The 57,619-nt window shown below is 44.6% G+C and overlaps 1 protein-coding gene and 1 pseudogene across 2 annotated transcripts; both read left to right on the top strand.

Annotated features, from left to right (window-relative positions):
- Positions 1–9,005: 9,005 nt before the first annotated feature.
- On the top strand, positions 9,006–14,677 carry LOC308489285 (transmembrane protein 70, mitochondrial-like; annotated as a pseudogene). The gene is made up of 3 exons: positions 9,006–9,539; positions 9,748–9,849; positions 14,655–14,677. The product of its transcript is annotated as a transmembrane protein 70, mitochondrial-like (transcript).
- Positions 14,678–23,583: 8,906 nt separating this feature from the next.
- GUCY2D (guanylate cyclase 2D, retinal) lies at positions 23,584–35,771 on the top strand (the record flags this gene model as incomplete). Its single annotated transcript, XM_081028745.1, has 18 exons — positions 23,584–24,328; positions 24,406–24,710; positions 26,765–27,116; positions 27,377–27,461; positions 27,721–27,823; positions 28,208–28,309; positions 29,881–29,961; positions 31,304–31,510; positions 31,613–31,769; positions 32,318–32,467; positions 33,112–33,260; positions 33,771–33,934; positions 34,030–34,222; positions 34,486–34,660; positions 34,917–35,015; positions 35,139–35,233; positions 35,371–35,456; positions 35,637–35,771. 18 exons carry the CDS (start codon positions 23,584–23,586, stop codon positions 35,728–35,730), a joined length of 3,342 nt encoding a protein of 1,113 aa, XP_080884871.1. The 3' UTR covers positions 35,731–35,771.
- Between the last annotated feature and the right edge of the window lie 21,848 nt (positions 35,772–57,619).

Below are 57,619 nucleotides of genomic sequence, written 5' to 3'. Positions count from 1 at the left end.
TATATTATATTATACTGGGTCTTATATTATATTAAAATAACATAAGACCAGGTCTTATATTAATTTTTGCTCCAAAAGACACATTAGAGCTGATGGTCTGGCCAGGTCTTATTTTCAGGGAAACATGTTAGTTCTTTTTCTGAAGTTTTCTCCTGTTCTTTCATTTGGGACATATTTCTTTGTCTCCTCATGTTGGCTTCCTCTCTGTGTTTGTTTCTATGTATTAGGTAGCTCTGCTACGTCTCCTGGCAGGTGGCTTTATGTAGTTGGTGCCGTGGCACTGTCTCCCTGTTCACCTGTTCCAGGTGATCCAGGAGTGTCCCTTGTGTGGGTGTGTGTCTCCTCCTGTTATAGTTGAGCCTTGATTGCTGTTAGCACATCAGTGGATAGGATTCACCCTCAGGCTGATTGGCTGTAGTTTTGGCCAATTCCATAGCTTACAGACTGCTGTATTGGGGAGCTTACCACACAGAATGAAATTTGCCCCAGTAGGCTCTGGTACCTGTTGAGATCGCCTTTTGGGTGTGCCACTTTGGGTGTGGGGCTAATTGGGTAGTGCTCAGCTGTGGTCTGAAATCAACTTCTAAATATGTTGGTTCTGAGGTCTCTTGGTGGGGGCTGTGGTGCAGGCCCAGGTCATCTACTGCCTGTGACTGGCAGGGGGAAACCTGGTACAAAAGTATCCAGAGTTGATTGCTTCCTGTGCTGGACCTGGAGGTGTGTGGGAGAGGCCACGCTGTGAACTGAGGATTACTGCCACCGGTACTGGATCTGGGATAGCTCTGAAAAAAACAAGACACACCGAGGTCTGCTGCTGCCTGCTGCCAGTTGAGGACTCTGGTAAGGTTCAGCTGCTGATAAAGTCTCCTGCAGTACAGAGTTGCGTGTGGCAGGAACTCAGCAGGGTGGAGCTGTGGAGCTCACCAGGCCAATCAGATTCAGGTTTGTACGTAAGCGTTGCGGGCGGGCTCAACACAGGAAAGATGGTGCCTGCCTGGCAACTGCTCAGGAGGAGGGCACCACATAGAGAAAATGGCGATGGACTTCCAGCTCACACTCCGAAGCCACACACCTCAGTCTGCCCCCTGTATGTCTCCGATGCCCCTCATCACCATCGCTCTGCCAGAGCCCAGGGTGAGTACCTGTGAGCGAGTAAATCTGTCCATGAGCCCTTTAAGATTACCGTTGGGTTTCTCGCCCAGATGGTCAGAAACTCCACTGTTTTTCACAGCCATTGTGAAAATGTTGTGGGGGCTCCTCTTCCTAGCACCAGTACTCAGGGCTGGAGAGGCTGGTGTGGGAGGCTGGGGTCCCTTACTTCTCCAGGGGGATCTTCCATGGCTGAGATATCCCTCCCAATTTTCACCACCACACAAAGGTTTGGGGCCAGCCTCGTTTGCATCTCACCACTTACCAGTCTTGACATGACTTATTCTTTATATCCTCAGTTATAAAACTTCTGTTCATCTAGACTTCAGATAGTTCTCCAGATTGGTTGTTCTATAATTTAGTTGTAACTTTAATGTGTTCAGAGAAAGACACAGGCACAATGTTTATCACTCTGCCATCTTGGATCTGTCTTTCTGATTATAGCCATCCTAGTAGGTATGATATCTCACTGTGGTTTTGATTTTTTGCATTTTCCTGATGGCTAATAATATTGAGTATCTCTTCATGTGCTGACTGGCCATTTACATATCTTCTCTAGAGAAATGTCTATTCAGATCCTTTGCTCATTTTTAAATTGGCTCATCTTTTTATTATTGAGTCACATCAGGAAAATTTAAAAGAACAAATTGCTAATTTACTGAACCACCTAGTGCTTCAGTCTCATAATTTACTGAACCACTTGGAAACTTCTTTCTCATTTCAAAACTGCTTTTGAATGAGACTAGACTTTTTTTCTTAAAATTGCATTTTAGCATTTATGTGAAAAGAACACAAGCAACTTTGAAAACAGAAGTTTCCTCTGCTCTCGTCTGGCCAAGACAGAGGAAAGCAAAGAAAGACAATGTTCCATAGGATCATTTGAAGAAATAGTACTTAAAAGACGTCTGTTGGTTCTTGACTTTTTGAACAAAAACTGTGAAATTCTTACAGCCTCAATTCAGAGAGTCCCAGGAAGAGACAGAAACTAGATGAATGGCACAGAGAGTTGATCTTTGACTCAATTAGCCTGAATCAATCTTGTCATTGAGTTCCCAGGAAAATTCAATTACAGGTCAAGTGTAGGAAGCCCAGTAATTGTGGCTTAAGCAGCAGAAATGGCAGGTGATCGATAGCAGCCTGAGGATGAATTTGACTTCAAAGCCCTTGAATCTGTAGTGGAGAAAAAAAAAGGCAGAAGAGATACAAAAAGGAAGAGGCTCGCAGAGTTGAAGAACCAACAATTGAGAGATTTGCCCAAGCCAAGGGGACACTGGATAGAAGGGGAAATAGCACTGCCACCCATGCCTGCCTACCCAGTACTGACCTGAATGTGGAGACTCATGAGGTAGAGGGGTTTATGGGTGAGACCATCAGGCCCTGTTAGGAGCCTTCAGTAGCAGTGCCCCCAGCTGAGTGCAGTACCATGTGGCCAGAAACTATACTACCCAGGCCAAGATCAGAGGCTGGGGCTAGAAGAAGCGGGCTCTGTGGGGGAGAGCAAAATCACAATTTGGGACTAGAGACAACGCCTGAGGAAAAGAGCATCTCTCTAGGAATCACTTTTTCCTGCTAAACTAAGTATGAGATTCATGGAAGTAACTGCTCTCTCTAGTGGTGACATAAATATTGCAAGAAGGGCTTTGTATCTGAGTCAAAATTCGGAAGCTATAAATAAAAATATTGATAAATTCCACTACAAAAAAAACCAACCAAACAAACAAAAACCCACAATTACCACCACCACAAAATCCCTAAATTTTGGTGTGGAAAAACAATCAGAAATATATTGCACTATAGTTTTTCAAGATGTTGCCATTAGGGGAAGGTAGGTAAAGGGTACACAAGATGGCGCTGTATTATTTTTTACTACTGTGTGTGAGTCCACACCTCAAAATGAAAAAAAAATGTGATTAAATTATATGTAAAGTCAAAAAACATACAACAAGCTGGGGTAAATATCTGCAACTCATAACACAGACCAATGGATAACTAATATACAAGGAGCTTCTAAAAATTTAGAAGAAAAAGACCACAAATCCAATAAAAAAATAAACAAAGGACATAAAGAGATAGGTCATAAAAAAGAGATATCATAAGTCTTTAAATACATGAAAAGAAGCTCAAACTTCCTCATGAGAGACATTCAAACTAGAACTATAGTGAAACCATTTTTTTCTACATCAAAGATTGGCAAAAATCCCCATTATCCAAAAGATAGACAACACATTCTATTGGCGAGGCTTTAGGGAAACAGAACTCTTTGCATTTGCTCTTTAACCCAACCAATGCCACTTCTGGGAGACATAAATAAGATAGTTGCATAAGATACAGATCCATGCATAAAAATGAAAAGATGTAAGAGCGGGATCTTCATTGAGATATTGTTATGGCAAAAGATTGGTCCAGGTACATAATAGACTCCATATAACATAAGCTGTAAGAAAGAAACAGGAAGGTCTCTGTACAGATATAGAAATAGTTCCTGGTCTATTGCTAAATGAAGAAACCAAAGTATAAAGTGTATGCTGCCTCTTAGGGAAGAAAAGCAAATCAGAATATATATTTGTAAAAATGGTATCTCTAGGGGGTGGAGGGAGGGAAAAGGTGAAGCAGGCAGGGGTGGAAACGAGGCTCTTTGGTGATGCCTTTTTATATAGTTGTGACTTTTAATTCTGTAACTAGATAACCCATGAAAAAAAGATTCCCAAGACTGAGATGGTTAGCAGAGGAGGGTAGAATGGAATGCGTTTGGGATGACAGACAAGCTCGGGGAGCCATGGTTGGAATGGCACAGCTTGGCAGTGTTAAGGAAGGACACAACCTTAAAAATCATCTAGTTCTGTATTTTTAGTTTTTACACATATGAAGGAGACTAAGGCCCAGAGTGGAGAATTCACTTGCCTAAGGATCCACAGTGAATAGTGTGAAAATAAGTTCTACAGCCTAGATCACTCCATTTTTGAGGAAATGATTCTTCGGCAATAAGTCCTCTCCCTGAAGAAGAGGCAGGGGAAGGAAAATGGGTCACTTTTAATGATTACAGCCATTCAGAAGCCCCATACTCTCCACACAACTGGTCACCCCATAGCTGCCTGGGTCACAGGTTCTGCATAGGATTCAGCTCCAGCATCTTGGTCACTTAGGCCTGCAGGGCCAGAGGGTGGCCATTGCTGAATGGCCATGCACCCGGGGTGGCAGACACGGGACTGATTCCTCCAGTTCCGGCAAGGCTGGGGAGGCTAGAGGACCTGGAGGAGACAGTTCACCCACTCACGGGGGCAGGGAGGTGGAAGGGGCCAAGACCACTTTTCAAGGAAGGAGGGGAAAGAAGCAGACTTTCCAGACAACTGGGGGTTACACGTTTTAAATAATCTAAAGCACTTTTTAATGGAAATATTTCTAAAACCCTTTCCTTAAAAAGCAGACCCGACTGAACATAATTTAACTTTCCCAATGACTCAGGGCCATCATTATAAGTAAATTACCCTGGATTGTGACATAGGGCAGTCCCAAGGGACTCCTGCACTATGAAGGTGAGGTCTCTGTGTCTTACACCGCTCTTCCTTCTGAGAGCTTGCCTTTGCTTTGTATAGAATGTCCTTTCTTTCAGGCCATCCACCTGAGCTGGCAATGCTTTAGTCTCTGGTGGCCCTTCCCACTGCTCTCCTCCTTGTCACCCCTCCTTATAATCACCAAGAATTTGGAGAGTGAGGAAACCCCTGCTCTGTGCAAAACCTGTTCTTCTTTCAGGGCTTTTCTGAGTCCCAGCCTCCACAAATCCTCTCCATTCCCCCTGATCAAGATTCACTGCTCCTTTGCTTGGCTGCCATCACTGCTTGTTCAGGGCAGATGTAAGCTGCATTCAATCTTCACTCCTCTCTCCTACTCTCCTCCACTGCTCGTTGTTCTTTATTCCCCATGCAGGCTTTCCTCTCTCCCAAACCTTTATGCTGTGGTCTCTGGAATCCCGCCCAAGGGAAACATACGTAGTTCTCTGCAGAGATTTAAAAAACTAATTCTATATTTACCAAGTAATTCATACACATAATTAAAATGATCAAATGTATTAAAATGTTCATGTATAAACAGCACTGCTCTATCATACCCCTTCCTACATCTCAGGCCCATCTCTTTTAGCTGCTGCTGCTTGTATTTGCTTTTTAAATTTGAAATAATATAGAAGTACTATTGTCTATTGATTTTTTAATTTTAGAAATTATCTGTTGGCTTCCTAATATGGCACACGATAAGTTATTTCTTTTAAACACACACACACTGATTTCCCTGTCCACTTCCATTCAGTTTAGTTTTATCTAATTTTTAGATAAGTCAATATTATGTACTTTTATTTCCGTTATTGTGGTTATATATTCAGTATTTAAGTGTTCTATGGTTGTGTTTCCTTTGTTTTTCATCATTTTGATTTTCCAAGAATTAGTGATTGCCTTGTATTTTCTTTTGCTTAGTTTTCTATGTGTCTATCATTAATTCTTTACCACATCTTCCTACAACCTCTCAATTTTTCCACATGCTAAAACACAACAGATAATATATTGCTTTCTAAGATCTCTCTTCTGGAGTCTTCTGTCATCTGAGATTTTGTTTTTTATTTTCTAGGTCTACTGTGCACATATCATTTTAGGACTTCCTTTTACCATCATTGCAGAAATTCTCTCAGCTTCTCTCTGGATTATATCACTTGCTCCTTAAATTCCTGCACTTTTGGTTTAATTTCTTGTTTTGGTAAAGGAAATCATCTACTAGCTACCTGGGAAAGAGCATTTGGAGATAACTTAAAAATCAACTTTATTGAAGTATAATTTACCTACTACAAATGCATCCATTTTATGTGTATATTTTTATGGGTTTTGGTAAATTTATACCCTTGTGTAACAATAGCCACATAAAGATACGGAATTTTTCCATCACTTTGAAAAATTCCCTTATGCTCCACCCCAGTCAATCCTCAGCCCCCATCCCCAGCTACAGGCAACATTTCTGGGGTTTTTTATTATTATAGATTAGCTTGGTCTTTTCTAGAATTTTACATAAATGAAATCAAACAGCATGTAGCTTTTTATGTCTGGCTTCTTTCACTCAGCAAAATGTTTTTTGGATTCATCCATGTTGTGTGTGTATCAGTAGTTCATTTATTTTTAAAAACAGCTCAGTTGAGATATAATTGACATACAATAAACTGCATATAACTAAAGTGTATTATTTGATAAGTTTATACATATCCATGAAAACGATATAAGTAATCACCATCACTCAGCATAATTATCTGAGATGCATCAATGTTGTTACGTGTATCACTAGTCTGTTACTTTTTATTGATGAGGAGTACTCTATTGTATGGATATACTACAGATTGTTTATCCACTCTTGTGCTGATGAATATTGGATTGTTCCCAAATTTGTCTGTTACAAATAAAACAGCTATAAACTTTTTGTTATAAAAATTCTTTGTACAAATAAAGCTGCTATGTTCTTTCAAATCTTTGTATGGACACATATTTTCTCTTCTCTTAGGTAAATAAGAAGTAATTAAATGGCTGGATTTATGGTAAGTGTATGTTTAACTTTTAAGAAACTGCCAAGCAGCTTTCCAAAGTGCCCTATGCATCTCCTCTTTTGGCTGATTTTAGTATGTATTTTTGTCCCGTAATAAACTCTAGTGATGAGTATAGCTGCTTGCAGTGAGTTTTGTGAATGCTTCTAGTGAATTATTGAAACTGAGGGTGGTTTGCGGAATGCCCCAAACTTGCAATTAATTTCAGTAGTGAAGGCTGCCCGGTGTGTGGACTGTTTACTATACAATTAGCCTAAACTCTCACAGTTGTCATCAGAAGTGGCATTCTTTAGAATGACCCTGACTCACTGAGATATGTGGTTTTGAAAGGGGAAGGATGAAAGGGTGGGGATTGATTAACTTTTGATTCCTAGATGACTACCTAGTTATCCATGATATGAAACTGCAGCTGCACTGCGATCAGTTAATGAAAGTAAAAGTTACCAATGGAATTTAGAAATGACAGATCTAACTCCCCAGTAGGTGGCTCATTGGATGTATAAGGAAATGTAGAATAACAAGAAACAATCTTTTAGTTATTATTTTCCATAATAGCTAAAATGCAAGTAAGGGAGAGTATTGGGAGTGGATCTTACTGGCCAAGCTTAAATTTCAACCAGTTTAGGCTATAGCTGCTAACCTTAGGCCCACTACCAATGGTAAAAGTTATACTGCTAAAACAGCAGAGAGCAAAGAAAGTTAGACTGATTTGTAAGAGAATAGGGAGAGAGAAAGAGGAGAGTTTAGGGATTCATCCCAGCAAAGTGGAAATCTTTAGATGGTGATTAAGAAATGGGATGAATAAAGCAGAATTTGGCAGGTCAAAACAAATGTCTTAACGCAGCACTCTTAGAATTTGGGTGTACCAAATGGAAGCCCCTGCTAGTCCACCAACATTGAGGGACCCTAAACAAACCTGCTTTATTGATAGTAGTTTGGAGGAATTTAAAAATCCAGAAGGCAAAGATGACAATGAGAAACCTTACTTCAAATAGCCTGAGACCATGGTCCCACAATCTAGTCAAATAAGGACTTTTGAAAGGGCCTGAGTCCTTTGGCCCCTCCCCTGCCTGGGGATTCAAGGTCATATGCACACAAGTGGTGAAATGGTCAGGAGATAGGAAAGAAACATTTCTGAGACTCCTCAACGTTGAAGCTCTGTACATTGTGGTTCCAAAACCTGTTGGTGAGTCCTAATGGGGGCTACAGTTAGATTGGAAGGATACGGGAATGCAACAGTGGATGGGATTAAAGTGAAAGTTTGGATGAAAATTGTAATATTTGAATAGACTTTATGTGCAGTGGTTTTGTCTCCTTTACTTGACTGTATTATGGGGATGGATAGCATGTCTGACTGGAGAATGCTTCCTCTATCTAGTATTGTAAAACAGAAGGCACATAAATCTACCCTCTGCCAATGTTAAATGGTCATGCTAAACGGGAGCCAATAAAATTGCCTGAGCCTCCAGACAGGTTGTTAATTTGAAACAGTATACCTGGTGGACAAAAGGAGATCACCACTTTAATTAATGCCCCATTAGAAGCTAGAGTGCTGGTGTGGACAGGTTGTCTACGTAACAACACTGTGTGCAGTGCAGAATTGGACTATGGCAAAAAGCACCACTCAACAATGACCACTGGGATTTTGGACCAAAAAATTTCTACTTGAGAGATAATTTCTAGCTTGCAAGTGGACATGAATTGAAACTGCCCCATCACTAAAGAATATAAAATTATCTTGAACCTGAAATATCCCTAACATCTTGGGTGATGTTGGAGACAAACCCTAATGGGGAGGGCAGTGTTCAGAAGGGTTCCATTAACAAAACAGAAATTGTTTATACAGGAACGTGCTACCAGGGGAATGCAAGGAGGCAGTCTCTTTTCCCCGACCGCCAACTTTGGAAACACCTGAAATGCTGCTGAATCCTATGGCCACTTGAGTCTTGCCCTATCAACAGTTCTCTATTGACCAACAAAGAGATTCCTGGTTTATGGATAGGAGTTCCAAGATGAACAGACAGCATTCTGTTTGGAGGACCAGCACTCTCATTGAAGAAGGTAACATTAATTCAGCTCACGAGGGTCAATTGCGTGCTGTTGGACACTGTGTGAGTTTTTACCAACTCCTGGGTAGTGGCTAATGGCCTGGCCACAGAATCATGCAAAAGGGCAATGAAAGGGGCTTGTGCGGCTTGTCCAGACCCTGGTGGGTTGAGGAGCTGACCTCAGGTTCCTGGCTGCTTCTGCAGCCCTATGGGCCACCCCTTCTCACTCCCACGGGATGCTTCTTCTGGTTTGGGGCGGCCTGTGGGTGGCCGGACTACCCCTCAGCGGGGAGAGGGTGGCACCATGGGCAGCCATCTGGCAGCTGGCCTCCCAGAGGGGCTCCTCGAGGGGGCCTGTCTGCAGAGGGAGGACAAGGGACTGCAGAGAGCCGTGCCGCTTCTGTCGCATCCCGTGCAAGCCCAGATACCTGTTTGTTGGGGAAGATGTGTTCCATGCTTATGTACAGAAGTTGAAAAATCAGAAGATGGAAGGAAGGCTGATTTGTACAGGAATCTGGCCTGAACAGAATTTGGTGTGATATCTTTCTCTTATTGTACAAGTGTAATCAGCCTTGCATTTCTGCCATACATTTTTACACAAAATAATATCATATTTGGAAGTCTGCCTTTGCAAATCTTACTTTATGGCATCCCAGGAAACTTGACAGTGATCACTCCAGCACTGCTACACTTTGTTACAAATGTGTACCATGAGGCCACAACAGACACTTATAAAGCCATTACTTAAAACATTGTGCTTTCAGAAACGAGTACAGGGTCGGCTGGCTGGTTAGTTCAGATTGGTTAGTTGGTTAGAGCGCAGTGCTCTTAACAACAACGTTGCCAGTTGGATCCCCACATGGGCCACTGTGAGCTGCGCCCTCCACAACTAGATTGAAACAACCACTTGACTTGGAGCTGATGGGTCCTGGAAAAACACACTTAAAAAATAAATTAATTTAAAAAAAAGAAAGAAAGAAATGAGTACAGTGTTTCACCAGAATGATGTGAAGATTCCAAACAGCACACATGCGTTTACCACATTTTATGCTAAAACAAAATCATTATTATTTCATCCAGGTCTCTTTCTCCTTTTGATATGGAAGAAAGCAGTGAAAAAAAACAGGTTAACGATGAGAAATGAGTCTTTCGTTTTTATGTTTGTGCTTAAATGTGATTTATGTTCCAGCGTATAATAACAAAATTGCCCTTACTTCTGTTTTCTGGTAGTGACCGACTGTTAAAAATAATTTGCAACTGTAGCAAACTGAACTTTGAATTCATTTCCAGAGAATTATGTTTCTTTATAATAAAATAAGCAATGTTTGAAAAACAACAGCAACAACAAAAGGGCAATGGAAAACTGGGCTATTAAAGGGATGCCCATATGGAGGATGGCTCCATGGAAATTACTGAGTAATGTCAGTGCTCACCAGAAGAACTCCCTTCCAGGACTGGAAGGTGACTGGAATCCCCAAGTACATATCCCAGTGTGCTAGCATGTGGCAGCCACTCAGATCCATGAAATGAGTGGACATGGGCGTACTGAGGCAAAACAGAGATGGGCTGAATCTAGACATTCCTTTTGCATCCTCCGAGGGACAAAATGCCCACAAGAACTGTCAATAAGAGAGACAGGGACTGCAGATGGCTACCAATGGTCCCTGAAAGGAATAGCCATTTACTCTGGATAGGGTTTTGCATACTTGGTGGCAGATGCAAATGCTCAAAATACTATGAGATTGAAACAAAACACTGCACCAATTTGTACTGCCGAGTCACATTTCTTCACACCAAGGAACAATTTTCATCTTCAGAGTAATGGTTTGATAGGAATTGGAATGGACAATGGAAACTTTCGTTGTCTAGAATGGGGAGACAAAGGTTATGAAGCACTGGCTTACATACCTTCGTAAGTGCATGCTCACATTCAGTATGAGGGGGGCCAAAGGAGAGTTGCCACTGGGTAGGTTCTTCCACTTTTCTGGGGGATCTGGAGAAAAGAGGGTGGGGGAGGATGCTGGAAAATGTATACAGTTCCTTCCTACAGCACCTCACTTTCTTTTTTCCTACTTGATGCAGTGGTCCAAGGACCAGGGCTGCAACTGTGGATGCCAGAGGCAGGAATGATTCCAAAGCAGGAAAATGTAACTACATCTTTAAATCTTTATGTCAGAATTCCTAAGGGCCTGATGGGGGTAGGCTGTGTCTTTACTTCATCTGGCAAAATTGGAATTAACAGTGAATACAGCTGTATTGCCCAGTGGTCGAGATAGCCCACTAGTTCTGTACCTGTATAACCCTATCCTATATGAATGGAAGTAGACTGAGGGAGGGTGGGAGGCATTTGCTAGAATAGTGTTGCTGACAGCATTCTGGACCAGCACAGTGGCCAATTCTAATGTCCATTCCAAAGGTGGGAAAGTTGGATATAAATGGAGAAAAAGACAAAAGATAACTGCATGTAAAGGAAAGATTAAATGGGCTTTGAATGAGGGAAATCCAATATTATATGACATCTCAAGAACAGATCAGAGCAAAAGATTACATTGTCTCTTTGCTCAATAATGTAGGATGCCTGAAGCAGTGAAGCCATATGTTACCAAGACCAGTAGTGCTTTTGGAACCTAACAAAGTCAAATGGTCAAGAGAGTCAATTCTCAGACTTTCATGGAAGCCATTAGGTAAGTGGGGTCCTTGTTGGACGTAAGCCTGGAAGGATGGGAGGCTAGAACTGTTGCAGCCACTTTGCCACTATGAAAGGAGGTCAATAAAGCCAATAACAGAGGAGAGCAAAGCCTAACTGAAACCTGGAATTTTTACACCTGAATCCAGCTGTGCCAGGAGTCAATCCTATCCCATAAGTTTTCAGTTATAAGAATTGAAAGGCTTTACTTCTTAGCCTGTTTGGTCTCCTGGCCCTGAATCTATCAGGAGAATTGTTTTAAAGTGGCACAAGAGAGACACAAAGATCATCTCTCTTAAAAAAAAAAAAAAAATCCTATAGCTCCCCCTGGTGGAAAACATTGCTTTTGAGAGTTTGGAGAATACACCTTTATTTCAATCCACCACGTGTCCCAATAGTCTGCATAAATCTAGGTTAATTTAGAACATCTTTCCTAGTTCAAATAAACATATAGCTGCTACTATTTATAATCCTGATCACAGCCTTTCCCATAATACTTTGTAGTTTAGAATATAATCCTGAACAAGACATGTCCCCAAATCATGCAGTGAATTTGGAATGAGCCAGACCATTAGGAATCACTTTTTATAACTAGCTAAGAAAAGAAAAGTAACAAGGAAGGCAGGAGAAGAGAAACAGAATACCGTAATGCAGAATGTGGTAGAATTTTAAAATCCAGTCAAGTACAACTTCATTGGTTTCTGGTTTCAAGGACTGTCCCACATACTCACCTTTCATTTCTCTCCACATCCCTTGGAAATAATCAAAGAGAGAAATGTAACATGAAGAAGAAAAAAAAGGAACTGTTCCAGCAAACCAAAACCCTGGAGAGAATACCATCAACAGAGCAAAATATTTGAGAGATTTGAGGAAATGTGTTGTTTCTGTTGGGAGGTCAAACAGTGCTAAGCCGAGATCCCCCTATAAAGGAGGACTTCCAAGGAAGAAGGTGGGAACGTCATGAACAGAGCACAGTAAAGCCCCAACACACGGCCTGGAAATGGGGCCTACATGCTCAGGCAAGAGGCTTTTTGAGCTCTGCTAGAGCCCAATGGCCCATTGTGCAGTTCTTCCTCCATCACTAAGCCAGTGCAGGACTTAACAAGGCCGGTGCAGAAGTGGGTAGGGAAGCCAGAGAGGCAACCGTCATAACATTCCAGCAAACAGCAGCCGCTGACCCAATCTAGCTGCTTCCACAATTACGGGACCCTATTGCAAAGGGACAACTCTGAAGTCCACCTCTGAGGCTAGAGGAGGAGAGTCTGGGGGAGAGTGGCCCTGCCTCATCTTGGTTCCACAGAAGGGTGGGCAGAGTAGCTCGAGGTACCTTTGGGTCTGTGCTGCTTCAATCTCTTCAGCCCCTGCCTTATCCTTGGGGAAACACTTGGCTGGCCCAGTCCCTGCAGGGAACTATGTCTGTTGCAACATCTCCACTCACATAGCATCCAGAGGACCGACAATCTGGGTGCCAGCCCTCTGCTGTGCTAAGGTGGTACTGGGGAGCAGAGAGGGCCAAATGGCGGAAGCAAAAGATGATTTGTGTAAATACCCAGAGACCCACACTGGCCTCTATCCTCCTTCCTCTTCCACCACCACCCTACGTGTCAATAGACAAGGGAGAATCACCTCACAAGTAAGGACCATCAGCATCCTGAAAATAATGGGTCAGGAAGGGCAATCTGGGAAAGAACTGTCCCCAGTGGAATGGAGGAAATACAAATACATTAAAACATACAAATTAATATCCTCAAAAATATGACAGAATATCACATTCATAAAAAAAAGGCCTGGTATACAAAATGTACCTACAATGTATATACATACCATGGGCTATTATTCAGTCATAAGAAGGAATGAAATTTTTATATATGCTATAACATGGATGGGCCCTGAAAACATTATGCTAAGTGAAATAAGCCAGACACAGAAGAAAAGGTATTGTATGATTCCACCTATATGAGGTAACTAGAATGGGCAAATGTATAGAGACAGAGAGTAGAAGGGAGGTCACCAGGGGCTAGAGGGTGGGGAGAAGGGGAAGTTATTGTTTAATGGGTAAAGAGGTTTTGTTGTGAATGATGAAAAAATTTTGGATAAAGATAGCAGTGACGGTTAAACAAAATTGTGAAAGTACTTAATGCCACTGAACTGTACACTTAAAAATGGTTAATACGGTAAATTTTAGGTTATGTATATTTTACTACACTAAAACAATACCTCGCTTCCCAAACCAACCTCTTATAGAAAAAGGAGCAATCAGAGAAAAAGAGAGGTCTTAGAAATTCAGAATATAACGACAAAAATGATAAACTCAATAGAAGCAGAGAATAATGTAATGGACACTGCTTGAAAAAAAATCTTGTGATTTAGGCCAGCCAAGAAACTCTCTTAGACATTTTTGAGAGCTCTTTTAGGGTTTGTAATTATTTCCATCCTCAGTAAGTCCTATTTCCAAACAAGCTTGTGGTTCCAATAGCAAAAATCAGAACTATTAACACAAAAACATAGTGTTTATTCCACAGGGCAAAGAAAACATCCCTTGCATCTCACCTCAAGACTGAGAAGCAAGGCTTAGGATCCCTCAGAGAAGAAAGGAACGGTATAGGGGCAACCCCAGCTGAGAGAGAGAGAGCTTAACTTTTCCTCTTAAGGAAGCAAAGCCCAATTCTTCAAGCCCTGAAGGTTGTGGAAAGGAGAAAAGAAAGCTGTGTGTGGAAAAAGTTAGGCCTACATATTCTTGTTTTCCCTTCTTGGTTTGGAGTTGGAGAGTCCCGGTATGGTGGAACCACCCAGATGTGTATGTGGGAGTTCATGGACATAGACTCGGGGATGCTTCAAACCAGAAGCCCCTTATACAGCTGTGCCCAACAGCAGGGAAGAGCAGGGAAGAGACAGAGCGAGAAGAACCTTATGATGTGGTGAGATGCAGGGGACCCAACTCTTCCAGCATGACAGTGAGGTGATGCCAGTCTACTGAGAGGCCCCCTGAGCCAGCTGAGGCCTGGGGTTGAAAAGAGATATCATCGATGGCCATGGGCATGGAGGGTCAGTAGGCAGCAGTAGATGCCATGACATGCCCAAGGCCAGGTGAGACTTGTTGTCCCCAGCATACACCAGTCCAGAGACCAGTCCAGCCCAAACTGGGTCAGGAATCAGCTGAGGACAGCACAGGCACAGCCACCCCTCTCACCATGCCCAGAAGCCACCTTCGAAAGGCGATAAGGGAAAAGACAGCTCTGTTGAGAAGATGAACTTGGAAATGACTGTATATTTACTCCAAAGAATGCATCTGATCTGAAGGAAACAGAAATTCCATTAACCATTAAATTAATGTGTTTTCTTCTTCTGCCAGCATGAGAAAGGAAGGAAAGTAAGATCAGTCATAGACAAAAGCATCTCCATCATATGTACACCTGAGTGTGTCTGTAAATTAACAACCCTGGTAAATAAACATGGATCAGAATTAAGAACACAGTAAATGGTAAAACACAATAAACAATGGTGAGAAAGGAAACCAGCAAAATATGTGGTTAAGTCTTAATTGCTATTCCTAAATATTTGAGAAACTTAATGCAACTGATTAAAAAGAATCATAAAAAATAGAAAAGAAGTAATATTTAAAAATCAAAGACAACATATTTTTTAAAATCTGGAACTGAGATTCTAGAATCTAGAGTCTTTTCAACTTTCTGATTAGGGGTGGGGTGAGTGGAGAAAAAGAGAAATTTCAAAAGCAAGCCAAACTAAAACCACAATGAAATATCACCTCACATATGTTAGAATGGCTATTATAAAAAAGACAAGAAATAACAAGTGTTGGCAAGGATATGGAGAAAAGGGAAAGCCTGTGTGCTATTGGTGGGAATGTAAATTGGTGCAGCCACTATGGAAAACAGTATGGAGGTTCCTCAAAAGACTAAAATAGAACTATCATACGATCCAGTAATTCACTTCTTGGTATTTATCTGAAGGAAATGAAATCACTATCTGGAAATGATTTCTGCACCCTTGTTATGTTCATTGCAGCATTATTCACAACAGCCAAGATATGGAAACAACTGAAGTGTCCATCAATAGATAAGTGAATTAAAAACTGTGAATATATATATAATTCTGCCAAAAAAAAAAGAAAGAAATCCTGCCCTTTGTGAAAACATGGATGGACCTTGAGGGTATTATGCTAGGTGAAATAAGCCAAACAGAGAAAGACAAATGCAGTATGACCTTACTTATATGTGGAATCTAGAAAGCTCTGAACTTACAGATACAAACAGTGGTTGCCAGGGGCGGGGTATGGCAAAACGGGTGAAGGTGGTCAAAAGGTACATACCTCTAGTTATAAGAGAAATAAGTCCTAGAGATGTAATGTACAGCATGATGACTATAGTTAACAATACTGTATTGTGTATTTGAAAGTTGCCAAGAGAGTAGAGCTTAAAAATTCTCATCACAAGAAAACAATTTGTAACTGTGTGGTGATTGATGTTTAAACTTATGGTAATACTTGCACGGTATGTACATACATCAAATCATTATGTTGTACACCTAAAATTAATACAATGTTATATGTCAATTATATTTCAATTTTAAAAAAGCCAAATCAAGCTAACCTATAGTGAGAGAAACAAGTGGTTGTTTGGGGCCGGAGGTGGGAGAGGACTGACTACAAATGGCCACAAGAGGACCTTTTCAGTTAATGGGAATATATAATCAGGCTGTTTGTAGGGTGGCTTTTAAGACCAAGCCTAAGAAGGCACATAGCATCACTTCTGCCACAATCACAAGCCAACCTAGATTCGAACATAGCTATTCTCAATGAGAGAAGTGGCAAAGTCACATTGTGTGACGAGGGATATTGTTGTGGCCATTTTCAAGAAATTTATGCCACAGCCCACCGTCTGGCCACAATTCACATTCCTCCCACATGAAAATATACTCCTTCCTTCCCATAAGTCCTCCAATTCTCATCTCTGTGTGGCATTAACTCAAAATCTAGGATTTTATCATCCAAATCGGGCCCAGATATAGATGAAGCTCCACGGGTGTGCTTCACCCATTTTCTGTAGCTCTCAGGGTACCTGTGCGGAATTAAAACTGAGACCACTCCAGTCCTGTAGGGGTGGGCAAGGGTTCCCCTTGGAGTCTAGCATCACAACATTCTACCAGCTGTCCCTGAACGCCCTCTACATGTGTTAAGTTATGGAAAACCTGGGTGAATAAGAAAGACCCAGAATCTGCCAACACAAGCTTGTGGTCTAGCCTTTTTCTCCATGGCTGCCACTGAGTTAACTGGTTCCACTGCTTGGACATCATCTCCAATTGTGGGAATGACTTAACTTTAGTACATTCAGGTTGCTTAACTTTAGTACATTCAACTTTCAAACCTCATAGCTGTATTCTATGCTGAATTCAGATTTTTAAATATCAACTGATAAATATTTGGAGGGATTACATTGTGGTCCTGCCAGCCAACCTTACGTTCCATTTTGCTACACCCTAATTTTTACCATTTTTTGAATATTTACCTTATAGGAACTGGGAAAATGGGAATGTTGAGAGCATAGTTTTCATAAACTTCATGCAGTTGAGACAAAAAAGAAAATCTTTACAAGAGACTGTTCATTGGATTTAAGCTGGGGAAAGTGGTGGACAGTGCCTTCAATTGTTAAGGAAAGGAACACAATACACAAAAGTCTAGAAATGCGTCATTGGAGATTGAGTCTAAAATGTAATGTATTATTGAGACTTGATATCAAATACACGTATGTTTGATAACATACTTCTGCTCTTTGAGAAGAGAACCTTCTTTATAGCCTGTAAGTCCAACTTTCTTACATTAGACCTGAGCCTACATTTTCAGGTATGTCATATACAAAAGTAGAGAAATACTTATATATTATACTTTCCTATGGCTGCTGTAACAAATTACCCCAAATCTGGTAGCTTAAAACAACACACATTTATTCTCTTACAGTTCTAGAAGTCAGAAGTCCAAAAGCAGTTTCACTGGGTCAAAATTAAGGTGTTGGCAAGGTTACTCTACAGATGGGCTTGCACACGTGCTAAGTGAAATCTGTACAAGGTTATTTATAGAAGCAGTGCAAATAATAGCAAACAATTACCTGATTAACCAGGTTACAGTACCTCCATTTCATGGAATACTATGCAGCTATAATCAACTCTGAAACAAGAAATAAAAACACCACCAAGATCTATTGTTAAAATAAAATAGAAAGGTACAGATAAAAGAGTAACCTATGAAGAAGTGTTACCTATAAAAAAGTAACTATAAGAAAATATGTTCTTATTTGCTTATATACTCAGAAGGATCTCCAGACGCTACATAAAAATCTAATAGTGGTTGCCCTTTTGTGAGAACTGAGATGACAGCGGGCAGGGTGGGAGGGAGGCTTTTCACTGTATTCTTTTTTATTTACTTTACTTTTTAACCATTTAAATGTATTGCCTTTTTATAAAACTAGTATAAAATAAAATATTTTTCAGGGAAGCAGATTATAAGGCAGTACATAAAATGATTTATTTTCTAGTATATGCATTTTAAAAAGCTGTTAACAGTGGTTATCATTGCAGGGCTTTAATTTTTTACTTACATAATTTTGTATGCTTTAATTTGCACAAGAACCATATATTGTTTTTGTAGCCAGAAAGAACAAAAAAATGGTGATTTAAAATTTATTTTCTAATTTAATAGGGAAACATGATATATTTCTGTTCCCTCCTCACCATTCTTTAACTGTTACAAACTGCAGTTTAATGGAATTCTGGCTTCCGCCTTCTGTTTTTCAGATTTAGTGTTCTTTTCTAACGACTTGAATTGGGTTTTGTTTGTTTGTTTTTGTTTTTTGTGGTTTTTGTTTTGAAATCAAACGTCCCCCAGGACATGTCTGCTACTCTCAGATTCAGACCAGACCAGATAAAAAGATAAAAAGTCCTTTGCCTCATTTAAACTTTAAGGAATCCTTTTTTTCCTTGTCTACTGCTGTAGCGATTCCAAAAAAGTTTCATGACTTTATGTGGGGTGGGAGAGGGACTGAAAATCCCAGAAGATATTTTCCCGCCCCCTCTAGAGGAGAGAAACCAAGACCTTGCAAAGGGGAGAGCTTCACCTGTAGTTGAGGTTATTTATAGGAGTTAGATTTAAATAGAAATCTGCCCTTTGGTAACTCCAGCCTAACTGCTACTTTAAGAGCTGGCCCCGCCTTTACGTGAGAGGGCGTGTTTTGCTTCAGTACATTAGAGACTAAATGCAAATTTAGCAGGCAACAGGCAATAAACAAACAAGCTCTGATGTGGGTCACTGGAAGGGAGGGGCAACCGTGGTGGCTGAAGTCTGGCTGTGTAACCTTGGCATGAAGACCAAGATGGATTGAAAATATTCTGCCCCTAGAATATAAAATGGTGTGGCCACTGTGGAAAACAGTATGGCAGTTCCTCAAAAAATTAGAAATAGAATTATTATATGATCCAGCAATTCCATTTCTAGGTATGTATCCCAAAAACTTGAAAGCAGGGACTTGAACAGATATTTATACACACATGTTCATAGCAGCATTATTCGCAATAGGCAAAAGGTGGAAGCAACCCAAGTGTTCATGAGCAGATGAGTGGATAAACAAAATGTGGTGTAGACATACAATGGGCTATTACTCAGCCTTAAAAAGGAAGGAAATTCTGACACATGCTACAATATGGATGAACCTTGAAGACATTATGCTAAGTGAAATAAGCAAGACACAAAAAGACACATGCTGTATAATTCCACTTATATGAGGTTCCTAGATTAGGCAAATTCATAGAGACAGAAAGTAGAATGGTGGATACCATGGATTGGGGGAGGGGGAAATGGGGAATTATTGTTTACTGGGTAAGGAGTTTCAGATTGGGATGATGAAAAAGCTTTAGAGATGGATAGTGATGGCGGCAAAACAACGTGAATATATTTAATGCCACTGAATTGTACACTAAAAATGACTAAAATGGTAAATTTTATATTATACACATTTACCACAATAGAAAAAAGTTTGAAAAATTCTGCTCCTCAGTCCTATTTACATTATCTGTCACTTTACAGATCCTAGAAAAAAATCAGGAGTTTATGGACTAAGCCAAACTAATCTCTGGACCTCAGTCTCATTATCTGTGAAACGGAAGGGTTGGGTGGAGCAGCCATGATTCCAAGTAGAGATGTTGTGTCAGTAGAGGAGAGATTTGGGGGAAATAGCCCTTCTGGAAAGTAAGATGCCTGGGACTATATAAACGAACATTGACACCTACTAGATTTTGGGACTCTACTACAGGTCAGACATTGAAATTTTTTATTTAAATTTTTAAAAATTTAAATTATAAAAGATTTCAAACATACAGAAAATCCCATGAGATTTTAACTTTTTTTCACTGTTGTATCCCCAGAGCTTAGAACACTGCCTGTAACTTAGTAGCAGTTCAGTGTTTTTTAAATAGATGAATGACTCCTTATTCAAGTCTCTTCATACACAAATAAATGTTAGTTTCTCTAGGGTAGTTCCTACAAGTGAAAATGCTTCAACTCTCCTAGGCATTGCCAAACATCCCACAAATTACACTGTTGTCACCAACATAGGGTTTGTGTTTTCTCCTATCCACACCAACACTTGGTATTGTCACTTAATTTTTGCCATCATCTGACGAATGTTAATAGTATTTCATTGTTTTATTTTGCATTTCATTGATTTTCAGTGAAGTTGGGCATTTTCCTTAGGCTTTTCTTATGATTTGCCCATTTTTCTACGGGGTTTTCTTTTTCATATCTTGGATGTTAACCATTTTTTTAAAATTTTTGTTGGGGAACATTGGGGAACAGTGTGTTTCTCCAGGGCCCGTCAGCTCCAAGTAGTTGTCCTTCAAACTAGTTATGGAGGGTCCAGCTCAGCTCCAAGTCCAGTAGCCATTTTCAATCTTTAGTTGCAGGGGGTGCGGCCCACCATCCCATGTGGGAATTGAACCCAAAACCTTGTTGTTGAGAGCTCGCACTCTAACCAACTGAGCCATCCGGCCGCCCCGCTAACCATTTTTTAATGTTTTACAAATACATTCTTGTCTTTGATTTACGTTTTCTCTTTGTGATATGATTTTTGACTAGAAAATTTAAGTTTAATATTTCCAAATTTATCAATCTTTTCCTTTATGGGTTGTATTTTGTGTCTTGTTTAAGAAATCCTCTCCTACCCTAAATTGATAGTCTCCTTTTTATCTAAAAGGTTTTTTTTTATGAACTTTTTATTTGGAAATAATTTCAAACTTAAAAAGTTTGCAAAAATGAAAATAGTACAAAGAACACTCATATACACTTTACCCAGTATCACCTAGTGTTAACATTTCACCCCAGTTGTTTGTCATTTGATATATATAATATATGCGACATATCATATGTAATATATCTGGCATAATATATACATTTTTCTGAATTATTTGAGGGTAAATTACATACAATACGGTGCTTTACATCTAAATACTTCAGTGTGTATTTTCTACAAATAGGAATATTCTCTAACATAACTACAATACAGTTACCAACTTCATAAATTTACATAGATAAAATATTTTTATCAAATCTCTCATTCACATCCCAATTTTGTCAGTTGACAATTATGATGTTGTTCTTCATAGTATTTTTATAACCTTAAAACCCTATACCTTTATAGCAGTTTTTAAAACCCTATAGTGCAGGATCCAAAGTAGGGATATATATTACATTTAGTTGTCATGTCTTTCTTAGCTTCCTCTGATCAGGAACAGTTCCTCAGCCTTGATTTTTCTTTTATGATATTGACATTTTTAAAGAATACCATCCCCTTCCCTTTTTTAGTACAATATTCTTTATTTTGTTTTTATCTGATGTTTCCTCGTGATTAGATTTATGAAATGCACTCTTGGCTGGAACACTGAACAGGTGCAGTATTGTGCAATATTGCATCTACTGTGTTTCCCCCAAAATAAGACCTTTCTGGACAATTAGCTCTAATGCATCTTTTGAAGTAAAAATTAATATAAGACCTGGTCTTATTTTACTATAATATAAGACTGAGTTTTATTTTACTATTAAGACCGGGTAATTTAACATAACATAACATAACATAACATACCATAACATAACATAACATATAGTATAATATAATATAATATAATAAATATAATATAAATATAATACTGGTCTTATATTAATTTTTGCTCCAAAAGACGCCATTAGAGCTGATTGTGCACTAGGTCTTATTTTCAGGGAAACACGGTATGCAGTATTACATAGAAGTAGTTTTTCGCCTTTTTCAGAATATCACATCTGGAGACACACAATAGCTGTCTGACCCTCATTGGTTAATTTTGATCACCTGTTTAAAGTGTTGCCCAATTTCTCCACTGTATAATTACTGCTTTCTTTCTTTTTTTTTTTTTCCTCGATCCCTTCCAACTTATAAGCAATCTTAGGGAGATACTTTAAGACATGCAAATATCCTGCTCCTCATCGAAATTTCTCCCTAGTTTTAGCATCTACTGATGATTCTTGCTTCATCCAATCTTTGGTGGAAAAATGATTCACTTAAAAGTTTTTAAGTTTTGAACTATGTATAATGTCAGATGACTCATATGTACAATATCAGAGGGGTAGTAGACTTGCTGAGGTTATCACTTTGTGAGGTATGTAAATGTCTAGTCACTATGTTGTTTTGTACACCTGAAACTAACAATAATAAAAAAAGCGTTCATAAAAAAAGTTTTTAAATTTCGTTTTTATGTATATCTTCAACCTGGAATTGATTTTGTATAGTGTGAGATGGGGATCTAATCCTATCTGCTCCTTCTCCTTCCCATATGGCTAACTACTCAGCTCCATTTGTGGAATAGCTCATTTTTTTCCCCACTGGTGAGAAATGTCCAGTTCTCCATACATCAAATTTACATTTTTGCTGGGTTTGTTTCAGTGCTCTCTACTCTGTTCCATTGGTCAATTTGTTTATCTTTGCATCAATACTATAGTGTCTTATTATAGCTTTGGAATAAATTTTGATATATGGTAGGGCAAGTAGCCCATCATGATCTTCATTTTTGTCCTCCAGGCAATTATATTAAGGTAATTAAGAAATTAAGCAATTTTCCCAAGGTCACGAAGCTAGGAAGGAGGAATTTATACCCATCTGCCCAAGGCCAGAGCTTTTTCTATTACTTCGTGGGGTTCTGCCTTCCCAAGGCCAAACTAATGGTTTTCTGGGCAGAAGAAGTGGAGCTCCAAGAATCAAGTGTGAACAGGAGAGGGGCAGGTAACTGGTTTGGGTTTGGTCTCTGAGGTATAGACTTTGCCAGCCAAGGGAGGGGGCTTGGACTGCGCTGGCAAACTGGAAACAGAAGATCGTCAGAAATGGGATTGAGAGGACCCCCCCCCCCCCAGGACTGATCATCCACAGGTGTCCATGGGCACATATTGTTGCTTTCCATGCTGAGCAGGGTAGTGTGGCAGCAGCCTGAAAGGGGGACCTGCAGCTGCTTTTATGATGGGGGTTATGGGGGTGCCTGGAAGTCAGGACGGATCCCACTCCAGGGTGTCCCATCCTCCTCCAGCCCCTCCCTGCCTGATTAAGGGGCCCTAATCAGCTTTGGGAGATTAAGGGCTCCGGCCAGCTGTTACCCCTCCCCCCTGCCCCTCCTCAGCCTGGCCTGGGCTGCAAAGGAGACCTGTGGGAGGGCGTGTGACCCCTCACCCCGGCCTTGGGCCTGAGCCTCGGACTTTCCCGTGAGTGGCAAATGCACCTCCGCATGGATACGGGTCCCTTCTGCCTGGGATCGATCTAAGGAGGGGGTGGGCGTGTCTTCACTGACCCCCACTGACAGCTCTGACGAGGGGGAAGGGGGCAGACAACGGGATAACAGGAGGGGGGATACAGTGGGTTTCCAGGCCATGCTCTTGACCCCCATCTAGTCGGTCAAGCCTGAGGAGAGGGGTGTGGAAGTGGAGCTACACCATTGGTTAACTGGGCTTTGAGAAACTGGGAGTTGGGGAGAAAGCCCTGAGAGAGTTCTGGGGTGTGGGGTAGATTCATCTGCTCTCCCTGCGTTGTTTATGCTCTCAGAAGCCGGCAATGACCTTCTGCACCCTCCTAGCATGGCGCCTTCCGGACCGCCGTCTGGGCGCCCCGGAGTCGTGGGCTCCATCCCTGCACCGCCTGCCCCCGGCGCTGCCCGGGCCCCGGCCTAGGCTCCGGTTGCTGCTGCTGCTGCTGCTCCTCCTCCTCCTCCTGCCGCCTTCCGCCCTCTCCGCCGTATTCACAGTGGGGGTGCTGGGCCCCTGGACCTGCGACCCCATCTTCGCCCGTGCCCGCCCGGACCTGGCCGCCCGGCTGGCCGCCGCCCGCCTGAACCACGACCCGGCCATGGAAGGCGGTCCCCGCTTCGAGATCGCGCTGCTGCCGGAGCCGTGCCGGACGCCCGGCTCGCTGAAGGCGGTGTCCTCCGCGGTGGCCCGTGTCTCGGGTCTCGTGGGTCCGGTGAACCCTGCAGCCTGTCGGCTGGCGGAGCTACTAGCCCAAGAGGAGGGGGTCGCACTGGTGCCCTGGGGCTGCCCGGGGACACGGGTGGCGGGCGCGACGGCCCCCGCCGTGACGCCCGCAGCGGATGCCCTCTACGCCCTCCTTCGCGCGTTCCGCTGGGCACGCGTGGCCCTGGTCACCGCCCCCCAGGACCTGTGGGTAGAGGCGGGAGGCTCACTAGCAACGGCACTCAGGGCCCGGGGTCTGCCTGTTGCCCTGGTGACCGCCATGGAACACTCTGACCTGTCTGGAGCCCGGGCGGCCCTGAGAAGGGTCCAGGACGGGCCCAGAGTCAGAGGTAGGCTCCCGGTGGGGGGCGGGGAGGTCGGTTCGGACCGCAGCGGGCGGAGCAGCCAGCGGAATCTCTGTCCGCAGCAGTGATCATGGTGATGCATTCTGTGCTGCTGGGAGGCGAGGAGCAGCGCTGCCTACTGGAGGCTGCAGAGGAGCTGGGCCTGGCCGACGGTTCCCTGGTCTTCCTGCCTTTTGACACCCTCCACTACGCCTTGTCCCCAGGCCCGGAGGCCTTGGCCTTGCTGGCCAACAGCTCACAGCTTCGGAGGGCCCACGACGCGGTGCTCACCCTCACGCGCCACTGTCCCTCCGGAGGCAGCGTGCTGGACAGCCTGCGCAGAGCCCAACAACACCAGGAGCTGCCCCCTGACCTTAATCTGCAGCAGGTAGAAGAACCAGGGTGGAGAGAAGTGGGGAGGAAAGCCATACTAGAAGAAAGCAGAGGATAGCCAAAGAGAGGAGAGAAGGCTGGAAGCAATGGGAAGAGAAGCAAGTAGAGTCCATGGAATAAGGAGGATGGAGTCACTGGGAGAGAGGAGGACACCAATAGGGAGAGAATAACTAGTAGCTCTACCTGTTCTGGAGTTTTCTGGGTAATGTAGAGGCTCTGGTCTTGCTTGCGGCCCTTAGTGTATTGGGCTTGTTTCCAAAGAGACTGCAATGAGACCTCTCAAGCACAGCTCTAAGGAGTAAACTCTAATGAACTGTACACTACATCTTTTGCAGTCTACTTCAAAGTAAATTCACTTCCAGCACCACCACAACATAGTCTATAATAAACAGCCGGTGTTCTTAAAAGCGCAGGAAGGGGGGAGGATGCCCCACCCACCTCCATGCCCAGTTCGGAGGTGTTCCCACTGCGGCTTCATCTGGTGGTCTTAACTTTTTGAGAGCCTTGACATCTTGTGAGAAGCAGAAAGGTCCCTCCTAGGTGAATCCAGGGGCTTCCATAATCATTTAGATCCACAGCTTATTCCCCCCAAATCAGCTAACACCCAGGATTCCCTGAGAACCCAGAATCCCAGTTCAGACAATTTAGCTCCACTGCATTCATAAAAGAGGGGCTAGAAACCACTAAGATAGAAGGGAATTCAGATGTCAGTGGGCAGTAAACTAACCACTACAAAGGCCCTACTCAAAGAGTTGCACATGAGAGAGGGCTATGAGTCGTGTGTGTGTGTGTGTGTGTGTGTGTGTGTGTGTGTGTGTGTGTGAGAAATATTCCCCATCAATGCCCCTCATCTCCTCGAAGAGGATTCGGTAGCCAATGGGGAGAAAGGATGGGAATAGTCAATAAGAAGAGGAGAACAAGAGTTAGGAACAGTGGTGGGATGAAGGGCAGCTGGAGAAAAAGGGTGGAGAAAGTGGTGGAAAAAACCTTCAGTTCTCAGTAAGTACACAGCCTTCTACCTGTCTGCCCACATGAGACCCCTGGGAGTCACCCTTGATTCCTTTAACCCTTTCTGCCAAATCCAGACATCAAGTCCCGTCACTTTTACTTCCTAAAGGTTATTTGAATCCATCCACTTTCTCCATTGTCACTGCCACTGCCCTGGTTCAGGTCACAGCATCTCTGGCCCGAATCTTAAAACAAAATCTCCCAAATGGTCTCTGTTTCAACATTTAGGCCTTTTCCACCTAACAATCAGATTGAACTTCAGAAATCTGACAGTGTCACATCTCTGTTCAAAGCTTCCCAGTGGCTTCTTCTGCCCTAGGTACAGTAGATGCAGGTGTACTGTTCCCTCTCTCCTGCACCAACTTGCCCCCAGTCACTCATCCCCTGGGGGATGATTACTTCTTTTGAAAGCCTCCCCCTCCTCCCTGAGCCTGGGTTGGGGCTCTCTTTCCTGTCTCCACAGCTCAGTTACCTCTACCCTCACTCATTGCACTGCCTTGATTTCCATCTCCCACACCAGAGGAAAGACTCCCTGAGACAGGGACTCTATCCTTACCCCACTATATCCCTAATGCTTTACACAGTGCCTGACACTGTGAGAGATGGCTCTGGGAATAGGCTCGATGAGGCCTTGGGGAATGAAAAGAAGGGAAAATAGAAAATAGAAGCTAACCAAAAGATGGGAAAGAAGGCTTGTAGGTGAGTAGTAGGTAATAATATTAAAATTATATTCAGGGCAAACAACAGGAAAGGGAAGAGAGGATCTGTAGATCATGGAGAATTAGAATTAACCAATGGTGAAAAGAGCCTAAGAATCCTGAAAAGAGGGACGGTCAGTGGGGAAAAGAGTGAGGTAGCCAATGGGAGAGAGGAAGAGAGAGCCAATGGGGAGGGATATTGGTAACCACTAACTAGGAGGTGTGGAACAGCCAATACACGTAGGGCTTGAAGGGCCCAGTGAAAGGATAGGAGGACCAGTAAGTCTCTATTTATGGGCCGTGACTCGGAACCCTGCGCCCCCCCCCTTTTTTCCTTCCCCAGGTAGCCCCACTCTTTGGCACCATCTATGACTCAGTCTTCTTGTTGGCGGGGGCCGTGGCAAGAGCTCGGGCTACTGTAGGTGGCAGCTGGGTGTCTGGAGCAGCAGTGGCCCGCCATGTCCAGGATACCCAGGTCCCGGGCTTCTGCCGGGCCCTGGGAGGAGCCGAGGAGGCCCCGTTTGTGCTGCTGGACACAGATGAGGCGGGGGACCAGCTGTTCGCCACATACATGCTGGACCCCACCCAGGGTTCCCTCCGCTCCGCTGGGGCCCCGGTGCATTTCCCTAGAGGGGGAAAGGGGCCTGGGCCTGACCCCTCTTGCTGGTTTGACCCAGACATCATCTGCAATGGAGGTGAGGGCAAACACCCTAGCCCCCACTGGGACAGTCACCATGGACCCTCCACAAAGTGGTGAAAGAGAATGAACTCTCCCTTTCTAGCATTCCCAGATGCTCCCCTTTGCAGAACCCATGACCTTTTTCTAGATCCCTTTCTCCGCTCCCATCCCCCTTTCCTGGAGCCTCCAGGATTTGACATGACTGCCTACCTCCTTAGAAAGGGTGCCTCCTCTCCACCACAGTCCTCAGCATCACTCTTCTCACTGCCCCTCTAGGAGTGGAGCCTGGCCTCGTCTTTATTGGCTTCCTCCTGGTGGTTGGGATGGGGCTGACAGGGGCCTTCCTGGCCCATTATGTGAGGTGAGTAGGGAAGTAAGGTAAGTAGATGAGCTTGGCTCTCTACCTGCCAGAAATGCTAAGACAGCACACTGGGTCCACTCAAGATAGAAGAGAGAATTTTTTTGGAAGGGGTTAGGGGAAAGGGTGCTAGAGGGCTGGTGAAGTCCCAGAGGATGTCTGGTTTGGGATGGCTGCCCTCCCCTGAGCCAACATTATCCCTTGCTGGCTTCCTCTCATGACCGTGGTCCCCTTTGTGGAAATGACTTCTTTCCCCTACCAGGCAACGGCTACTTCACATCCAAATGGTCTCAGGCCCCAACAAGATCATCCTGACTCTGGACGACATCACCTTTCTCCCCCCACAAGGGAGTACCTCTCGAAAGGTGGGAGAGACAGGGAGCTGTTCTCCCCTGTATATCTGGTCCCCTGCCTGGGTCAGCTCTCACCACAGCCCCGCCTAAAGGCAGTCTGGTTTCTGCCCTTCCCCTGTCCCAGGTCTGAGGTCTGGAGATCAGCGCCCTTATGTGTGCAATGAGGGTAACAGCCCCTGTCCTGGCTGCTTTCCTTGGGGCAGTTGACGCTCCAACCAGAAAATGAGTAGGTTTGTTTTGTAAACTGCAAAGTGCTGTATGCTTGGGAAGTAATGTCACTATCACCTTCCCTAATTAAGGTTTCTCCCCCTCCTCTCTTGAATCCCCAGAACTCTGCCTGACTTCAACCCACGACTGAGTATATTTTGACCCCTTGCATTGCCCTCTACCCTCCAGGTGGCCCAGGGCAGTCGGTCGAGTCTGGCTGCCCGCAGTGTGTCAGACATTCGCAGCGTCCCCAGCCAGTCCCCGGATAGCTCCAACATTGGCCTCTATGAGGTGAGCCTGACCCCCAACGAGGCAGAGCTCTATTTCTGCAGTCATGTCATATCCTGCTGTCACCGGGAAATGGGGATAGGAGTCTAGAACAGGATATAGGGAGAGGTCATAGATTTCTCAAAGGGGAGCATCGGCAGTTCTTCCTGCCCCAAGATTTTCCCTTAGCCATTATCCAGGTGAGGGCTCCCCAAAGGCTAATCTCAGTGGCCCAGAGGCTGGAGGCCTGACTGGTGGGAACTGTGCTGGGATGCAGCCTGGTGTGGCCAATGAAACCATTCCCCACCCTGTTGGGAGCCCCGGCCCTGTCCTCTCAGTGATAAGCTTCAGGTTACTGAAGGGCACAGGCCTCCCTGGAAACGTTGGGGCAGAGGGACATCTGGGATGTTCCTGGTCCCAAAAAAGACATTTCTAGAATGTGGATTATTCAGCATGGGGAGTTTCCAGATGGGGCTACACCTGACTCAAGCCAGATCCATGTCTTGGCCCCACCCAGCACTTCCACCCAATTCCAACCAGACTCAGGAAAAGCAAGCCTTACAGGGGAAAAAGAAAGTCATAAAAGGGCATGAGGACATTAACTATGGGGTCAGCAAATCTGAATGTGGTGGGATTGGTGGGAGATAATGAGAACAAATTCAGGGAGAGCTGAGAGAGAGAGCTCAGCTAATCAAGAGGGGAGAGGATATTTAGAGCTCCTGGGTGTCAGGTCACAGAGAGAATGCAGAGACTCTTAGTATGTCACGAAGCGGCCATTATAGCCATTTCTGAGAAGCACTATTGTCATTTTGGGAAGGTTGTTCTTCCCTATATGGGACTACCCTGTGCCTTGAAGAATGTTTAGTGTCACCTATCTCTGGCCCTGTTTACTAAACATAGCCCCCAGTTTTGTGACAATTAAAAATGTCTCCACGTTTATTTCCAAATACTTTTTAGGGGTCAGTATCAAACCCCCAAATTCTCTTCTCATCCAAATCCCTTATCAATAGACAAAGCCAGCTACAAGGACTAGGGCAAAATAAAAATTAAAGGCCCCTTGTTCATTCAAGATGACAACAGCGGATCATTGAACCAAGTTCAGGCCCTTCTAAGCATGGGGCCCTGTGTGACTGCACAGGTTGTATACCAATGAGACAGCCCTGCCAACAGCTGAGGACAATGAGGCCCATAGCCTGGAGGGGAGCTGCCTTTACTTCATATTTAGTCTATAATAAAGCCTGATCTACCCAGACTCCTGACTCCCAGCACAGTGCTCCCTCATTGCAAGATAGTGGTGAGGGCTGTGATTTCAATGACATTTGTGGTGGTAATGGCTTGCTTAATAGGGTTGTTGATGAACATATCTGGGGTGGTGAGGACAGCCATTCAGGCCTTCTGCATCTCTTACCTAGGGGTGGGCTCTACCCAGCTAGCTGTGAAGTGGACTGGCAGACATCAAGCCCCTGGCTCCTGACGCTCTTTGTCACATGGAAGATGTGTTCTGGGGAAATGCACCAGTGGAAAAGGGGGCTCTAGGGCTCTTCCCATTATGGGATTTCAAGAAACTGAGTTCACTACTCCCATCTCTGCTCCAGGGAGACTGGGTTTGGCTGAAGAGATTCCCAGGGGATCAGCACATAGCTATCCGCCCAGCAACCAAGACAGCTTTCTCCAAGGTGAGAGTTGGGCCCATGATGGGGTGTGGATTGGCCATGATTTCTCCCTCCTTGCCTTCTCTTTTCAGCTGGGTACAGAGGTAGGCCCCAATGTGGTTGGGGTTTCAGTGAAGTGTCCTCTCCTCTCTAATGCAGGTTCCCAATATGATCTCTCATAATATTAGTTCTTTCCTTTATGTGCTTGCCATAATTTGCAATTGTATGTTCATCTGTGTGCTTGATTATTTCTTATCTGTCCCCCTCACTAAACTGTAAGTTGAGCAAGGGCTTCCCTTGCCCCCTCCATTGTATTTCCAGCATCCATCACAGTGTCTGGAACGTTAGAAAGACTCAATAGAGTGTTTGTTGGGTAAATGATAGAAAGTAAAAAATGAGTTTCTAGTTCTGCCGGGCCATTCATGCAGAATGGCATGGTTGATGCGTACTGAGTGAAGTGAAAAGTTGGCAAGGAGGCTATAAACTGGCTCATTCTTGTCCTTCCAACCTTAATGCCCCCCTTACCCCTAACGCCATAGAGCCTTGGCCCAGCCTCCTTCCGTGACGTCTCCAGAGAAGCTCTTGGTCATAGCTGCAGAATGACTTAAGTGGACTACCTGTGTGGGTCAACGGACTAAATCACCTTTTACCAGCAAACATTTAAGATGAAAAGAAGCCTCTTATTGAACCGAAGGAATGCTAGAAAAGGCACCAGTCACCTGCTAGCGCCCATTTTCCCAGCATGCCCAGATAGTAAGGGCCTCTGTCCTGTGGAGTGGGTGTGGCTTTGTTGATGGCTCTCTGGGACCACAGCTTGACTACTCAATCCCTACTTCCTGAACTTGGGGAAGGTGGAAGTCTCAAACATAGCTGGCACGATGATATAACCAAGCAAAGCAGCCGTGGGCCAACTTACCAGCATAAGCCATTCCTGGTGTTTTCTGAAAGCAGTGCAGCTTCTCCCTGGTTCTCACCCCAAAGGCTGTTACATCAGAAGGGGAGGGTGGTGGTGCCAGGGGGTTCTCCTACATGAGTTGTTTTTCCTTAAGATTGGGGCAGTTCAAAGTCGGATGGTTAATAAATCAAAACCTGCTTGGGTCCTGATGACCAGTGCAAGGGTATCTTTTCATTCATAACTTTAAACTAAACCACACTCAGTATCTGAGCAGTGGCCTTTGACGATGTTGTCTTTTCCAGAGAAAGAAGTAATCTGTAGAAGAAAGCCCCCCTACATGCCCATTCACCATTTGTATCCATTCACCATTTGTATCCCACCTTCCGAGTTTGGATACTCAAAAACAGACCTGAGCCTCCTCCCCACCTTGCTCCCAGGGCAGAAAATGCCTGTTCACTTTCCGCCTCTCAGCTCCGGGAGCTCCGCCACGAGAACATAGCCCTCTACCTGGGGCTCTTCCTGGCTGGAAGAGCTGACAGCACCGCAGCCCCCAGAGAAGGCATGCTGGCTGTGGTCTCAGAGCATTGTGCCCGCGGCTCCCTCCACGACCTCCTCGCCCAGAGAGACATAAAGCTGGACTGGATGTTCAAGTCCTCCCTCCTACTGGACCTCATCAAGGTGTGGGGGATAGGAGATGGAAACAGGCGGGGGAGAGGGGTGCGGGGAGCAGACGGCAGGGGAACCGCGGGCTGAGGTTGCCTCTTACCCCACCCTTACCAGGGAATGAGGTATCTGCACCATCGAGGCGTGGCCCATGGGCGACTTAAGTCACGGAACTGCGTGGTGGACGGAAGGTTCGTGCTTAAAGTCACGGACCACGGCCACGGGCGACTGCTGGAAGCCCAGAGGGTGTTACCAGAGCCTCCCAGCGCGGAGGGTAGGATTCCCCGGCTGCCTCCGGCGCAGACGAGCGTCACCCGGGATCCTCATTATTTCAAGGGCCCTTTCTTCCCTCCCTCCCTCCGCCCTCGCATTCTCTCCACTTCACACCCATTGGACGTGACTCCTGCTACCGAAAAGGTTTTGTGACCTCTGAGATGAGGAGGGCGGACTGTGTAACCGGGAGGCGGGGGCTTTGTGAGGGGGCGGGACTTGTGCCTGAGCGGCGGAGCTCCTGCCCATGCGACTGTCTGCTCTATGGGGGGCTTTGCCTAAGGGCGGGGCTTGTGTCCAAGAGGCGGAGTTTTCTCTGGGCACAGCTTTGTCTAAAGGGCGGGGCCTATTTGTGCGAACTGGGCTTTTTCTGAGACCCGCTTTTGGTTTTTGGTAGTTTCCTCTGGGGATAGCGGCAGGCAGCAGGGCCAGACTCCGGCTGGGGGGTTGGGAGTGGGTACGAGCCTGTGCTTTCTGGTGAAGGTGATGCGGGGTCTGTCCCCAGCTTCCCCAAGGCCCTCCGTATGCCCACGCCCTCTTTCCCGTCCCCAGACCAGCTCTGGACAGCCCCGGAGCTGCTTCGGGACCCAGCCCTGGAGCGCCGGGGAACGCTGGCAGGCGATGTCTTTAGCCTGGGCATCATCATGCAGGAGGTCGTGTGCCGCAGCGCCCCCTACGCAATGCTGGAGCTGACGCCGGAGGGTATGGCCGTCCCTACCGTGGCGTTTGGGCTACAAAGGCACCCTGCTGTTAGGCGGAGCCTGGCCAGACTCAGCCTCGCTCCTTTCCCTAAAGTCCAGTTCTGAGACTTGTGGGCCTCCCTTAAAGATGGGGTCTGAAGAGTCAGGGCAGTGGAAAGCCAAGGATCAGGATTGGAGGGGGAGGCTCTTAGGCACGTAGACCTCCTCAGTGGTTTCCTCTGTCCAGATCCTGGACTTCAACACGCTCCACCAATCGATGGAACAGTCTCTTCTCTGGTTCTTCGGGGCCCCAGAGAGGCAGCAGGGTGGGGGGAAGGGGAGAAGAGAACCGTTGGATATGGACCAAATCCATATTACTTATCATATAGGACTCAGCAAGCTGCTTGATCACCCTAACCCTTATTTTTCTTATGTGTAATAAATGTTCGTCTCTGCCTGTCACCTCTTACTGCTCCCTGCCCCCCAGGATTCAGGGTTCCCTTATTTCTCCCAGTAACTCCCTTCCGCACACTTCCCCAACTACCGTAGCTCTGATTTAAAGGACCCGTTTCCATTCCCCCCATCTTGGGCTTCAACAGTCAGGTCAGAGTCAGAGGTGGCTTCTGTTCTGGCACACTCCCACTCATGGCTCCCTCATGCCTCCAGAAGTGGTGCAGAGAGTGCAGAGCCCCCCTCCGCCGTGCCGGCCCTTGGTTACCATGGACCAGGCACCCATGGAGTGCATCCAGTTGATGAAACAGTGCTGGGCAGAGCAGCCGGACCTTCGGCCCTCCATGGACCGCATCTTCGACCTGGTTAGGGGCTGGGATTGGACGAGGGCTGGGCTGGCCACTTATCAGCAATCTAGGGACGTTTCAGAAAGGCAGGCTGGCAGGATTTCTGATCTTCCATTCTTCTTGCTAAGGGGTAATCTGAGGACCAAGGGGGGACAGAGTTAGAACAGGAGACTGTGGAGGCCTTTGGAGTGGGAGATGGAGCTCTGGGTGGGAGAAATATCTAATTCAACTCAACATTTATTGAGAACCAAGTATGTGCTTGGCCTAGTGTAGCAGAAAGACCCTTGGCCCGGGAGGACAAAGGCTGCGTTGGTTCCAGTGCCCTGTCAAGTACTAGCTGAGTACAGCTGACCTTGTGGAACCCCCATTTCCTGTGTGCCTGCTAATAATATATGAAAACCTGGGGGCTGGGCACTGATGAGTTGAAGATGAATGGGTGGGGGAGAGAATCAGGCATAATACAGACCCATGAGAGGAGCATGGCAGCCCAGGTCCTCAGCAGCCCCACCAGCTTCTTCCTACTACTAGTTCAAGAGCATCAACAAGGGCCGGAAGACCAACATCATTGACTCGATGCTGCGAATGCTAGAGCAGTACTCCAGTAACCTGGAAGACCTGATTCGCGAGCGCACGGAGGAGCTGGAGCTGGAAAAGCAGAAGACAGACCAACTGCTCACGCAGATGCTGCCTCCGTGTGTGCCAATGGGGAGAGCTGCGTGGGGAGGGCAGCTGCAATCCAACCAGACTGGGGTGGCCTCCGGGTAATCTCACCACCTGCCATCCCTAGGTCGGTGGCTGAGGCTCTGAAGATGGGGACACCTGTGGAGCCCGAGTATTTTGAGGAGGTGACTCTGTACTTCAGTGACATCGTGGGCTTCACCACCATCTCAGCCATGAGTGAGCCCATCGAAGTAGTGGACCTGCTCAATGACCTTTACACACTCTTTGATGCCATCATTGGCTCCCATGATGTGTACAAGGTGGGGTGTGTAGAGGACAAACCCTCCTTGGGGTTCACCAGCCTCTAGCCCAGCCCTTCCTGCTCAGCCCCCAGGCCACCAGCCCAGTCCTCTTTTCCAGCCCTCCTGTCCCTTATCTCTTGTGTCAGTCCCCAGCTCAGTCCCCCAACTGGAACATTCCCCAGGATATATACACTAAACGCAGTTTAGTTCTCCTGACAAGGGACAATCACGTTGGGGGAGTGGGGTGCTCAGTACTGAATTCGTACAACCCCTTTTCTCAGGTGGAGACAATTGGGGACGCCTATATGGTGGCCTCTGGGCTGCCCCAGCGGAATGGGCAGCGGCACGCAGCAGAGATTGCCAACATGGCACTGGACATCCTTAGCGCTGTGGGCTCCTTCCGCATGCGCCACATGCCTGATATGTCCGTTCGTATCCGCATTGGCCTGCACTCGGGTAACTCCCCACACCCACCCCCCCACCCCGGGCCCAGCTCCAGATTTCCCAGATAGAAGGCTAACTCGGGGTTGGGGAGGAGGGGATGGACGGCTTGTTAAGCCACCACTGCATACCAGGCACTCCGCTGTAATTAAGAGGGTACGTTTAAAGAGTGTCTTTGAGGAGCAGGTAGAGATTATGGGGTGCTAAAACCACCCAGCCACCAGCTTCAGCCCCGGCCGGGCCAGCCCGCCAAGCCAACGCTTCCCCACAGGCCCGTGCGTGGCGGGAGTGGTGGGCCTCACCATGCCGCGGTACTGCCTGTTTGGGGACACGGTCAACACAGCCTCGCGCATGGAGTCCACAGGGCTGCGTGAGTGTGAAGGGGTTGGGAGAGACTGGGGGAGGTAGGCCGACATAGGGGCCCAGGGAGGGAACGGCAGGGAGGGGACCCGGGAGGTGATCCCGGAGCTCACGGCATCCCCTGTCGCCCCAGCTTACCGCATCCACGTGAACAGGAGCACAGTACGGATCCTCCGCGCGCTAGATGAGGGCTTCCAGACTGAGGTGCGAGGCCGCACGGAGCTGAAGGTGAGGCCGGCACGCCCCCTCTTTGGCGCGGGCTGGGAGACAGACTGCAAGCCGGACCCGGGTTCCACCTAGACGTCCAGATCCACCCACCCTCACCCCAGCACTCCTAAGTCCTCCCCTTCACCGTGTCTTCCCAGGGCAAGGGCACAGAGGAAACGTACTGGCTGGTGGGCAGACAGGGCTTCAACAAGCCCATTCCTAAACCACCTGACCTGCAACCGGGGTGAGGAGCCGGCCTCTGTGGGCGGGACGAGTTACGAGGGATGGGTGCAGGCGGATGGGCCCTTCTCCCTGCCTTCCTCCCGGTACCTGACCCCGCCCAGCCGTGAAGTAGCGAGGACCTGGGCTCTGCCCTCCCTCGCCCCCATTCTGGATCCCTGAGGCCACTTCCCTCTCCCCGCAGGGCCAGCAACCACGGCATCAACCTCCAGGAGATCCCCCTCGAGCGGCGCCAAAAGCTGGAGAAGGCGAGGCCGGGCCAGTTCCCCAGAAAGTGAGGCCCGGCTGAGACAGGTGCCGCCCCTCAGCTCCCACGCCCAGCTGCCAATCTAACCCCCAGACTCGGGGGCTACATACCTCTGGAAGATGCTTTCAGGGGTACAGGCGCCTCTTCCCAAGCCTAAGGGCTAGACCTGCCTGCAGAATTTCCCACCCAAGCCATATGTCCCGGTTACTCTCTGACTTAGTGAGTCCAGGCTTTTTCCTAAACCCAAAGACTTTTCCTGGTAGAAAAGCACCAGTCACAAGGATTCTGGTTTGGTAGGTCTGGAGTGGTCCAGGAATTCAGACTTGGGAACCGCTATAACCTGGACCTTCTGTGACTTCTCCTCTGACCCCCACTGCATTAACCCCCTCCCCGAGAGGCCGTACACAGCACAAGAGACAGAACTCTAGGGGGCAGCATTTACCAGAAGATAAGATGTCTGCTGCCCCTAGAGTTGTGTTAGAGCAGAAACCCTAATGTCCTCTACCCTCTTTCAAGAAACTGATCCATGACTGGCCCCTTCCTAGGTGAATCCCCATAACTCCTTTCCACGGTTTCTATCTGAGACACTCCTCTTTCTCAGGATTATTCCAGAAGGTCCTCTTCCTGAAAGTTGCTGCTATAGGTGACCAAAATTTGGCTAATACCAGTGGCTTCTGTACAGCTTTGCTTCAAAGGATTCTGGGCCTTCACAAGAGCTGGTTGCAAACCAGTCGTGTGACCTTGGGAAAGTCTCATGCTCTCTCTGGGCTTGGGTTCCCCTCCGTGGTGAAATGAGGAGTGGCCTAGGTGGTTTCCACACCCCCTGGCTCTGACAGCTGGGCTTCAGAATGGTTGGCATTGGGATATGGGGCACTGGGCTGGTGACCTCCAGCCCCAGTGATCCTGAGCCCATCAGGGGATGTTGAGTGGGGGATTCTCCACCTCCCAGAGCCTCTAAAGGCCCCAGAAAGGAGGATCTGGGATTTGATGCCCCAACCCCAGAAGAGGTGGAGGCCTCCTATTCCAACAGAGGGTTTGTTTTGTCATTTGGCCTAAGGATTCAAGGGCTTCTGTTTAGCTTCAAGCTTTTGTCCCATCTCCATCGCCCACCGGTCAGAAATTGGCTCCTTCAGCTGAGCATAACCACGAAATGCCCAAGTGCAGAGAAAAGCTTGCTTCAGGGCTTTGGGGAAAGGAAGGGAAACAAACTGCACCAAACCTTTACTGATCAGAACACCCAAGGGATAGTGTATTCATTGTTTAACTGGGAGCTGCTGAGCAGGCAGTTGGACAAAAATCCTCTCTGCTTAGATCTTTGCAGCAAGTGTCAACCCCCATTCTGGTAAGTTCCAAACTGAAGTTTCTTTTGTGTAACTCCAGAGCTTGGGCCTTGGCATGTTTGACTGGGTGTCCTTCCGCATTGCTGCAGACCATGGTAGAAGTTAGTAGAAGCTGCAATCTTGCAGGCTGCCACTATGGGTAGTAAGCGTCCAGATTCTGGAGGTGTTACAAGCAGAACTGGAGACATAATTGACCAAGGACATACAATCAGAGGGAATTCCTAGGAGGAAGAATGAAATCCTCACTATACAAAGTGTGTGGTTGGTGGGCCAGCAGCAACGACATCACCTGGGAGCTTGTTAGAAATGCAGAATCTCAGGCCCAGACCTATTGACTAAGAATCTGATCTTTAACAAGTTCCCTCAGAGTATTTATATGCACATTAAAGTTTTGGGGGGAAAATAAAATAAAATAAAGTTTTTGAATCACGGGAAGAACTATAGGATCCCTAAAATCTCAGAATCTCTAAGATTTCATAAAAACCAGGCCAGAAACTAGCCCTGAGACTTGTTCTTTTTGGTCTATGGGGTGATTTTGTTTTTGTATTGAGCTAACATTTAAAAATCAAGAGATACCACATTTAAAAAATGTATACCAAATTTTCCTTTCTCTGAAATCAAAACCACTTCACAGGGGCAACTGCTGACTTTCTGCTGGAGCTAAAGAGTGACTCTCCCCTCTCTCTAGGGCTTCATTCTTCATTTCTCACACTCCCCACTACTCCCTGAGGACTCCGAGACACCAAGATTGTCTAAACATCTCTTATGTATCTGTCCAGCACCTGTAGGCATTTGAGCTCAGGACTCCTGGAGTAGCTAATGTTAGGAGTGCAAGGGCTCCTGGAAGTTGCTTTACCTGATTTGTGAAATCCTTGAAATCCACAAGCATAGTGGTCTTTTCCTCCTTCCTAAAGGTAGAGAAAATGTATGAGAAATCTAAAATTCAGCACTTGTAGGTTCTGGTTACCTAAGGTGGTTCTTCTATAGTGAGTAGTTTAGTACACTTAAAAAAACATTTTTAAATTGAGTTTAGAGATGATTAAAGATTTTTTAAAAAACCCTAATTCACACACAAAATATTTTCAAATTATGTATATATTTATATAAGCATCTCTCTTCAGATTTTCTCTGTACTTAGGTCCCAGGGATTGAGGGCAGACTCTGCATTGCTGGTGCCAGACCTGACAGTGTGGATATAGGTCTTATTCCTCTACCTCTTCCCTCCCTCCACACCTCACCCCTTCCCTCTCCTTCCCTCCCTCTTGCCTGTGAAGGGCCTGGGGTGGTTAATGGCCAATGATTCAGGAGAGTCTCAGGGAAGAGTCAACTGGGACTGGGTGCATGGGGATTAGTGTGGAAAGCTGGGGCAGGGCCCCACCCAGAGGAGGATGAGCTGGAGCCCAAACCCATTTTGGGGTAGAGGTGGGGTAGGCAGGGCTAAGCAGGTCCCTTCCCACTCTCAACTCAGCCTTGTTACCAAGCCTGTCTCAAAGGAGCAGAGGTGATGGGGGGAGGAGTCTGGTAGAGAAGAGTCCTGTTCTCCTCCCCAGATAGGACAAGTCAGGGACCACCGACCCCAGAGCTCATAGAACTAATGGAAGAAGAAAAGGGGAAAAAATAAGCCTCAGACACCTCACTGTCCCTCAGGCTCCTTCTTTCTCTGTCCCTGTCTCTCCCTCTCTCACCCTCCCTGTCTCTCTGCCACTAGTGTTCTCTTTTTTCTGTCTCTAGTGTCCTCTCTCTGCCTGGCAGTTTCTCCCTGCCTTTTCTACAGTTCGTCCATTTCTGCAGAACCATTTTTCCTGGGCGCAGTAAATATCCTAGAGCCCTGCTATCCTCTGACTGGAGTCCTCCACCTACTCCCCCTTGTTGTTTCTGGTACCCGGGCAACTCCTAGCCCAGAGAGCACCTGGCTTGGTCATTAGGCACTCCCCACCTTCAGATGGGTTTACACTACCTCTGCCAGCTGGCCTGTGCCAGGAGCCCACACTTGTGGCTGTCCTCGCGTTGGGGATGGCTCTGTAGCCAGGACCAGTGATGGCACCTCCCACAGCTGCTGCTTCAATCCCTTAGCTAGGATTCCACACCAGGTCCCAAGGCTCACCTGGCGCCTTTTCTCTGTGCTGCTCCCTAGGATCTGGGCCCTGCTCCCCACCCCCACCTGCAGTGGGAGGATCTGTGATGTTGAGGATCTGTGATGTTGAATTATGGGGCTGTGTTCGGTGGGACCTTCTGGTTGTGCCCTGTGGACACCAGGCAGTGTGCTGTGGTGTTAGGTCCCGGGAGGGTAGGGGCTGAAATAAAGCTTTGCTTTCTTCCATTTCGTGGTGTGTAGTCCTTGCGGCCTGGGTGATCGGAACCCCCTATTCCTGGAAGGTTCAGGGAGGGGCTTCAGAGGGGGGTGAACCCTAGAGATGATTTAGGCAGGAGGAGGTGAGCTGGGGCCAACGACGCCCCAGAAGCTCCTCTGCTCAGGGGGTCTGCTCTGAGGGGCTAAACAGGGAAGCCTCAGGCCTTTTAGGCTCTAGAAAATACCAGGGTCTCTGAGGCTGGAAATGGGTGGCATGGCCTCATCCCTTGGCTGTAGGCAGGAGAGAGGAAGGAAGAAAAGGTCAGAGCTTGTTAATGACTCATGACCTATGGAAACCACAGACCAAGACTAAAGGAACAAGGTTCCCAAATGGAGACATTAAGGTCCATTGGTCTCTGGGAAGGACCTCACCAGCAACCCACATTCCACCTCTAACCCTTCAAGAGCCAGCCATAGGGGCATTAGAGCAGGACAGACTATCCCAAAACCATCAATGGGTGACCAGCCCACTGGTCATCCATTTTCTTTGAGCCTAGCTGTCCCTGCTTCAGGCCCAATGTTTCTAACATGATGACTCATAATGGACGTCAGTTATTTTGCCTTCCCAATATCTATCCTGTTCAGTGGACAACCATCGCTGGCCCATTATCAGTCCCTATGGAACCGGGTGAAATGACCTCAGACCTCCCCTTCCTGACCAATCATTCCATCCCTCTAGCAGCAGGGATTGCTTCAAGGACAGGTGGATAACCTGGGCCAGGCAAAATAGGCTCAGTGCTGAGATTTTGCTGGAAGCCAGGTGAAAAGTTGCCTGTTTTCTCTGGGGTTGCTAAGAGGATAGGATGCCGGGTCATCTTGTCACCACAAAGACAAGGAGCAGAACTGAAAGATGGGCAGAGACTAAGTCTGTTGCTACTGTTTGAGCCTACAGCCAGATCCACCTGTTCGAGTACCACAGGCTAGCAAGTTGTTTTCTTTGCTTAAGTCAGATGGAATTGGTCTCTTGTTGTTTGCAGTCTAAATTGTCCTGACAGACACCCTCAAAAAGATTATGGAATGCGTGGGGGTTAGACTGGTTTAACAGGAAAGAAAAGAGGAAATCGCGGCTTGGGAAGGAGGAGGAGAGTGAAGGATGAATGATGGAGAAAAGACAGTCTTCAAACTGTGACTCCACCAAGAACCAGCCTGGAACCTTCCCCTGTGGTGTGACTGTTCCTGGAAAGTCTATTTATGGAGTACTTAACCCTGGGAAAGGTTAGGACCTGGGGTGAGAAGGTGCACAGAGCCTTGTAGAAAAGCACTTTCGTGCTGACACAACATTTAGAAGGTGGAGGAATGGTTCAGGTCTTGCCTCAGAGGAGATGCCAATGATAGTAAGGTTGGTCTCTAAGTTCGGCAGCACTGGCTGTCAACATCTTTATGTGTTAAGTGTCTAGATTTTGACAGGGAGGTTAAGGGTGGAGCAGATGGCTCATCCCCACACACTCTAATCCTTTAATTCTCACACAACCATTTTGCACACATGAAAACTGAGGTCTCCAGCAGTGAAAGGACTTGTCAAAAACTGAATGTCTGGCAAACCTTGGGATCAGGAAGCAAACCCAATAGTTCAGATCTGGGCCTCAGGTGCCTCTCAAGGGTGCTCTGGAGATATTTATCTTACATGCAGTCCAGCTTCATGCTGCCTTGATTGTTTTCTGCAAGAGTGCAATTTAAACTCCACACCAACATCTGTGTAATCAGATTATGAAAGAGTTTTGACTTGGTGGGATATGAACACGAACACATTTTACATTTTTCCAATCAATGCCTTCAAAACTGTAGTCCAGTTGAAAACTTTAATCTCCTATCTGCTCTAAATGTCTGCTCCTCATCACACCTATCAGGGACCTGAGGGCAGTGAGGAGTGAATGTCTGCTCCTTTCCTCCTCCCCCAACTCCATGGTCAGAAAATGAGGGACATAGGGGCATAATTTGATCTTGGGAAGTCTGCCTCCTCATTCTTTGAGTGAGGAATGATACGGGGCTTCTCACTATAAAAACTTTAAATCACCTTTTCCCTGGTGTCTTAGCTCCCTAACCCCTGGTTGTAATCATTTTTCAAATCACTTTCTTAATCATCAATGATAGATTGTTTTTAACGTGAATCATAGAAATCTCCTACCTGCTGCGTTAGATAATTACCCCAGAACTTGTGATTTATTCTTGTTGATGATAGTCACTGTAGCACAGCATTCTTATCAGACCTAGGTTCACCCAGGGTGAACAATAACTAAATGACCAGTTAAACCAGAAGAAAGGCCACAGACTCCATGAAGCCAAACAGACTTTCCATCACGCAGTCACCCTGCATCAATGGCTTTGAGTCCTGCTTCTTGGGCCAACACTTTTAACTCTATGAACTAAAATGTATCTCTCCTCATCTAGGGGCCATTAGGATACAAGTGATACCTCACCAAGACTTCCAGTACATTCCAACCACAGAGGTCAACATGGTCCTCCAGGCAGACCTCGAGACCCCTTCCCCTCATCTAAGATCAGATAGGGCAAGAGTCCCATGAATCCTCAATAGGCAGGGACAACGGCCACATTCAGCAGGAAGCAGATACAGAAGAGGAGATCTCCTGTCCTTCAACCTCTCATAGAGATTTATGGCGATCACGTCTCTCAAGGGGGACATAAGGCAGGCAGTTAGAGAAAGGAATTGGGTCTCTGAGATGCCTGGATACGTCAGGTAACATTCCTGCACATCCAACATGGCCTATGAGAAATAACCATCCAAAAGACCTCCTCTCTCCACCCAAACTTTCCCTTGTTTACCATAACCATTAGCCATTATAAGGAAATTTAAGAATACAAAATACCTAACTAGATTAGACCAGTCACTCACACCTGCACAGTAAAAGCTACAATGACCTTCATCTCACCTTAGCCTCATTACACCATCATTATAATATCATACATATGCTCAGAAGTTTATTAATATCATTATAACAGACTGAATTCTGGGAAGGAACATGCGCAGTCTAAAAAGATGAGGTAATAGCCTCTTGTCAGTCACAGGTATCAATCAAATAGCCCCACAATTAGAGAGGAGTAACCTATTGTAGAAAAAAAGGGATTAAAAACCACGAAGACCTCCTTAGTCAGGACCCTTGAGTCACTCCCTTATGCGTGGGCCCACTCCCACCTCTTTGGAGTATATTTTCGCTTCTAATAAACTGCTCTTTCACCACTGTATTACTGTGTCTCGTTCAATTCTTTCCTCGAGATGCCAAGAACCTGGACACCGTGCTGAGAAGGGCCTGCTCTCCAGTAACAGGAACACAGCAGAAGCTTAACTGGTCGCCACTGAGGAAGTTTTTCTCATCTCTCTGACATCGGCTGGGGGTGAGGAATAAGGAGGAGGTCCCTGACCACATGGGCATGTACAGAGATGGGTTCACTATGAAGCGAAAAGTTGAAACTTCATGGTCTTTCACCTGCATAAGCCCCTATCCAAGCCCCCCAGCCATTTTTTTTTTCCTTAGCGGTTCTTCAAAATTGGAAAAGCTTTGACCCTCACAACATTTGGATCTATCCTGGATATGGTCCCCCAGGGGTTAGGGTTCAGCTACTCCCCAATCTTCTTCATCACTAGACCCCTTTAAAAGCAGCAGCCATGTCTTTCTTTAGCCCAACAGTGGCAGGCACCCCCATGCGCTTTTCTGGGTACAGCAGCCCCTGTGTGTCCCATGGCTGCCTGGGAATCCCGGGCAGAAACACCCTTCCCCCACCCCACCCCGGTTCAGTTTGCCCTCTGACCTCCATCCTCCTTCAAGAGGAACTACAAGAACTGTCCTCTTCCCCACCTTCTCAGGACAAAGGGGACTGGGCTGGCGGCTACCACTACCTTCTTCCCAGGACCGTACGTTGTGACTGCTTTCTGTGTTCTGCAGCCCAGCTCCAACCATCTAGCCATGAGATGCCCATCTCCCACCTTCAAAGGCACCTCCAGTCTCTATAAATAATTCTTCCAGAGAAGTTGGCGTTTGCTGTGGGTAGCCCACAGCCCAGATGCCGTATTCCACCAGTTCCTACTCTCTCCCTCCCCCACAAGTGGCTTGGGGACTAGGAAGTGGGAGTTTAGATCATGTCAGAGCCAGTTGCACAAACTCTCAGAATGCCTTTGGGATGAGGGTCAGGTGGGAGTGGCTGAGCCGTTTATTGACTTCATTAGAATGTGGAGTACTTAGTACTTAATAGTTTCACCTGTGGGCCCTAGTTCTAATTCTGTGGCCACAGGAAAAGTTTCACTCAACACCTTATTACAGCAGAATTAACATTTCATGAATGGGTTACATAACTAGGCACATAGGTTATTATCACACAATACTTTTTAATGCCAAACAAAATTAACTTCTCTCGTGATTTTTTTCATTGTGACAAAATGTTGGTCCATTTGATTAAAATGTGCTGACTGCAAGTTCAACAAAGGGCTTTTCCTTCTACTCTACCTCATCATTCAAACCGCCAAGCCAAGCATATAAATGTCCCTAACCACCTAATATATGGCCTTGTTTCACCTTCATTCTTTACTATTGGCTGGCCCAGCCAGAGGTCTGTTGGACCTCTCTCTTGATCCTAACCACCCACTCTCAAGCCATGTGCCTCCTTGAGAATTTCCTTGTTACTATCTTCAGCAGATTGGCTCATTTGGGGCTGCTTGAGTTCTCACGCATGTCATTGGCTTATCCTCCACCTTGATCCCTGAGGTCACCTCCCCAAGAGCTTCGCTTTTATCTCAGGATACATGGGCACTCAGAGCTCCTGTCACACTCTACCAGGGTGGGTGGTAGCCCCAGCTGAAATAGGCTTGAGGGATTGCATAGTGGCACTAAAAGCCTGCACCAAAAGGCCCCAGATCAACTTCAGCAGGCCCTGAATGGGGAAGAGGAGGGACCAGTACTGAGCACTTCACCCTTCACACTGTCCCCAAGGAATGGAGGCCTTTCTGGGCCCTGGTGCCCGAGCATAGGGCAACGCCCATGCACACTGAGGTAGTTGGACTGGACGATCATGGATCATCCCAAGACCAAAGCTGGTCCCAGAAAACGCTCCTTCCAGGAGTCAGTGCTTCCCAGAGAAGGCCAGAGGACACACTCTGTGATGTCACAGCTGTATAAGACTTTCCTTCAGGAACCAGAAAGGAGGAAGAGGAGGTGGACATGTGTGTTTCTTTTTTGATGAATGGAGACATTTTTTGCCCATCAGTAGTTGATGGGAAGTAGCGAGTGGAGAGGGAGACACTGGAGGGGTGACCTGGGAGCTGAGTTCTTGCGTCCAGTGGGGATGATCCAGCTACCGCAGGAGGACTTCTCTTGAGTGCGTGGGGGCCTCATATGAAGATTCAAGTAGAATAGGATGGCTAAGGAGTAGGTATGCTTGTGGGTTAAATAGCTGCAGGTTCGCGGAGTTTCCCTCAGAAGTTTTCACAGTAAAATAGGAGGTGAGGTCACTTTCAGAGTATGGGGGGAGGAAGAAGCACAGTTTTAGTGGGTGCTTCCTATGTGCCAGAAATTTTACTAAGCACTTTACTTATGAAAATTCATTTAATACTCTTAACAATCTTTTGAGTCAGATACTATTATAACTCCATTTTACAGATGATAACATTGAGACTCACAAAGGTAGTTTCACCTGCCTAAGGTCACCCAGTTTCTAAATGATAGTCAGATTATAATTTTCCCAAGGTCTTAAACTCCACGTTATTAATAAGGAGGCAAAAACTGCTGAGGCCAAGTCCTTGAAGAAACAAAAGTAGCTTTAGGGAGTAGGAGACTTTTCCTCTGAGACAGAAGACAGGAATAGGAGAAGTGGAGCCCACAAGTGTTTAGTGGGAAGAAAAGACTGCCAAAGAACTTCCTGTATCGTCAGGGATGAGGATGGCCATGTGTCTGCCAACAGTAAAATCAGTGGGGTGGGGAGTCAGGTGAGGATTTGAGGTAACTTTGGCAAGGGTAGGGGTGAGAGAGAGAACTCAGAAGGAAGAGATCTTTATGAAAACCCAGATGATCTAGGTCTCCAGCCTCCCAGGGACCAGAATCTGATTATGGAGACCCTAAGGACAGAGCGACTCTCTGTGTTAGGCATTCTCAGACCTCAAACACCCAGCATGCAGTGCCAAAGGGGACCAAGAAACCAAATAGTGCATAGCACATGTGCCTATCTGGAGTGTTATGATGACAAAGACTTTGAGGCCACTCTGGGCTCCAGAAGAAAAATACATGGATTAATTGGAAATATCTGCCATTGGGTGTGGAATGGAAAGGGGCTGAATTCTTATGATGTCTGTTCTCTAACCTATCATACATCCTTCCTTTCCCATACAACATCTAATTCCTCACCTGGAGTAGATTTATAAGATATACTTGTTGAATGAATACATGACAAGAATGATTGCCTAAGAGACCTGTATAGTGGGATGAGTGACAGGGAAGCAAGAAGTGGAAGATGTGAAAACAGAAGAGACAGCGGGATCTGATGCTCTCGGTTCAGGAATCACACACAGGTCGGGTGGCAAGTGGGATTTACAGAGCACTAACCTCACCACCATCTAGCTAACTCTTGCTAATCCTACAAAATTTAGTGTAAGTATTTTTACCTGAAGGAAGCATTCTCTGATATGCCCCACTCCAGTGTCTGAGCTGGACCTCTGTACTAATAAGCATTCTTCTATTTTCTTTTAAAGGAAACTTTTGGTTCATGTAACCAAAAAGACCACGTGTATTACGTCTTCAGGCATGGCTGTATCCAGGTGCCCATGTGAAGTATCTATATTACTCAGCTGTGCTTTCTTCTATGTTATCTTCATTCTCAGGTGGGCTGTCCCAAACAGTTACAGAAATGGCCAGCAGCAGCTTCAAAGCTTACTTATACCCTATCATCTTAGCAACTCCTAGGAAATGAAAATGCTTAAAAAAATTTCAGCAACAACAAAAAAATCCCAGGGCTGATTCTTGCTGGCCTGGACAAGTCCATCTCCTTGAATCAATTCCCAAATTCTGCCTAAATCTATTTGGGCAGAACTGAACCATGTGTCTGTCCCTGGAGCCAGAGGGTAAAGTCTGAGAATGAGGAAGGCGTTGTTCTCTATAAGAAAATGAGGATGTTGTCACCGGATAAGGAACATGGGTGCTGCCATCCACACACCCTCCTTTATGCTCCCTTGGGTCCTGGGGTTTTCTCATCAAATCAGGAGCTGCCGGAGAGCAAGGACTTTGTCCAGTTTATCCTTTCATTCCCAGCATCCAGTGCAGGACCTAACAGAGAAGAGTTCCCAGACCCCTCTCAGTGATGACTTTGCCCATGTCTCATTGACACAGTGGAATAACCAGGAAGGAGCTCTCACATCACCCTCGACCCAGATGATAGACCCTTCTGCGACTGCACCCATTGGCCCTAACTCCTGTGTATTATGATGGAAGGTGTGTCCTTGCTCTGCTTTGAGTGCACTTTGCAGCCTAGCCTTTATTTCCCCTCCTCTTGGTACCAGCCTCTCATGTTTCCCTCAGGAAACCACCCATTCCCATTGTCAGCTGTGTTGTTGGAGTGGGACTGACCCATCCCCAATTCCATGGATACACCTACGTTGGCTTAAGTCACCCAGTGTGTTCCATCTGCCTGGTCACATTTGTTGGTTAGGGACTGTAGTGTAACCCATTTAGAGCAATGAACAAGGAGGAGGTAAGAAAACATTTGCCAAAGTTTGGAGAAGAAGCATTAGCTCTCTTTCACAGGTTTTATCTGAAAACAAAACAAAACAACACTCCCTTTCTTCTCCTGGTTGGTGTGGTGTGAGGATGTGAGGTCTAGAATAGCAGCGCTACATGGAGCCCGAGGATGAATCCAATTCTGTAGAAGACAGAGAGAAGAAATGGAGATACAGTAGGTCTTAGTCATATCTGGAGCAGCCCCATTGCAACCACAAGGCTGAGGAGGAAAAGGATAAAATTGTCACACTTGGCTTACACTGAACGCGATTAGACCTAAGGCTGGCCACCTTTCCTCTCCCGAACTTGGGAGGGGAGAAGGGAAAACAAATATTAGATGGGTAATTCATTGTGTATGTCACACACCCTACCTCTGGCTACTTCAGTTACAATAGCCAAGAATATTGCTCGTCAGTTTGAGTTAGAACTTTCTGTTGCTTAAGCCCATCACAGTCCTACTTGTTACACCCGTAAGAGGCCAGTGTCCTCCCTTGGGCCCTGTGTCCTACGCCTTTCACTTTCTCAGGATTTTAATCCTGAGATTAGCAGTTCTCCCTCCTTCATCAATTTCCCTCTCTCATTCCCAACAACATAAACATGCTTTAGGGGCAGTGGTTCTCAACCACCGCTGCACATTAGAATCACTTGGGAAGCTTTAGAAATTACTAATACCTGGATCCAATACCCATACTCTGAGGTTAGACCTCGACATTGTTTTTTCAAATGCCCCTAGTTAGCATCGTAAGAAGAATCACTTATCTTGGCAGAGACTCTCCTTTGATCCCATACCCTCTGTTATTGCCCCATTTCTCTGCTCCCCTTCACAGAAAAGCTTACCAAAAGAATATTCCATCCTCATTGTTGCTACTTCCCTGCCTTCTGGTCATTACTTCTTTTTATAATTTTTCAATCAAAAAAATCAAAGAAAACCAAAGAAATAAGTAAAAAACAAATTTAAAAAATAAATAAGAATTAAAAATAAAATAAAAATGAATGCAAACATTTTACAAGAGCCCATCTCTTTTTGCTATAGCTCTGCCTTCTTATGACTCCCCGCAAAATCCCCCATAGCTAAGATAACATAACTGTTGCTCCTTCACGGCACACCTTGCTTCAGCAGAAGTCCATAGAAAACAACAAAAGGTAATAGAATGGGGGGCAATTGATGGAACCAGTGGGAAATTAGAGTTGGAGAAATGCAACAGGTTCATCTTCTAAGTTATTCTGAATAAAATTAGATTTAACACAAACATTGGCTGCCCCTTCCCCAAGCCCTATTAAAATGGCACTAAAGGGATTTTTTTTTTGAAATGTTATTGTGTTAGATTAAACATGTCCACAAATTCTTTCCTCTTCCTTCCATCAAGAATTCATTTCACTTCCCACATTGATTCAGCTGGTCTCTGACTTGCTTTGACCAATAGAATACATCAGAATTGATGTCGTGCCAGCTCCTAGTCTAGGCCGTAAAAGGCCTAGCAATTATAGCTTTGGGCTTCTTGGGATCCAGGCACCATGTAGTGAAGCTCAGGCAGGATTACCGAATGATGAGAGACCATGTGGAGAGAGAAAGGCCCAGCCAGCCCCCAGCCGTTCTAGACATGTAGGTGGAGCCATTATGGATATTCTAGCCCCAGCTATCTCCCATGTGAATGTAGTTTGAACCCATTATGTTCACTAGATGGAGGCCTGCCCAAATTGCAAAATCATCAGAAAATAAACGATCCCTTTGTGTGACGATGATTGGAGGTAGTTTACTATGTAATAGATAACAAGTCCATACCACAAATATCAGAAACAAAAAAAATCCAAAATACCCTATCATTAATAACCTCAGAGAAATAAAAGAAAATATTGCAACCGTTACACACAAACAGCTATTTTAAAATATGCACAGAAAAAAATAGCTCTTGAAATTAAAAATGTGATAGGAGAAATAAAAAACTCAATAAAAAGATGAGAAGAGAAAATTGAGGAAGCTACAAGAAAACAGCAAAAGGCAAAGTGATGGGAAATAGGAAAGAAAACAGAAGAAAATGGAGAACTAGGTCAGGAGATCCAGCATCTAAATCATAGGCGTTCACAAAAGAGACAGTAGATAAAATGAAGAGAAGGAAATAATCATGACACAATTCAATAGCGAAGGACGTGAGTTTCGAGATCGAAAGGGCCCTACTGAGAGCACTGTATACTTAATAAAAAGAAATCACACCATGGTGCGTGACTGTGAAGTTACAGAACCCTGGGGACAAAAAGATCCTAAACACTGGAAAGGATATCAGGTTCTCTGAAAAGAATCGGGAATTCAAATGGCTTTAGGCTTCTTTGTAGCAACACTGCTTTCATTGAAGCAGTGCATTCAAAATTCTGAACAAAAAATATTTCCAAACCATCATTCAAGCGTGTTGACAGATTATAGGCATTTCCAGATATGCAGACTCTTAAAAACGTCTCCTCCCTCCCATGTGTCCTTTCTGAAGTAGCTTTTGAAGGACATGCACCATGGAAATCAGGAAATAAGCCAAGAAAGAAGAAAATATGGAGTACAGGAACTAGGAGCTCTAGCACAGCAGAGAGGGAAAAGGAATCTTCAAGATGGTGGGAAAGCAAGAGACCAGATGATAGCTAAGTAGCAGGTTAGAGGGAGAGCAGTGCAGACTGGCAACAGCCTGGGAGTATTCCATGGGTCTAAACATGCTGAGAGGGAATCTAGACAAATGGTGAAGTTTTGGGTTAAATTAGTAAAAATATATAGAAAACTAGAATAATAATAATAATAATAATAATAATATAATAATATAATAATAATAAATATATAATTATTACCTAGAGAGACAGAAAAATGTTTTGTAGGGAAGGAAAAAAATAATTATAGTATACTGCAAAGCTCCCCTAAATAGCATGTACATAAAATCATTCAGACACTGAGGGCTTGTTTGCCTACTGTCCTAATGAAACTCAATTAGAAGGATAGGAGATGAAAAGGTTTGCAAATGAACAGGAGCAAGTTTAGGAAAGAGAATGAATGTAATCCTGTCTTCCAGAATGGGAAGCCAATATCTACGTAAAACTGAAAAATCAATAAATAGGCAACACATGTATGCTATTTGGAGCTGTGGCAGTAAATATCAAGATTATCAACTAAAAGAGATAAAAGTTATTGCCTTTGATGAGGGGGAAACAGCAAGAATGGTGCAGGGGACAGCTGTTGGTGGTGAAAATTTTATAAAACTATTTGTCTCTTTAAATCCCGTGCATCTAGAGCTTTGATCAAAATTTTAGAATTTAAAAGAAAGAAAAAGAGAAGGCAGGAAAAGAGGAAGGAAGAAAGAAGAAGGAAGTGTGGAAGGAAAATGAAAGATAGGCAGGAGCCAAATCATTCAGGGGTTCAAATGTTCTGATTGACATTTTTAAATATCATGCAAGTTTCTTCCCCAGTCAGAGCTCTGGTTTCTTCATCTATATCTTGAAGGGTTAGGTGACAGCTTCCAGGAGACTGCCAGCTCAGGTCATCCTGAGCTGTAGGTCAGAATGTAAACAAATATTTAAATGCTCAAGGGCAGTGGTTCTGAAGAAGAATCATCCTCCATGCCTATTTAAAATGTATATTCCCCAAGTTGAATCTCTGGAGATTCTGCCTCCCCCATGTGAGGTGGGCCTGAGGAAATGGCATTTTTAACAAGCACCCTGATGCAAGTGGCCTACTTGCCATACCTTGAGCAATCCTGCTCTAGGACAAATCCTAGGAGGTGCCGGTTCACAGAATTAATTAACATTGAATCACAAATCAATTCTTTTTCAGGCCCTGATTACATCAGGAAGAAAGTGTCAATTTGGTGATGGTGTAGCTTTAGCACCCTTTAACACTAAATAACTTTCCTCGGGAACAGGAAACCAGCTGCAGGCAACGGAATCTACCCCGAATGGAGTAATACTATGCTTTTGTGCTTTTCATTGCACTCTTCTTTATTGTTACCTTCTGTTATGGGCAGTGAAAGTGATTTTCAGTTTATAATAGTGATACAACATTTCCTGTAAAACAGATTTATTTAAATTTATAAAAGGCAAAAGGAAGAGGAAAATTGCAGATAGTACAAATCCAAAGATGTATTTTAGGGCAGGAAAATAGTAAAGCCTTACTACTTTTTCTTAGACTCACTGCACCCGGATACATGGATATATGCAATATTGATTTAATACTCTGAGAGTAACCTACAAGTAAAAATGTAATATATTTGGAAATGTGTTGTTCTTACATATGATTTACATAATAAATTAAAATTTTGACCTCGCAATGGATAATCATTAAGAATAGGTGGTTTGGGCAAAGGACATCAATAGACATTGGTCCAAATGAGATATACAAATGACCAACAAGCACATGAAAAAATGTTCAATATCACTAATCACTAGGAAAACACAAATCAAAACCGCAATAATTGCCCATTAGATGGCAATTATTAGATATACAGAAAATAACAAGTATTGGTGAGGATATGGACAAATTGGAACACTTGTGCTTTGCTGGTGGGAATGTAAAATGGTGCAGCCACTGTGGAAAACAGTATGGTGATTCCTCAAAAAATTAAAATAGAGTTACTATATGATCTAGCAATACTACTTCTGGGTATATACCCAAAGGAATTGAACAGGACTCGAACAGATATTTGTACACCGATGTTCATAGCAGAATTATTCACAACAGCCAAAAGATAGAAGCAACCTAAATGTCCATTGGCAGAATGGATAAACAAAATGTAGTATATACATACAATGGAATGTTATTTAGCCTTAAAACAGGATGAAATTCTGACATATGCTACAACATGGATGAACCTTGAAAATATCGTGCTAACTGAAATAACTCAGATACAAAAGGACAGATACTGTATAATTCCACTTACGTGAAGTACCTAGAATAATCAAATTCAGAGATAGAAAGTAGAAAGGTTACCAGGAGCTAGGGGAGGGGAAAATTGGGAGTTTCATTATTTAATGGGTACAGAGGTTAAGTTTGGGATGATGAAAATGGTTCGGAAATGGATGGTGGTGGTAATTGCACACCAAAATGAATGTATTTCATGCCACTAAACAATACACTTGTACACTTAAAAATTGTCAAAATGGTACATTTTATGTTATGCGCATTTTACCACAATTTTGAAAAAGAATGGTCTATAAAATCCAAAGTTTTTACCCAGAAACAATATTTTCTATAACCTAATGCTCTCCACTCTCTGAGGATACAAATTACAACTTCTTTGAAGTTTTCTTCTGCTCCCTGCAGTGCACTCCTTCAATTTTCCTTGTTTTGGTCCTTGATGTTAGGTAGAAGCTTTCCTTGAAGATCTGGTGATCCTTGGCCATCCATTCATATTTAAGAGTGAGGCAAGAAAAGCTGATTGGAAACTGTGAATAGGGTTTGTCAAATGGTGGGCTTAATTTGGCAGGGCCATTTCATTGGGAGATCCCCTCCACGGCCCTTCTCTCAGTTCCTCTAGAGAAAAGCCCTCCAGTCTTGCCTGGGGGTGGGAGGGTGGGGGTACGCACTGGCTGCCAACATACTTAGTGCCATCCAGGGGAGGGGGCTGAGGCCTTCATTGCTTAGTGTGTAGACTTACATCTCATCCTCTGATTTTAAAGTTGGTATCCCACCTTCAGCTCTAGCTGGTGTCCCCACTAGAGATTGAGGTCAATCTCTCCAGAAAATAAATCTCTCATTGTCTGTTAGGTTGGGGAAAGGTCTTCCCCTGCTGACTGTGTGAACGTGCAGGAAGGTATCTGGGGGAGGAGTCTTAACGATGTCTTTTGTCCCAGCATCGTGTTTTCAGTGTCACTTACACACAAGTCTCAGAGCACATGTCTCCCAATTTCTTGACCAACTTCTGGAATTTTACCTTTCTCCTATATGTTAAATCAGTCACTGACATCCACACAGTCTTTTTCTTTTCTTTTCTTTTCCCTTTTTCTTTTCTTTTCTTTTTTTTTTGTTTTTGTTTTTTGTACACTTATGTCTTACATTTGATATTTAGTGGGGTTTCAGGACCATATAGGTCAAGGCATGTATGCGTGTTTCACTGGAATTCTATTCCCAGTCACATTTCAACTCACCTCAATCCAGCTCTCACACCCCTCACATCATTGAAACTGCTCTGGGCAAGTTCTCAGACACAATGGTGGGATTGTGTTGTATGCCGGACTCTCAGCTGCACAGAACGGGGTTGATTCCCTCAGTTGTGCTCATCTGTTGGTGGCACAAACTCAAAGATCTCCTTGTTGACAAGCTCAGTGATCATTTCTCTGTTTTCCTCAAATGTGACACATAACCGATCTCTTCTTGGCTTTTGTAAAACACTTTCTCTTGGTTCTCCTTGTACCTCACTGACTGATCTTCACTGGATCTGCCTTCTTTGCACGACTTCCAAATATCTGAAGAACTTTCGGCACAGCCTGCTCTCCCTTCTCTTCTCTGTTTACATTCTCTGCTTAGTGATCTCAGCCAGCCCATGGCTTAGATGTACCTGTGTGCTGCCAACTCTCAGGTGTATACCCTCCAGCCCTGAACTCTATGCTCAGGTTTGGTTTTCCAGTTAATTGTCTAAAGGGCATCCCAAGTATCATTTCCAGACCATAACCCCCAAAACTGTTATTCCCCCAAAGCTAAATCCATACCTTCCCTCGCCGCCCTCTCCTTCACTGCATTCTTGCCTTGTTTACTTTTTTTTTTCCTTTCACTCATAGTTGTTAACCTGCAAAATGGCAAAGCCTGGGGCAATAGTCATAGCACCTAACATACTAGTACCTGAACTTGTTTTGTTGTTGTTGTTTAGATTCCACACATAAGATAGATCATACAGTATTTGTCTTTCTCTGTGACTTATTTCACTTAGTGTAATGCCCTCAAGGCATTAATTTTTTGAGGAACCTCCATACTGTTTTCCATTGTGGCTGCACCAATTTACATTCCCACAAACAGTGCCCAAGGGTTCCCTTTTCTCCACACCCTCACTAACTTGTTATTTCTTGTCTTTTTGATAATAGCCATTCTAACAGGTGTGAGATGGTATCTCATTGTGGTTTTGTTTTGCATTTACCTGCTGATTAAAGGTGTTGAGCATGTTTTCATGTATCTGTTGGCTATCTCCACAATTAGAATGAAGTCAATGAGTTGCTGCTCAGCTCCCCCAGTGGCCAGATGGCTCAGTTGGTTGGAGCGTGGACTCTAAACCACAAGGTTGCCAGTTCAACTCCCATTCAAGGGATGGTGGGCTGAGCCCCCTGCAACAAACAACGGCAACCGGACTGGGAGCTGAGCTGCACCCTCCACAACTAAAGGACAACTTGAATTGGAAAAGTCCTGGAAGTACACACTGTTCCCCAATAATGGCCATCAGAGCTGTTGTTACACTATACTTGATGTTCTGAATGTTATCCAAAGGTCTTCCTTTCAATATTTCCTTTATCTTTGGATAAAGAAAGAAGTCATTGGGGGCCAGATCAGGTGAGCAGGGAAGGTGTTCCAATACAGTTTACTGGCTAAAAACTCCCTCACAAACAGTGCCATGTGAGCTGGTGTATTGTCGTGATGCAACAGCCATGAATTGTTGGCGAAAAGTTCAGGTCGTCTAACTTTTTCACGCAGCCTTTTCAGCACTTCCAAATATTAAATTTGGTTAACTGTCCAAATGGTACAAATTCATAATGAATAATCCCTCTGATATCAAAAAAGTTTAGTAATATCATTGCAATAAGTTCATGAACTTAATTGTCCGACCTTGTACTTTCCTTTTCTTGTGGCATCCTTATCTGGTTTTATTATAGTATCAGGGTAATGCTGGCCTCATAAAATGAGTTTGGAAGAGTCCCTTTCTCTTCCATTTTTTGGAAGAATTTGAGAAGGATTGATGTTAATTCTTTTTTGAATTGTTTGGTAGAATTTACCAGTGATGCCATCTGGTCTTGAACTATTGTCTCTTTGGAGGTTTTTATTTCTGATTCAAACTCTTTACTTGTAAAAAATCTGTTCAGATTTTCTATTTCATCATGATTTAGTCTTGGTAGATTGTGTATTTCTAAGAACTTATCCATTTCATGCAGGTTGTCTAATTTGTTGGCGTATAATTGTTTATTGTAGTCTCTTATGGTCTTTTGTATTTCTGTGGTATCAGCTGTAATGTCTCTTTAATTTCTGACTGTATTTATTTGAGTCCTCTCTTTTTTTTTTCTTTATGAGCTTTGCTAAAGTCTTGTCAATTTTGTTTGTTTTTGGAAAGAACCAGCTCTTATTTTCATTAATCTTCTCTATTTCTCTTTGTCTCTATTTCATTTATTTCTGCTTTTTCTTTATTATTTCCTTCCTTCTACTAACTTTGGGCTTCATTTATTTTTATTTTTCTAGCTCCTTTAGATGTAAAGTTAGGTTGTTTATTTGAGACTTTTCTTATTTCTTGAGTAGGCATTTATCATATGAACTTAGAACTGCTTTTGCTGCATCCCACAAATTTTTGGTATATTTCCATTTTAATTTGTCTCAAGGTATTTTTTAATTTCTTTTTTGATTTCTTTTTTGACCAATTGGTTGTTCAGTAACATGTATTTAATCTCCACATATTTGTGAATTTTCCAGTTTTTTTCACGTAATTAATTTCTAGTTTTATACTATTTTGGTTAGAGGAGATTCTTTTTTTTTTTTGCCTCTTTATTTTATTTTATTCTATTTTATTTTATTTTATTATTTTATTGGGGAAGGGGAACAAAACTTTATTGGGGAACAGTGTGTACTTCCAGGACTTTTTTTTTCTCAAGTCAAGTTATTGTCCTTTCAATCTTAGTTGTGGAGGGCGCCGTTCAGCTTCAAGTTGTTGTCCTTTCAGTCTTAGTTGTGGAGGGCGCAGCTCAGCTCCATGTCTAGTTGCCACTTTCTAGTTGCAGGGGGCACAGCCCACCATCCCTCGCGGGAGTCAAATCGGCAACCTTGTGTTTGAGAGGACTCGCTCCAACCAACTGAGCCATTGGGAGGCAGCTCAGCTCAAGGTGCCGTGTTCAATCTTCATTGCAGGGGGAGCCGCCCACCATCCCCTGTGGGACTCCAGGAATTGATCTGGCAACCTTGTGGTTGAGAGCCCACTGGACCATGTGGGAATCGAACCGGCAGCCTTCGGAGTTAGGAGCATGGAGCTCTAACTGCCTGAGCCACCGGGCCAGCCCCGAGAAGATTCTTGATATGATTTTAATCCTCTTATATTTATTAAAACAGAATTGTTTGGGGGCTAACATGACTATCTTGAAAAATGTTCCATGTGCACTTGAGTGGAATGTGTATTCTGTTGCTTTTAGGTGGGATGCTCTGTATATAGCTGTTAAATCCATCTTGTATAACGTGTTGTTTGAGGCTGATGTTTCCTTATTGATTTTCTGTCTGGATCATCTATCCATTGATGTAAGTGGGTATTAAAATCCCCTACTATTATCGTATTGTTGTCTATTTCTCCCTTTATATCTGCTCCTATGTTGGGGGCATAAATATTTACAAATGTTATATCCTCTTGTTGGATTAACCCTTTAATCATTATATAATGCCCATCTCTCTCTTATTACAGTCTTTATTTTAAAGTCTATTTTGTCTGATATAACAACTCCAGCTTTGTTTTGGTTTCCATTTGTATGGAATATCTTTTTCCATCCCTTCACTTTCTGTACTTGTGTGTCCTTACATCTAAAGTGAGTTCCTTGTTGGCACCATATAGATGGGTGTTGTTTCTTTGTCCACTCAACAACTCTATATCTTTTGATTGGATAATTTAGTCCATTTACATTTAAAGTAATTATTGATAGGTATGTACTTATTTCCATTTTGTTAATTGTTTACTGGCTGTTTTTGTAGTTCCTCTCTATTCCTTTCTTCTCTTGCTGGAGAGCGAGAGTACAAGACAGCCCTAACCAAAATATGCTCCGTGGACTGACTCCTTTACCTACCACTTGCAAGTAGGATCCTCAGGTGTTAAACCTAATTGTTCCTTATCAATCAGGATGGGTTTTAGAAACTGTGTTATCATGAAGGTTTTTGTATGGTTGGTTTTTTTTTTTTTTGAGTGATAGTGGAAAACTAGATTTTTTAAAAGTGCCTTTTAATTCATTGTTGTCCATGAATTTCTAAAGTACTGAATATGTAAGTGTCTGAAATTCTGACTATTTTAGTCTCTATTGGGTGTCATTTAAAATACATAGAAAATAGATATTAGTTGTTATATGTAAGCTTCATGATGACCAAAAGCAAAAACCTATAGTAAGTACACAAAAGATAAACAGAAAAGAATATAAGTATACCATGAATAAAAGTCATCAAACCACAAAGGAAGAGAGCAATTGCAATATTATTTTTAAGAAAGCCTTCCAGATGACTCTCATGCCTAGTAAAACTTGAAAATCACTGCTCTAAATGTTTTACCATTGCTGGTGTCTTCCTTGTCCTGGGGAAGCTTGTTGAGTCCTCCTGGAAACATGGGCAGAACTGGAAAT

This window comes from Rhinolophus hipposideros, assembly GCF_964194185.1.
Source record: "Rhinolophus hipposideros genome assembly, chromosome: 20".
Lineage (NCBI taxonomy): Eukaryota > Metazoa > Chordata > Mammalia > Chiroptera > Rhinolophidae > Rhinolophus > Rhinolophus hipposideros.
Note: the sequence above shows the minus strand (reverse complement) of the source record. Positions and strands in the feature narration are given on the sequence as shown.